The sequence below is a fragment of the Sceloporus undulatus genome, chromosome 4 (genome assembly GCF_019175285.1).
Source record: "Sceloporus undulatus isolate JIND9_A2432 ecotype Alabama chromosome 4, SceUnd_v1.1, whole genome shotgun sequence".
Taxonomy (NCBI): domain Eukaryota; kingdom Metazoa; phylum Chordata; class Lepidosauria; order Squamata; family Phrynosomatidae; genus Sceloporus; species Sceloporus undulatus.
In genome coordinates, this window is record NC_056525.1 from 231,115,358 (window position 1) to 231,187,446 (window position 72,089).

The window sequence follows — 72,089 nt, forward strand, 5'->3', positions numbered from 1 at the left end:
GAATCAAACCCTGGTCTCCGGAATGGTAGTCCAGTGCTGAAACCACTACACCCTGCTGGCTCTTTTAAAGAGTATATCCTGCTCATACAGTGGACCCTTGATATACGCTGGGGCCTGGTTGCAAGATCCTGCATGGATAACAAAATCCATGGATGCTCAAGTCCCATTAAATATAATGACATAGCAAAATGGTGTCCCTTATAAAAATTGGAAAATCAAGGTTTGATATTTGAAATTTATACTTTTTTGGAACATTTCCAAACCGTGGATGCTTTAATCTGGGTATAAAATATCCATGTATAAGAAGGGCCGACAGTATAACTTATGTCAAACATCAGGAGAGCAACCACAATTTTGAGGGAAAATCTCCTCCTCAAAAAACATGATTCAAGTAACCATCAATAACACATTTCTTGTGTGGTAGATTTCCATCCAGCATCTCTGAACTATCATATGATAGAGAAAGCTAACAAATTCTGAACAACCTGCTATATTCATTAGAAAGCCCCCAGTTACAGCTTTACATCAACCACCCAATCTACAGAGTTTGCTGGTAAAAGGTGTCCTGAAAATACCAGTTAGCAATCCAGGAGTGCACCCTTGTGATTCAAAGCACTTAAGCTTTTAGGAGCAAAGTGGCTGGCACAAGCTACTATATTAAACAACACAGCATGTGTTGGTCCTTCAAGGTTATTTATTTACCTGAATGCAGATATATTGGATGTCATTTGAAATATATGGACAAAACTACCACACACTTATGTACACCCTTCAGGAACCATAAACCTGAAATCCTGACCAGGAAGCTGGAGCAACCAGTAGCCAGGCATTTCAGCTCTGAGGAGCACAGCCATTCTCATTTGTCTTTGCTTGACAGTGAGGTGCCTTCTCTTTCAGATGTTTTGGACAATGAGGATTTTTTTTTAAATCTATAGACTTAAGACTCTCATACCACGTGGCCTCAGTTTAGAGGAGAATAGCATAATCCACCAAAGTATGTTGGAAGCAGATTGTTTTTAACTGCCACCTTGTATGCAACTCAGTTTCCTCTTTAGCAACTGAAGTAGGTAGAAGCTGAAATGTTTTGCTTATTTTATATTTTTAGATCTGTTTATTAATTGCTTCAATAATTTTATTATTTTAGTGATTAACTGCATCCTTCTGTGATTCAAGAAAAACTTGGGAGATGCTGTTTAATCAATCAATCATCTTCTATCTCAGGCATTTATCTATTCAAATAAGCATTACCTAGTTATTATATTGCATTTTATTAGAGAAGAGGTTCTCTCATCCTTTTTTTTTTTTAAACCAGCATTTCTAAGAGTATCTCTGAGTCAGGATCAGCATTAGCTGCTAAACAGCCAGACTGCAACACCTCGAGTCCCATTGATTTCAGTGGTGGTGCTCTCCTGTGTACACCGTTTTGTCCCCCCGGATTTGACGTCCATGTGAGCTCAAGTCCACGTATGGCAAGTCCATGTATGAGGCTGGCAGACTGTATTGCAATATGTGTCTTTTGAAGGATTTCTTTTCAGCTGGTCATTTGTTTACTTTCTCTTTCAGGTCCTTATTACTTTGTTTTTCAGTCAGATTGGCTTCATGCCTAAAACTAGTTTGTAAGTCTACACTTTTAATATTATGCTGTCAAACACATAAACATTCCTGCTTTATACATCAAACAGGCATATTTATTCCTTTACTACTGAGGCTTCAGGTGATTCAGTATTGTAAAATATCTCCTAAATTAGTGCTCAGTCTGCAACAGGGCTGCAGCAGTGTCATTATTTGGAAACAAGCGCACAAATGAAGGTGCAACTAATTGCACAACTTGATGGTTCATCAAGTTGTGCAATTAGTTGCACCTTCATTTGTGCGCTTGTTTCCACATTTGGGTGCACAGTTTTGTCAATCAACACAAGTTCTATCATGCCTGGGCCTAGAAGCAGATGAAGGTCTTTCTCTCCATCCCAACTGTCACTGACCTGGCCTCGGAGGGAGAGAAGAACTACCAGTGTCTGCTAGATTTATTCCCTCTGCTGCCCCCCCCCCACACTGCTCTTCCCTTTTCCTTGTGTGTCTTGTCTTATTTGGATTGTAAGGGACTGTCCAATTAACAATCTGTAAACTACCCTGAGACCCTTTGTGGCAGAAGAACAGGGTATAAATACTCTAAATAAAATAAAACAATAAGGATTACATAGCAAAACCAATGCATAACTCTGCATGCAAAGATTTATACGACACAATAGTTGATTGGTGCAAAATTAGCTAGTGAGTTTAAGTGCTCACTGGTGATTTGAATCTCAATTTGCCAAGCTGTACCAATACTCTGTAACTGCTACACCACACTGCCTGACCTCACATAATGAGAAGTACAGTTGCAATTTCATGTGTAACTGAAAGCAAAAGAGCAATAAACAGAGCTAGAAGTCCATAGTCTTGGAATACTCTAGGCTAGAAACCTCACAAAGGTGAACCAATGATAATTTAAAATCAAGGGAAAAGTTGAATGAGGAAGGGTGGAAGATAAATCCTGTCAAGATACAGAGAAGATCTTAAAAATTTAAAAATAGGTCCAACTCAAGACTACTCAGAGTTAGGGAAATTATTATTGGATGACACTTCAAAATTAATTGGGAAAATTTACAAAATTATATTGACATATGAGATGGAATTTGAAGTTGTGAAAGAACATATGATCAAGTGGGCAAAAGAAATAGGGCAACCAATAGGAATGCATCAATGGGAGCGAACCTGGAAGAATAATTATGAACTTACCGTTTCACAGAACCTAAGAGAAAATTTTTATAAAATGTTTTACCATTGGTATATGACTCTGGCTAAAATGGCAAAAATTTATAAATACAATAATAATCGGTGTTGGAAATGTAAAAAAGAAATTGGAACCTTTTATCACTGTTGGTGGTCGTGTAAGGAAGCTAAAAAATATTGGAAAATGATTAGCAATCAAATTGAAATTATTATGGGGAAGAAAATTCAGATGAGGCCTGAGACCATGTTGTTGGGTATTTTTGAAGATAGTATAAAAGGAAATGAAAGGAAAATCTTGTTTTATTTGGTTACCCTTGCTCGATTATGTTTTGCTCAAAAGTGGAAAAATAATAACTGCCCGGGAATAGAAGAATGGATATCTAAATTGTATGAAGCTATTATGATGGATAGATTGACTCAAACATTAAGAAATGAAGTAAAGAGACAAAAGGAGGATGAATGGGCGAATGTAATTAAATTTATAGAGGCAAGATGGGGAGAGGTAGCGGTAATGGTATTTAAGTAGATAAGAATGGGAATTCGGACAATCAGAAGGCTTGGATATAATGGTTATAATATTTGGAATGGAGGGAAATAGGATCCACTTATGGAATAAGAGAAAAATGGAAAGTCAAATAGTATGGAGAATATAAACTAAGAAGAAGGTAGGAGGAAGTCAGTAGATGTGTGTGTTTAGAGAAGATGTTAGTAAGTATGAAGGCGTAGGAAGGCAGAGAGGAAGAGTAATGATAGTGTGAGATATATTAGGAGGATATTTGTAAGTGAGAAGGTTAGAGTAGGTAGATTAAGGATAGGTAGTGGAGAAAGGTATAAGATAGAGAGAAAGATAAGAAGATTTAGAAGGGGAAGATATGTAAGGAAGGACTTAGGAAGAGTGGTAAAAGATGGAAGGACGTTAGGATGGTTAAGAAGAGATCAAGTAAGATAATGAGAGGGTGTCATCAAGTACCAAAGTATTAGGTAATGGAATGATATTTTTTTATATATATATATATACACCTATACTTGATATATTTTGATATATCTGCCTTAGTGGTATGTTAGAAGATGTGTGTTGATTGTCTATGTATTTGTGTTCTTGTATGTTAATGTATGTGTATGTGTACTTATATAACTTCTGTATCTTTATGATTGTATTTATATTTTAATAATAAAAATTTCTTTAAAAATAAATAAATAAATAAAAAGGTGAACCAATGATCCCATCACAATTTTATGTTTAGTGCTCTTGGTATAAAACATTAACTATTTTAATCAAAACAAGAGGGGAAATCATTGTTGTCTGAGAAACTCTTTAAAGTTACACAATGATTTGGTTATTGCAGCAAGATGTTTGTTTAGTCTCTTCCTGATGCTCTTATTTGCTTTCCTTTGACGCTGTGAAACAAACATTAACTGTCTTACTGACTAATCTGGTTCTCATCTGTCCTTTGTCAAATTTCATTTGAGGATTTTTATTAGCCTGAGTTCAGGCCATGATGAATAAATAATTACAGTGGCTGGCATATGCAATAAGGAAAACAAAGCAAGAAATAAGAACACAGAGACACAAGAAGAAACTAATAATGAAAATTTTTTAGGAGATTTATACTCATTGGTTTAGATTATTGCTCTGTTGCTGATTTGCTGTGTTGTTTAGAGAAGATCACTTAACTTCTTTGAAGACAACAAAATAAGTTGTTTCAAACCATTCAGTTCATTGCTCCCTATAGCAGAGCTGGCCCAAGACATATTTCAGCCTGAGGCAAAGGGCAAGATTGAGTGCATCTACACTGTAGAAATAATGCAGTCTGGCACCACTTAACTGTACAACCATTTTATATAATCTTGGGATTTGGAGTTTTACAAGGTTTCTAGCCTTCTCTACCAATGAGTGCTTGTGCCTCACAAAAATCATCACCATGCCCACAAGTTTTGCATTTCCATGGCTATTCATACAGTGTGATTATAAAGATCCTTCCTGAGCAATAGTTTACTCCATGCATCTAAGGAAGCTGAACTTGAAGAAAACAAAAATAATAACCACAGAAGATCTACATGAACTTGTTGGGAGAGACCAAAACATTAGCCTCACCATGGCACCCCAGGTAAGACATGGAGCTAGGATGAGCCCTGAATCTGGTTAGGGAGGTCAGCTATGACAGAGCTAGAAACACACACACAGAGCGTTGGCCAAAACGTTCCAGTCCCAGCCCCTGAGGCTCCTTGTCCAACCAAGAGCTCAGAGTGGTCAAGATGGACAACTTTATTCTGAAAACACTGAGAACATTTTAACTTAAGCAAGCATTTGTAAATTAAATGCCAGGCATGAAGCTAATGCTCTTCTTTCTCCTTGCACATCACCCTTCTTAGAAAAGGGTCTGCTTGACTGTTATACATGTAGCATTGGCTTGTTTTGTTCTAATCTCGGGGCCGTGAAAGCTATTACCACTCTTAGTTAACTAACTCTTAGTATAAACTTACAGCAGTATTTGAAATACCTGCAACTTAGCAATGACTAACGAATGTAAGACCAAACATTTTTATGTCCTATAGGAAACTGACTACAATAAAATGAAGCCTGCTTAAAATGTAGGATAAAAGACCTTAAAGACATATTTCATGCTAAGAAACTCATCCTAGGTGGCAAGGAAATTGAAATATTCAGACATTTCCCATATCTTGGATCAAACACAGATCAGAACAGAAATTGCAGTGAAGAAATTAGAAGAAGACTAAAAATGGGGAGGTCAGCTATGACAGAACTAGACAAAATCCTGAAGTGCAAAGTTATAAAACTGAACACTAAAGTCAGAATTGTCCAAACTATTGTACGCCCCATCACCATGTATAGATATGAGAGCTGGACAATGAACAACCATACTTAAGACTGAACTTGTCACTTCCTCACCATACTCACAAAGCTCCTTCCAGGGCATCAGTTTGCTTCATTAATCTTAGGAAGTAAATCAAGACTTCACACGTTTATGCTACAACTTCTTCCACACAGTTAGTCTCAAAGGTGCTACAAGATCCCTTTGCATACTGATATTCCAGACTAACACAGATATGTTTTTGAATTAAACCACCTGGATTACTTTGGATTTAAAACAAATAACAAAAATAAATAAACGTACATTTCTCCTCACTCCCTCACTGCCAATAAACTCTTCCCTTTGTCCCTTCCTGTGGTCCCTTGATTCCTGTGATGTAGCAGGATTTTCATTTTTTCTACTCCAACTGCTTGTATTCTCAGCTAACTTTGGGCCTCCTACTCTTGTCTATTGATAGTCAAGTCAGTTCTTTCTCTCGTTGTGAATGCTAGGTCAGACTAGATTATACATTTAGCATATTTATTTAAAGAAATGTTCTCTGAGATACATCTGTTTGTATATAGTACATGACTTCCCTCACCTATGTGTCCTGCACTTAGAGTGCTTTATTTTGTGTTTTGCCAGTGGAGGGTAAACACAGGCTTAATTTGCAAGTCTGATTGCCAAGTCACATATATCTAAAGAAATCTTCTTGCAGGAAGGAAAAATTATTAATTCGGGGGAATATGCTTCTCCCTTAATTTCCAGCCTGATCCTTATGTGATAAATGAAAGCTCAACCTCCCCAAACCAGCTTTTTCTAATTTTTCTGTTCTGTCTCCCAATAATTTCCAATTTCCTCCCTTAAGCTTTGTTTCACCAAGCCACACTCATTCTTCAGCAAATGTAATATGCTTGGCCACTAATAACAATGTCCTTTATTCATCCTGTGCCAAAGCAGTAAGAGTTTCACCTGCTTGCTTAGGTCCCACCAATTGGGATGGCGAGGCAGCACACCCAAATCCTTACTGTGGACTTTCCTCTCCTTCATTAAATCCTATAGGATATTATACTGCAAACATTAGAACCCCTAATTTCTACTTACCATAAAGATGAGAACAATTTAGAACCATAATTAGGCAGTGAGTGACTATTAAATTGTTATCACATTTGCCTACATTAGAGGTCTCCTCAGTACAATGTTCATTCAGTTCAAGGATGAGTAAGCACAAATATATTACATTGTCATGATGAGCCTGAACAGCAAATTATCAAGATAATAAGAAAAATAATCACTATAAAAAAGACTCCTTTGGTGTACAGCTTCCAGAAATTCACACAGATGCAGACGGATGTCCCTTTAATGCACAATGTCTGAACATGAGTAGTGTGTGACCATGTGCAATGGCTCCACATGTGTAACTGTTTCTTCAACCTTGAGCTGAACATGGCCATTCCACACCAGGCACAAATGTTCACCTGATTCTAGAGGGGAAGTTATGGCTCCATTTTTACCAACACAATGCCAGCCAATTGGAAATGAAGACATAAAAGGATCACGAGATAGAGATATCAAGCAAGCGAGAGAGAAAGAGGGAATAAGAATTCAAATATGGCCTGATCAAAAGGTAATAGAGTTCACAAAGTCTGTATACAGCATTTTCCCCCCCCAACACTAGCAAGTGTCTCAAAAGTGTCCCAGATCTATTCTGGTCAGAAATAGAGAATTTGTGTGTGTGTGTAACATTTTAAATAGATAGGTTCAACTTTTACATTTTTAAAAGGAATGTATTTCTAAATACTAGAAAAACTCCAAAAACTGTTTCAGTTGGCCAATGATTATTATTACATTAACCGGGTAAAGGAGGATATTGGTGCAGTATACTTTCGCATGTAGTTAACTCTTCCTTGGGATTCAAGTCAAAATATAATAGGTCTACTTAAGAAATCAACATGGATGTTAGTGGCTCCTATTATTAATTTCAGCATCAGGTGGTTTGATAAGTACAAATGCATATGTGACTCTTTGTTTCTCTTAGTGCATGATTAGATAATGGTTGTTCATGATCTTTAGCAATAAATGGGTTTAAACTGAAAAAATAATAGGTTTATCTATGTTTTTCCAGATTTTGTTCCTACAACATTGGCCAATGTTCAATGCTTAAAAGAAGAGATGGTGGAGTGAGCCACCAATGTTCATGAGATAGAGATATCAAGCAAGCTACCAATGGTCACTTGGGACTTCAAAAATGAAGGTACCATGGCACGGATATGAAATAGCTGTAACTAATAATTTTATAGCTTTGTTTTAACCAAATGGCTAAAAGATGCAGGTGAAATATAACTATGGCCACCACCAAATAAGAATGAGCATAAGCAGAGTAATAAACTCCACATTTAAAATGGAATCATATTTTAAGTTAAGGATTGATCAGACTAGCTGTCTTACTAGATGACTGTTGTCATTCTTGTGCATAACAAATACACATTAGTGCTGTGGATTTATATATGAATGCATGCAGCTGTTTCCTTCTCTACCTAACTCAAAAGACAAGAGAATAAATAAAATCATGGACTGGACTTTGCACCTTTATTATGGTAATTTTGTTAGTGTACCACTGCCCTACTGACTTAAAGGCCAACTAACAATTAATCTTAAAAGTAATAAAAGTCCACTTTTCAATAAAAATGTAAAGTGAGTTTTAAACATTTTTTTAATGTAGCCATAATATATTAGCATTTTTCCAGTAAGTTCCTTATTTTTGCTGATAATGTATTTTCACTAGCTCTCAAATGGATTCCTTGATGATAATACAAGATAACTTCAAATTCAGCTCTTCTTTGTCATATAATAACATCTGCAAAAGAATGGAAACATAGTTAGACTGAGACTGTTGGAGTTTTTGGGCTTCTTTTCCAGTAGATCTTCTATGGTCAGTTTCTTAATGATTAAGAGATAGCAATTGTCTTAGATCATTATGTTTTCTCAAGTAGTCTCAGGGTGCATCTACACTGTAAAAATAATGCAGTTTAATACTACTTTAACTGTCACAGCTCCATCCTACAGAATCCTAGATTGATAGTTTTGTGAGGTATCAGAACTCTTTGGCAGAGAAGTCCAAAGGTCTTATAATGCTACAAATCCCAGAATTCCATAGGATGAAGCTGCCACATTTAAAGTGATGTCAAAGTGTATTATTGCTATAGCGCAGATGCACCATCACTCCAAAAAAGGCTTGATCCTAAATTAAAATCTTATATATGTCAATATAGTGAAATCTTTCACACATCTACTCTGAACTGTCTCACTGAATTCCATAGGGGTTGCTACTAGATAAGTATGTGTAGGATTGCATTAATTGCATGAATTTTAGTTAATCTAGTAAGATGGCCATAGTTGCAGATATAATGAATACCAATAGTTGCTCAATTTCACTTGTATGGTGTTCATTCCTTCACTGTTGGAACTAGATTTATTCATGCCCTGGAGAAGACCCATTGAAATCAGTGAAGCTGAAGCTAGTCACAACTAATTTATAAATCTGTAAGCTTATCGCACAGCACTTGGAGGAATGGAAACAGAATGGAATGGGGGGGAGGAATGTGTGTTACAACATGGGAAAACACCACTGATGCTGCTGGGAGTCCTGAAGCCAGCCATTCTATGACAGCTGATTTTGAAGAACGGTTCCAAATCATCCTTCAAAATCGGCTGCCAGGAACGGCTGAGGAATGGCTTGGGGACTCCTGGTGGCATCGGTGGCATTCCCTTGTGTAGTAACACACGCCCCCCCCCTTGTTCCATTCCACTCTTGTTCCTCCAAGTGCCGTGTGATAAGATTATTGGATTGAAGCCAGTGCTACTAATATTAAATTACTGAAACAATGCATATCTGAAAGTAGAAAATTATCAGTTGAAAAATATAGTAGTGGATTTTCAAAATGAAACATTTGTGATTAGTACGTAGCAGAATCTTCTTTTTTTTAAAGATGGCAGTAGTGGTCTGACTAGCAAAATAGCAGTTGGTTGACAGTCTAATCTTGGGGGAGTATTGAATAATTGCAACTATCTCACAACCTCCATACCTTCCTTTTAGAAGCACCCTTCGATTCACCTTGCTGCACAGGGAGTACCAACAGAAAGGGATGAAGTTGTTTTGGAATGAGAGTGGGGAATGAGATAAAGCAAAATCGAAAAGGTTGCATGATCCTGTTTTAAAGTTAGATGGGAAGTAGATCTTGGATAAGAATCTGAGAGAGGTATAATTCTTTACGTAGCATCTCTTGTTCCCCCACTCCCATCTCTCTCACTTTGTGAGAGACACAAAGAGGGAGTGAGAGAGGCAGGGAAGGAAATATATTTGCATGTGAAACCCAAGCTTAATAACAAATGATTGAGAATTACAGTAGTTCCTTTTCCTAACAGTGAAGATACACCTACATTTCATATGACAGTTCAAGTGAGGGATAGCATCTTTACTCTAGTAGTTCAAGTTAGTGTCATAGCTACAACTATGTGATCTCCTCAGTGGTAGAGGAGGAATAGCATACATTTCATGTGCTGGTTTGTTGCAGGGTGTCAGGTCACTGCATTCAGATGTTTTTGAAAAGTAACTAAAAGTAATTACTTTAGTTAACTTTGCAAACAGGACAGAAAAGGCTAAGCTTTAAACAACTGTAATTGTAATGACAAAGTAGAATGTCAAAAATAATGACCGCAGATGAGTTACATAACTTTAAAGTGAGCAATGAAGATGTTGAAATAGTTAAAGATTTTTCTACCTTGGCTCAGTCATAAATGAAGATGGAGACTGTCAAGAAATCAGTATTATTGTTGTTGTTGTTGTTATTATTATTATTATACTTTATTTATATAGCAGCTGTAGATTTGCACAGCGTTGTATATACAATCAATAAAATAGATAAAAATAAACCTTCCTATGGCATACATTCTACAGAATAATAACAAAATACATATAAAATGATACAGAATAATACATGATAGAAGACTACTTCTCTAGGTTTGTCCCACATCTCAAGCAGCAAAAGACGCCATGGTTGCATAGAGGCTGCATACTGTCCAGCATTGGATGAATGTGATAAGATCCACCTTAAGAAAGTTACATCCTGGGTCTATCCCGGCAGTGAAGCTAATGTGATAATCTCCTAAAACTTGCAAGTGTGGCCACTAGAAAAAAAAAATCCTCAAGTGTAAAGACATATCATTAAGTATTAAAGTCAGTATCATCCAGGCAGTGGGCCATCCAATGGAGTTTGGTTTCAGGACTCCCCATGGATACCAAAATCTGGGGGTGCTCAAGTCTCATTAAATATAATGTCATTGTAAAATGTTTTCCCTGATACAAAATGGCAAAAATCTGGTTATTTTTTTAAATTTCTTTTTAAAAAAATATTTTCAAGCTGGGAACGGATAAATCTGTGGCTGCAGAAACTATGGATACAGAGGGCTGAGTGCATTTCAGATTGCTAGATATGTTGGTGAAAGCTGGAGAGTGAAGAAAGCTGACAGGAAGAAAATCAGCTCATTTAAAAGTGGTCCTGGAGAAGAGTTTTGCAGATACCATGGACTGCTAAAAAGACAAACGAATGTATCTTAAAACAAATCAAGCCTAACATCTTGTGAGAAGCCACTATATCTAAATCGTTGTACTTTGGATGTATCATCAAGTGATGTAAAGTGGAAGGCAAGACTGCACTACCCATGGATTGATTAATTCAAAAAAGCCAAGGCCTTGCGTTTACAAGATCTAAGCAGGGAGATGATGACTGGGATTCCTGGAGGTCCTCTCATTCATAGGATTACTATTAGAGGAAGTCAACTTGATGATGATGAAGAAGAAGAAAAAGAAGAAGAAGAACTATAATGGCAACTGATTACTTTATTGAGCTTTGAGGTTATAAATGCAATTAATTACTTTTTAAAAAGACTATCCCAAGCTCTGTATATCACATTTGTGCCCCACCTTTTTGCATGTACAAGGGAATTTGCTTCAGTTTTTATTGATTCTGTATTGCAAGATGCCTTGGGAATTTATTTGAAGGGCAGGACATAAATTTCTATAATCAATCGGTTAATCAGTCAGTCAGTCAATCTACTCTCCTTCTCAATGAACAGACTAGGAAACTGAAGGAAGGCATGTCATTAATCAAGACATATCTATAAATAGCCAAGCCCGAATTATCTAGATCAGAGAGACTGCAGCACTGAAACAACTACTGTGGTTAAAAAAATAGTGCTGACCAAGTCTATTTTTAACTTCTTGATAAGTCATTCAGAATCTGATCCCTGAAAAGAGTGTTTCCATTTATTACCACCCACCCCCTGCCAGAAGCTAATCTAAATTAGAATCTCTTGAGATCAATAGCTCATATTTTTATAGGAGAACATTCTAACTGTACCATATAGATTAGATAAATGATCTTTCACTGCACTTGAAGGTTTATAAGTTACAATGTAAAAACTGCATCAGAGCTGGCTGTAGGAGAAATAGCTATAAAATACATGTTGTTTCTATACGTGCTGTCTTTAAAACATGGCAGGTCTTTTAATTGTACATCCAATCTAAGACCATAGCTGCTTGTTTTGTTCTTGCAGGATAAGCACGGTTGTTTACAATATCTCAGTGACATACGCCAGAGTCCTTGGCATGTCTGTGAAATGAATGGACCAAAGGAAACCAGAGGAAACTCAAAATGGAAACAATGCTTTTAAAATGCATCTATATACGTCCAACAGACCAGTCTGACATAAGGAATCTTGCATCCAGTTTGGATGTAGGAGAACGTAAGGTGCATCTACACTGTCAAAATAATGCAGTTTGACACCATTTTAAGTACTGTAGCTCCATCCTATGGAATCCTGGGATTCATAGTTTTACAAGGTCTGTAGCCTTTTGTGCCAAGGAGTGCTGGTGCCTCAGGCTTATGCACCTCTGGCCTTGGTTCGTCCCAACTAAGTAGACCTACTGAATGAAACAATGAATGGTAAAGCAGCATACAGAGTCAGCTCTCCATATCCACAGATTCTTTATCCATGGATTCAACTTTTCAACAGTTTGAAAATATTCCAAAAATATATATAAATTCCAAAAAGCAAAACTTGATTTTGCTCTTTTATATAAAGTGTATATAGTGGGACTTGAGCACTCATGGATTTTACTATCCATGGGTTGTGTCCAAACCCCAGCAAATACCAAAGGCCACAGTAGGTCAAACCCATTGATTCAGTGGATCTACTTTAATAGAGACTAACAATACAATGCAAGCCCATGTTTTATTTGAACCAGTATTTATTTTTAAATTTGATATTCTGGAATTAATTGTCTTAAGAAAGGGTTGTTGTTTTTTGTACAACTTCAAAAGGTCACTTTTGGGGACTTAAAGTCCCAAAATTCCCCAAGCCACAGGGCCAATGGCATTTAAGTTTTCCAGCCTTAGACATTTTCTATATAATGTATTCCAAACTTCCTTCCTTTGAACTTGTTTTCCACACATCCCGGCATCTTTTATACAATTTACATACTCAGCATCTGGAAATTAAACAGTATGCTCAAGAACAACTCCCTTGTGATTAGGACCCAGTAATGTAAATTTATGCTGCAATTTTTTGGGGGGAGGAAATAATGTTTAAATAGCAATAAATTAAATAGAGGCTTTGAATGCTGATTTCATTATATGAGATTTCCAGATTGCTCCCAAGTCAGCCATAGCTATTCATAATAATTTATTCTAAAATGGTTACGATGACTATAGTCAAGTCTCTAAGCATTCAGATCATATCATGGAGATCAGTCAGTTACAAAAATTCTCAGCCTGGATGAAAGCCTACAATTTCAGAAGCTGGAAGGAAAGACAGCAGAGATATGTTCTTGAACTAACGCAACCCTAACCACTTTCTGTTGTTTCTTCTATGGGTGCATCTACACTGTAGATATGATGTTGTTTGACACTACTTTAACTGCCATGGCTGCATCTACAGAATCTTGGGATTTGTAGTTTTCTGAGGCACCAGCACTTTGTCTGAGAAGGCTAAAGACCTTGCAAAACTAAAATCCCAGGATCCCATAGGATGGAGTTATAGCACCTAAAGTGGTGTCAAACTGCATTATTTCAAGAGTGTAGATGTCAGAGCTGGCCTAAATATTAGGCATAGTGAGGCAGTTGCCTTATGAGCAGTGATTGCTGACTCCAATGTCAGTGGGGGAGTAACAAATCTAAACTTTCTAAACTTGAGGTTCATAATGCGCATGGCCAATCAAGTGATTTTGGCATGTGAGGTTTGTTTTTTTTTAAAATCTCTTAAGTGCTTCTCTTCATCCTTGCCATTAAAATACAATTTGTTTTTTTAAAAACAACAACAACAACAACAACTATAATACACTATTATTATAAACACTAAATTACCAATTGACTGTCCTTTCATGATTGTTAAAATCAGCTCATGGCAAATAGTTAATTTTGGAATCTTTTTTTTTTAAGTGTACAATACCAGCAAATGATTTCCTTGAAACTGTAGGTCAAATTAGAATTTTGAATTAAAACAGTGAAGTGGGAACTATTAGCAGAAGGATGTCATGTAGAGGATGGAGCAAGCTTGTTTTCTGCTGTGCCAGAGAATAGGACGCAGAGCAATGGATGCAAACTACAGGAAAAGAGATTATACTTTAACATTAGGAAGAACTTTCTGACAGTAAGAGCTGCTTAACAGTGTAACTCACTCCCTCGGAGTGTGGCGGAGTCTCTTTCTTTGGAGGTTTTCAAACAGAGGCTGGGTGGCCATCTGAGAGGGTTGCTTTGATTGTGACTTCCTGCATGGCAGGAGGCTGGACTGGGTGATCCATGAAGTCTCATCCAGCTCTATGATTATATGATTACAACTGGCAGCAGGTTTCCAGTGTATATACACATGGGCCTTGGCACATGAAAGAATTATAGCATTACTATTCCACTTTAACTGCCTTGGTTCCATTTTATGGAAACCAGGGACTGGCCATTTAGGGAGGGGATGGAGAATTCTCAACTAGAACACTTTATTGGCTCACCAGACCACAAACCCCAGGACTAGGAAGGAACTATGACAATTAAAATGGAATAACTGTGCCATAACTGTGTAATATGGATAGGCTCAAGGTGAAATGTATATATAGCATAACAGTAACATGGTTATTTCCCACAACCATGGAGGTGGGACAGCATTATTTATCAGACAGTTCTAAACAGGAAATGGAACTAGATAAATTTACTAGTTTTTGTCTGTCCTTTTTCCAATCTAAAGTTCAGTTTGTCTCAAACTTTATGATCCCCCCCTTAAATTTGGTTTATCATGAGCTTTGAGGGTTTTTTTTTAAAAAATGCTTCATGAAAATATGTGTACATTTTCCTGTTCATTTCTCTTCGTACACACATTTGCACATACAGCTTTTTTGTCAGCATTCCCTAATGCAATGCCTTTTAGGAGAGCCATTTTTGCAATTATATGCATTTTGGGATGGCAAATACAATATCTTTATGGGAGAACTCCATTGCAATGTTTTGGAAGGGCAAATGGTAAAGTATGGCAGTTCTAGTTCCCACACACTGGTTAGAAAGTTTTTTAGAAATGTGTTAAATTTATATTAAAATGTGAATCAAAGACCTTTCGCCCTCATCCCTAACCTTGTCTAAGGGTGCATCTGCACTGTTGAAATAATGCACTTTGACACCACTCTAACTCCATCCTACAGAATCTTGAGATTTGTAGTTTTGAAAATACCCTGGAAGTATCCTGAAATATTCTGATTCTGGAGCTGCCCCAACATCTCCCCTATTACCTGTGGCCCTCCATTGTGATGCCAGACTGTCCCACTGTGCCACTTGGCATTTCAGTAGCAAGTCACTTGCTCTGAGGTCTCAACAAGGTGCCCAGCATTGATCTCATGGCCCTGTTTTGCCCTCAGAGCGGAGAACTTGATGTTGTGGTGGTGCAGTGGCACCAGGTGGCACAGCAGGACACATTGTAAACAGCCACCCAGCATCACAACAGAGGGCTCCAGATCTTCTGGGAAGATCCGGAGCAAATGGTGATTTTTAAAAAATTGTTTTAAGCGGGTATATGGTAGATTGGGTGCTGATGTGGCCAGACATCACCTGGACAGTTCTCAATAGAAGAAGGTATTGGGCCCTGCATCATCAGGACTACTTGCCATGAGAACAGGGAAGCCAAAGAAGGCCATTAGTATGGATGACATGCTACCAAGAAATATGAGGGATCTTGAGGTAGTGTTAGGTAAGACTCCTATCAAAATGAATAATAAGAAAGTGGCTTCATCTTTGAAGAAATACTAGATCTGAAGGTAAAGCAATCAGTTCCTTTAAAGAACTTCCCAAGTTCAACTTTACATATTAAAAAGAAAAATAAACATCAAATTTATTTGTAACATCAGAAAAATAGAAGGATTACTGTAGAAGTTGAGAAGGCATAATTTTGAACAGCAAGAAAAAGTCTTTGGAAACTTAGATGATTTTTTCCTCTGTTTAATGTAGAATTGATGCTTTAAAAATCCCCCATAGAAGAAATATTAGTATGGTGCAGGGATATGTAATTCTTTTAAAGTCTTGCCAGGCAGGCAATGGGAGTGATGAGATGCAATCACTTCTATTTTACTAGAGGCTTGTTGTTTCAAATGAAATTCTGCATCCAGTTGTGCTGGATAAAGAATCATAAAAGAAGAGGAATTACTGAAAGCTGCCATGGAGCATTTGGCCAATAGAGCACACCTTAAGGGGAAAGCTTTAAAAACATATAACATGGAAGAAACAAGAAAAACACAGCAAGGATTCTAAAATAGTGGATGTTTCACTGAATAGTTTCAGTGGATGATAAGCCAATTGCTCCATCAGAGCTAGTAGGTATAACTGAGAGTCAGTATGGTTAGATCACTGGACTTGAGCGATCCAGGTTCTAGTTCCCACTAGACCATGGTGCTCAGTGACTTTGGTCTTATCCTACACAAGGTTGTTGTGAGAATAATGTGCACTGTCTTGAACTCCTTGGTGAAAGCTGGGATATAAAAGCAATCCCATCCAAATGAACTAACTGGGCACTTGCTAAGGCCAACACCATAACAGGAGACTCACTGCTGACTCCATATTCAGTTGGTGAAACTATTCCCAAAACAGAGAGGAATACATTGCACCTACTAGCCCTTTAGGTATTAAAGATGAGGAGCTTTTCAGGGGAATAAAAAAAGGTGGCAATCCTGAAACCACAGGTATTCAGACCCAGGGCTGTAAAATTTAAGGCCATAGCATGGCCAAGAGTCCTACCTTATACAGTCCTACCTTCTGTTTGAAGGCAACCAAAACTTTGAACAGCTCAGAACCAATTTAACGAGAAAGGACTATCAGAAGAAAAATAAGAAGTCCTTAAGTTGGCCATCCACTCTCAACACCTGCAAAGCAGACAGAAAGGACACAGGCCACATTTTCTCACTACTGTGAGGCTGTATATATGGTGAGTTCATTGAATTTCTGTTTAACTTATAGTATACTGTGCCCCTGTCTCCTTTGTTATTGTGTGCCTTTAAGTCATTTCTGACCCTAAGGTGTACATATCATGTGGTTTTCTTGGCAAGATTTGTTCAGAGGTGGTTTGCCATTGTTTGAGAGTATGTGACTGGCCCAAGGTAATCCAGTGGGTTTCAAGGCCGAGCTGGGTATCGAACCTTGATCTCCAGAGTTGTAGTTCAATGTTCAAAGCACTACACCACACAGACTCCATGCCCCTGCCCTCTGCAGCCAGCTAATGGTGGTCTAACAGAGCCATCCCTGATATTTATAGTCTCCAATTCAGGCATGAATCAGGCCATACCATAAAGGACGACCCGATGTTATGCTTTTCCATGACATATCCTACACTTCAACTTTCTGTCCTGGAGGAATTTCAAAATTATCTCCATTTTGACAATGACTAAGAGCCTTATTGCAATATTAGGCAAACCTGGCTGGCAAGTGAAAAGACACATATTTCTGTTTCTTCTTCCACATGACATTCGTTCTCTTCAAGTTGTAAAAGTGTGGGAGAGTATGGTAAAAGCGTAATTTTTGCCAAATAGATTTTTCCAGCTTAGCAAATGCTTTTACAACCTGAAATGAACAATGTCATGTGGAAGGACAAAACAAAACAAAACAAAACACATGTCATTTCACCTGCCTGCTGGGTTTGTTTAATAATGGCATAAGGCTCCAAGAAGCATGGATTTATATTTACATTAGTGTTTTTAGATTTTATTTTGTAAAATTTTCCTTCATTATCCTACATTTTGCAGTGCTTTGTCCTCCTTTGCAGTTAAAACATCTGATCACCTTGATCCCATAATGGCCAGGGTTCATTTGGACTGCTGGTGCAGCGTTAAGCTTCATGGGGTGTGTGTGTGAGTGCTGCTCCTTCTTCCACTCTGCATGATGGCAACCAAATAGCTCCCAAATACAGGTAGACCTCCGTTGTTGGCCACAGGCTGTGCCTGAGTGCCATCTTTAGTCAATCAATGGCTGGGTATTCCCAAGAGCCATTCAGCTGTCATTGGGCAACTTGGCAAAGGCATTGTGAAAAGGGGTGATAGATATCTCTTTGCACACAATCCTGAAAGTGTTTATGCTGGCATAATAAGTCACCTGCAGAATGCTTGGCCATGTCTTCTCATAGGAATGGCTATATTAACAGTGGCAGTGGTGTAGTGTATTTACTAACTTGACACATTTGTGTTCCTCCAGTGACTATTTAGGAGATGGTGCAAATCTGCAACTCTAATTTAAGGCTGCCTTAGCTCTGGCCATTAAGTTACCCCATAGCTCATGAAAACAACCACTCAGCATTGATTATCTCTTTGTCCTACAACAGTATCTCATTACACAAATTGTGTTTGTGTATTTTGAGGGAGGAGGCAATTAAGGAAACATCTTGTTGTTTTCTCATTTCCAGTCATTACTGGGTCTGCTGAGTTTCTTTTTAAATGTTTTGGTCAATATTTTATTAACTATTGAAACTGACTTAGTGAAAAAGAGAAGCGGGGGAAGGAAAGGGATCCTGTGTTCCATTTGTCTGTACGTACTTGGAGACATTATCTAAATTTATATGCACCAGAGGATATGCATTTCAGGCAGAGAGCTTAAAGCTCATTTATATTCCTACAAAATACTGAGCGAAGACCAAACTCAGGGATAGCCTATGGCAAGTAGGAATCTCTAGATATTCACAAGCTCATTACAACTTCATTCACCTTATGTAGCAGGTGCAAACATTGGCACTAGAAGAGGCACAATGGTACAAATCAGTGGTGTCATTAGGGCTAACATCACACGGTGCAGTTACTCATGATATCTCACCCCCACAACTTCCTCCCATACCACACCATATAGAATCTTTCATTATGTTTTTTGTACTAATATTACTCACAAAGGGTAATTCCTGTATATCACTGAAGATAATGGCAATAATTGTGATTAAAACAACTAGCAAAATTAAACTTATACTTTTAAGTTACAGTATCATATGCACAGCCTAAATGTATTTATGGCCTAGAACAGATGGGCCTTTCATGACGCCCTCGTCATGTGCTAGGGTTGCCTTGGGGTGGCGTGCCCACAAGCCCCTCAACCCTAGCACGTGATGAGGGTGTAACAATGGCGGCACCCTGTATACATGGGTGCCGCCATTGTTACGTAAGCTCCATGCGGCATCCACACAGCGTCGTGCAGCGCTTACGTAATGAGTGCACGAGTGGCGCACTTGTTACACCACTACTGTGGCATAAAAAGAACCCACTTTTCATGGGTTCTTTTTCTGCCAGCGGGAAGCCTCACAATTTGGTGGCTGAGGCTTCCCTCCGGCAGAAAAACAGGCACCAGTAGGCCACCCTTTTTGGGTGGGTGCTCTGTACTGCGCCTACATGTACATAGTTTCATGTAGTTAAAGTGAAAATTTGGTAAGATGTGATATTTTTAAATAAAATTTAAGAACCACACACACACACACACACACAATGAGGCCTCTCATTTCTTCTTCCACTGAGCCTTGCCTTATTCACACCATCTCTTCTGTTGAACTCCAGCATTTTAAAGGGATGCAGGTGAACACCACAACCAGTTTCTGCCAAAAAGCAGATATTTGGAAAGCACTGGTATCACTCCTCTTGGAGGGAGTCATCTGGTGTGGTCTGAATCACTTAGACCCCCCTAGTAATGCTCCAGTACAGATAAAGTTTAGATCAGCCCTACTCTTGGGTAGACTGAGATAACTACTTCAGGTGACAGAGACTGGAGAGTAATAATGACAAACCCAAAGCTTTCCCCCCTGCCCTTCTTCTCTCTTATGGGATGGAGCAGCATCTCTCCTACACTCCTACACTAGCCTGTTCCCTCTAGTGCGGAAGAAGAACAAGTCCCATTGCTTGTGCTGAAGTAAGATTCAATTACTGGTGACTGCTGGCTTCCACATCAGGTGTGTGGATATGAGTGTGTGAATCCACCATGAGTTGTAATGTGCACCTTAAAGGAACCATCCAATATTATGAACTTATTTGGGAGATAGAATCCAAGATCTTGGACAGTTCCTTTAAAACTCATACTAAAATTCAATGTAGATTTACCATCACATTGACAGAGAAGCCATCAGCCACTGCTGCTTTCAGCTGCCAATTCTGTACATGAATTTGGATTGGGTACCATCTTGTCCTTTGCCCCAGACAGCAAAATGTCTTGAGGCAGTGCCCTCCACCTTTCTGAATTTCCTGATTCTGTTGGTTCAAACAAGCTGTTGAGTGCTTCCGATTTTACCCAGGAGCCAGAAGTTCTAATTGTGGCCCTGCTGGCTTAGATTCCCCCTCAGCTGAGAAAGCAAAGGGAAAATATCTCACCAGAGGTATCCCATATGTGTCATTGTTTGGCTTGGTCCAATGTTATGTCTGGAATGTAAGAGATGAACAGGTTCCATGAAAGATATATTTGTCTTGTTTCTCTCCTTGTTCCTCAACCTTTTATTACCAACCTTTCAGCAAGACCAGTCCATCAAAGCCTATGCATCCAGCACTGGAGAGATAACCTTTCTGTGGTCACCTAAGATCTGACTCTTTCAACTCTAGTACCTAAGATCAATGTTGAAAAGCACTTCTGCATTTTCCCCAGTAAAGACTGCTGATAATAGAGATTCTGAGAAAATATATTTTGTTTTAATTTAACTCATTTAAAATGTACCCCCACACTTCTAAGACTTTAAGGCAAGGGTGGGCAATAGGGGCAGGGGCCAATTTCCCGCCATTCTCTCCCCCCCCCAATAACAAGCTGAATACATCTGTTTTTCTCTTACGTCCATTCTCACAATGGCAATAGGGATGTATTTTTTTTTAATGTCAAACAGTACTAGGAAGGCTTGCACTCTATTAAAGGCTGAATTCACCTCTTTTTAGGGTGAGGGAGAGGGGGAAAGGACCAGGAAGCCAAGTATGGCCTGTTACAGACTGCCAAAATAAAGCTGCTTCGGGTCTCTTTGGAGGTTAGCTATTTAAATGATGCAGGGTCCTAAGAGTCCGGATAGGTCGCACCAAAGCCACACTCCATTCCTAAGCACTGGAGTGCAGCCTTTGGTGCAGCTTTCGGATTCTTAGGACACATGACATCATTTAAACAGCATACCTCCAAAGAGACCCGAAAGCAGCTTTATTTTGGCAGTCTGTAACAGGCCTATGTTAGTCTGGAGAGTCAAGAGCTGCAAAAGCAGACTTGGGGGGCTGGGCTCATATAATACTAGGCACACATTGCCCAACCAGATGACAAGCAAACCATGCTGCAATTTCCTCTTCTACACAACCTTTAAAGGTAAAGGACCATCTTCAGTTTTCACTCTGGCAAGCCAAGCAGGGATGTGTAGGCATTTGATTTCCCTGTGAACGGATGTGATTCCACAACCCAGATAATGTGTGGGTTGAATCTTCCATTGGCTTTTCATTTTTCTAAATGTTCTGATGCAACTCCTGCCTTCAAAAACATATGGAAAGATTTACTATGCATGTCTTGAGAGAAAATCCTTTTAGGAAAAAAGGTGCATTTGATTAAAGATACATTTAATTTCTAGAAGTACAGTTGGACCCTTGTTATACGCTGGGGTTTGGTTCCAAGATCCCCCATGTATAACAAAATCCGTGATGCTCAAGTCCCATTAATATAATGACATAGCAACATGGGTTCCTTTTAAAAAATGGAAAATCAAGGTTTGATATTTGAAAAATTATACTTTTTTGAACGTTTTCAAACTGTGTATGCTTGAATCGTGTATAAAAAAATCCATGTATAAGAAGGGCCAACTGTACTGATTGTGAAAACTGAAGCAGGAGAATCTTCTTTCAGAGGAGGAAGCTCAAAATGTAGAAAACTGTTTCACCACAGTTTTGTGAAGTAATGATTTAAATGTGAATTTTCATGTTAGTTGTTCTCATACAATAAACCTCCCAACAGATGAATGAACAAACAGAAAGGAGCATTATGCATTCTAGTTGTTTTCCCTACTGTTTTCCACCATCTGAAATGCAGCAGTTTCCAACAACAACAACAACAAATACAACTGTACATTCTGCCATATGTATGAAGCTTCCTGTTTTCAGTTCAGTTTGGTTTGGGCTTAGCAGGCTCTCTTCATTCAGCATGCTTAATGTTAATCAGTGCAGCAAAGAGGCAGTTGATTAATACAAATTCATATAACCTCAGTCACTTGGATCCTGGCAGAAGACACAGTCTGGTTTCTGGTCTGCTTTGGATTCAATTTGAAGGGTGACTGTGTAGAAATTATATGTGTTGACTAGAAGTTCAGTAAGTTCATTCAAAATCTGTTGTTTGTTTGTGGTATCTGCTGTCAGAGATAAAGACAAAAACAAATAACCTATGCAGTGCACATTTTCATTTCTATGACCAATAGATTTGGTCTCTAAGCCCTTTGCAAAACGTCTGTCTCTCATTTCCACCATAGTCACAGATATATTTGGTGCAAAAACAACAGCGGGCCTTCTTGGTGACTGCTTCTAGGCATTGGTACTCCTCACAAGGGAGCCTGGGATGGCTCCCACCTTAATTTCCTTTTGCTGACAAGTGAAACCTTTTCTGTTCTGCCAGACTTTTAGGAACTGACTGCAAGGGCTTTTGTGTTGTTCTGCTGGCTTTTATCTTTTAATGTGGTTGTTTTAAATTATTTGAATTCTATGGATACTTTAACCACATTTATACAATAGCTTTTTATATCTGCTTACCTATGTATTTCTATGTGTTTCTAGCTGTATTTGTTTTAATTTTTGTAAGCCAACTTGAGCCCCAATATTGCAAATAAAGGCAGATATAAAATCATCTTCCCCTCTCTTCCTCCCCATCATCATCATCATCACCACCATCTTTAGCTTGTTGGAAAATAAAGAATTGTTTTGTGAAATCCTGGTATTCTAACAATTCCAAGTCTCAGTTTAAAAAGCAAACATGACCAAGTTGGTCATAAGAAAAAAAAATCCAAAATCTGTATTAGATTAATAAACTTATTAGACCAATTAAATAATGTGTGCAAGCTTTTGTGATTTGTCAGAAAGGATACCATGAACAGTAGGTACTGAGACTGAATAAGAAAACTGATTTGATATTGAAGTCATGGTATCTTCATGCTTCCCCAAAATGGAAGGAAGGAGCAAGGGCCTGCAAACATTCAAATGAGGGTCTAGCATGTAATGTTAGTATTAACAGATAGTATTAGCTCTCCTGAAATAACTCTTATAAGTACTGGAAGCAAAAAAGGTTGAATGTTTAATTTAATTAAATTTAAATATTATTCACTGCATGTAAAGAAGTAGACCAAGTCTATGAAAATGTATGCTAAAACGTATTTCACAGTCTCAAAGGTGCTACAAGATCCCTCTGTATAATAATTTTACAGTCCTTATTAATTTTAAGCACTCTATCCCAACCTTTGATCCCCAGATGATATTGTACTTCATATTTCCTAGCCATCACGACCAATGGATAGAAGTGATGGAAGGATGGACAATATTCAGCCTGAGTACCAGATTATATCCTTGGGACCTCCAATGTAGCCAATTACTATCTTGTGCCCCTTCACTCTTTAGGGACCAAGGAGGCTTTCTTCTCTTTCAGACCCAGGAGGGAGCTCCTCCACCCACCCAAATTGGGTATTCCATATTTCCAGATCTTGGCCTCTGTGGCCCCTGAGCTTCAAGGCATGGAATCCATTTTTGCACGCCTTCAAAATCACAGGATTTTCTTGACAATGTTTCTTCAGAGAAGATTTGCTATTGCCTTCCTCTAAACCTGAGAGTGGGTTTCAAAGGCTGAGTAGAGATTCATACTCCGACCTCCCAGGGCCTAACTTTCAACCCACTACCTACTTTCAGTAAATAAGCCTGGAGTTGCAACCTGAAAATCTATGCTGAAAGATTTTCTTTTATTTTCTTGTGTACCCTTTAAACAATGGGCACAATTAGTGGTATATATTATCAGAATGTACTGCCTTCACAAGAAATCACCAATCAAAATGTACTGACCTGTGACGATATGAGCAGATAGGACTGGCTGGTTCATTGTTAGAGACCAAATATGCAGACTGTGGACGGACTCCACTTTGTCCATGGCTAAAATTCTCTCTTTTACCACACTGTAGCTCAGTTCCTTTGGTGTCCCTGTGGAAGAAAGAGTAACCATCATTTTCCAACAGAGAAGGCCTATAGCTGTGTGACAGAGAACGAGCTTTGGCTGCAAAACACAGGTGGAGAAAATGCATCCCATGGCCTCCCTGAAGCCCCAGAGAACCCCAGATTCCCCAACCTACAATCATAGAATCAGACAAACTTAGAGCTGGACGGGACTGCAAGGACCATCTAACACACTCCTGAAAGACATCCATCCAACCTCTGCTGAAATACCTCAAAAGAAAAAGTGTCTATCCACTCTGAAGCAGTCTATTCTACTGTCAAACAGTTCCTACAGCAAATATGTACTTCTTAATATCTGAATTCATTGGTTCTTGTTCTAATCTTTGGAGCAGCTGAAAACAAACTTACTCCAGCCCTTCCTATATTTATAGATGGCTGTCTTGACACTTGTCAGTCTTCTCCGGACTCATAAGGTTTGCTTTCCAGACGTTTTCACCATCTTGGTTGCCTTCCACTGAACACATTCTAGCTTATCAATATCCTTCTTGAACTGTAGTGCCCAGAAGTGGCTACAGTATTCCATATGAGTTATACAATATATAGAGAATAGAGTGTGTTTATTGCTTCTCTTGACTGGAACACTAAATACAGTATTTTTTTAAAAAATTCCCACGGATTTGGGGGTGTCCTTTTTTGCCTGAAAAATAGCCAGTATGATTTAAAGCTTCCTGCAAATGAGGCAGTTTAGTTCTTCTAACCCCCTCAGAATCCACCAGACCCACAGTTCTTGCAAAACTTTTAAAAAACACAACTGAAATTGGCCAAAATGTGGGCTGGAAATGTGCTCAAGTACATTGCACATGGCAATGTGGATGGGATAACATCTCATACAGTACTTCAAAATTTATTGTGCAAAAAGCTTGGATAATGAGTAATAAAGAAATAAGATACTGTACATAATAAATGAAACTGATTCTACAGGAAAAGTTTTGCTCTATACGCACATCTTACCTTCCATCAGCACAAGTAAAATGTCTCGTAACACAGAGATGGTGGTTCCAAGAACAAATAAGGAAAATATAAATGTGCAGATTGGGTCTGCCATTTTGTATTCTGGCTAGAAAGAAGAGAACACAGTATTTGGTGAACAAACCTCTTTCTTCTACTAGTTGTGTTTGATAAAATAGTTCATGCTAACTTGACATCTCATCGTATCAAGAAAGAATTACAAAATTCATGAGAGTTAATCAGTACAAGACCCACAGTCTAAGGCCTGTGCTTTTCTCTTCCCCCATAATGGTGCCAGATTCATGAAATATTAGCTATCAAGGCAGACATGTGAGGTAATATGATGTAGTGGTCAGAGTATTGGACTACAGTTGGGGAATCCTTACCCATCCATGCAGCATACCCTCCAGTATTTCACAGATGAAAACTGGAACATGTGTGGCCAAGCAACATCAGTGTGTGGTCAAAATGGCAAAAGTTATTATTGAAGAAGAACATACAAGCTACAAGAGGTTGCAGCAGTTTGCTGTTGCCTCAGCCTACTGGAAACAGAAAAATTATCCACTGTCCTCTCTCTTCCACCATCAAGTTAATTATGCAAACTACATTTGAATTTTGAACTCAGTTTGCAGCAATTGAAGTAAGCTGAAGACAAAAGGGAAAAGTGGGAGAAAGAGAGAGGAAGTGGATTATTTGGGACTGTCCATATCAAATCAGAACAGTTGGAGGCTATGATATAGCTTTCTTGGGACAATGTGCCATCTCAGCATAACATAGTACACACCATTGTTGTGAGGAGAAAAATATGGGAAGATCAGGTATAGTACCTTAAGGTCATTGATAAAAAGGTGTGATATAACACAGGAAAAAAAGATATGTCAAAGATGAACTCTAGGCTCAGCAGATTTCATCAGGAATCAGAAGTTAGGATGAAAGAACAACTTGGAGAACAAATAATTGAGCAAGGCATTTCAGTGATAAAGCCAGTCCAGGGCCTGATCATACTTCACTGATAAAAAGTTGTTATAAGCTATGGTTTTGTGGGTTGTCACATCAAGCACCAGTATGCACACCTGATAGTTCTTTGTTCCAGCCCCAGCAGATCCTGTCTTTAGGGTGAAAGTGTTCTTGGCTTTACATACCTAGTAGGTGCAACTGAAAATTTCACTTCAAGTGTAAACCAAATTAACTATTCTAGATACATACTGAGATGCTTGGATGGAAACAGGGAATGTTGCCAGAAGCTGGGTAAAGCTTAACAATAGTTTTTGTGGGGGTTTTGGCTATCTTCAGAGATGAACCATGGACAAAGTGCTGGTTTTGACCTAAAAAGCTCTATATGGCTTGGGTCCAGGCTATTTGAAAGACCACATTTCCCTGTATGAGCCCCTGAGAATATTGAGGTCATAGAGAAAGGCCCTTCTCTCTGTCCCACTACCCTCCCAGGTGCATTTGGTGGGTTCAAGAGAAAGGGCCTTTTGAGTGGCTGCTCCCAAGCTCTGGAACTCCCTCTCTAGGGAGGCCAGGATGGTTCCATCCCTGCTGTCCTGGTAACTAGTACAGTCGGTCCTTCTTATACACGGATTTTTTATACACGGATTTAAGCATATACGGTTTGAAAATGTTCCAAAAAAGTATAAATTTACCTTGATGTTCCATTTTTTATTAGGACACCATTTTGCTATGTCATTATACTTAATGGGACTTGAGCATACACAGATTTTGTTATACACAGGGGATCTTGGAACCAAACCCCAGCGTATAACAAAGATCCACTGTAAAGACGTTTCTATGCCACCAGGTTTTCACGTGACAGGGATGCACTCATCAATCTACTATAAAGTCACAGAATTTATTGTTTCTGTTTTCCAAATATATAGCTTCTTTCTCAGTTGAAGACTGTGTAATTTGCCAGGGTGTGGGTGTATTCACACTAGGCAATGGTAGCACTTTGTTACCACTTTAAATTCTGTGGTTCTGTCCTCTGGAATCCTGGAATTTGTAGTGCGTGTGTGTGTGTGTTTAGAATTCTTTGCTAGGTCAGCCTAATAATATACTTCAGAAAAATGCTCTAGAGAATTCTAAATGTCTCACCAAAGTACAAATCCCAGGATTCTGTAAGATAGAGCTGTGATAGTTAAGGTTATATCAGACTTTACTATTGCTATAATTGTACAGCATGGATCCAGTCTATTGAAATAGGAGGAGGAGGAGGAGGAGATTTGTATGAATTAGGATTCTCAGTGTGAAAACTTGAGTGTGTTGCCATAATAAAAATTGAAGAAGGCTTCCATATATTTAATGGTTGTGTAGAAGGGCTTTCGGCAGGTCTTTCTTGTTAGCTGGTCGCATGACAAACAACACCTGTGGAAAGTCTCTCTTCTATACAACCACTAAAGGTACAGAATCCCTGTCTAATTTTCACTCTGACAACCTGATTATAGAATCATATTCAGAAAACAGCTGCCTCTCCACATCCATCTTATGCCAAACTTTGCCAGGCAAACAAGTAATTCAAGTGCTGTTTACCATAATATCCCTCGCCAAGCAGTGAAGGGAATAATCTATCCACCAGTCACAGTATTTATCTTTCTCCCCAAACTGGGATTCCAGGCATCTGGCAATCTCTGGCATGTCTCCACCTTGCAATAAATTTTAGGCCTCAGGGGAACCCTGCATAAAAATTGTTATAGCTACAGCTCAAAAAATGTTTATTTTCCCCCCCAACCCAATCCCTTTTGGTTTCCCCTAGCAACCTCTCATGAAACCCTGTCCCAAATATGCTCCCAAACATTTCTCATTTCAGGCAAGCCTTAAGCCAGCACAAGATTGGAGAAAAAGAGAACAAGACAAACTGAGGAAAGGAAGAGTGATGAGAGGTACGCCACCCATCTTGCAAAATTAATGCTGAAATGAATCATCTGTTGTGCTCATTCAGCAGCCACTTTTATTTCTAGAAATGAGATTGCTGTCAGTGTCGAAATGGCACCATGCATCCTGAAGGCAGAAACACAAAGCACACGGCAAGTAATGGTTACTCTGTAATGAAAATAGCTCCATCTTTAATTGCTGTGAAGGTGAATAAATGCAATAAAACTGACCTTAAAGAAGATTATTAGTGCACTAATTAGCACACTAATGCTCTGAAACAGATCTCCGATAGCATGGACGAAAGCAGCTCTCACACTGGCATTGGAGGAGGCCAACATGCTTTCAGGATTTGATCTATGATTGCTGGACTGATCAACATTGCAAAGATTTCCAAGTCCTCTGTGGTGCAGAGTTAGACTTAATCTGCAAGAATCATATTAGTCAGATGAGTTATATTGTATGTAGCATCTTTGAGACTAACTGAAAGAAACAAGTTGGCAACATGAGATTTCATAGACTAAAGTCTACTTTCTCAGGTAGTCTAGGAAAGCTCATGCTGCCAACTTCTTTCTTTCAGTTTAGTCTCAAAGGTGCTACAAGATCTCCCTACATACCAATCCCACAGACTAACAAGGCTGTATGTTTGAATTCTACAAGCTATCTTGGTTTCTCTAGAAAATCATTTAACAGAAATGTTAAAATCGTGTTGTAATGATAAGCACTTTAAATCTGTGTTTCCTTGAAATGATTGATTGACTGATTGATTTTCATTTGTTCTTGAACTATTTTGTGTATACTTTTCACCTTTGATTTTGTACACCCCTTTGGTTATGTTTTATAGGTCAGCAAATTCATAAGACACACACTGCACTTTGAGCTGGATCTTGAATCGTACTTGAAAGCACATCAGTTGAAATCATTGGGACATAAGTTACTCAAGTAACTTAAGTTCCATTGATTTCAATTATCTACCCCAGGTGAGGGGCATCACAAGGCCTTGCAGCTCCCTTCATTTCTCACCTTTGGCTCTGCTGGCTACAGCCATTGGGAGTTGCAATTCATTAACATCTCAAGGGCCACACAATTCCTAACCTGGTCTACTCTAGTGCCCCTCAGCCAGTATGTCCAGTGGCCCTACTGTTTAGGAGGTGGCCAGAAAGTCCCTCCCCCAAAAAGTGACTTTCTAAGTTTTTGACAAATTATTAATAAAGAACGTTGTTCATATTTTATTGATAATGGTGCATTAAAATTATAACTTACATTATGTTGGCTATTACAGCACACCCAGATGTGATCAGCATGACGGTGGCTTCAATTTCATAGTGTGGGTGCAGGAGCCTCAAGATGGCTAAATATGTCAACACACCAGTCACCACCCAAATGATGATCATAGAGAGGAAAGCTCCAAGAATTTCTATTGATTCAAATAACTGTTAAGAGTAACTTCCCTGAAATATATAGCTGAATGAATGAAAAACAGTTACATCTCAGTTATGTGGACCTAAATGGACATAGGGAACAGCAATGGACTTTATACTGCTCCAGGGAACCCTGGGTTTCTGGGAAATAAGTAAGGATCTTCCACATTCTAGTTCCTTTCGAGAAGCCTTATAGTTGAAGAGGCAGAATGTATTTACATATTTACATAATTTGCCTAGTTCTCAGTGAACAATGTCTTATTGTTGTCTTCAACAGATGACCCCATCATAAAGTTTTTAAGAAAGATTTGTTCAGAGGGGGGTTGCCTTCACCTTCCTCTGAGGCTGAGAGTGTCTGACTTGCCCAAGGTCACCCAGTGGGTTTTTGTTCCCAAATGGGGATTCTAACCCTGGTCTCCAGGGTTGTACAGTAGTCTAACACTCTACACCATGCTAGCTTTCCACAATGTATTATTGGGTGGTTAAGTAACTTTTAAATGAGGGAGAATTATGTGGACTGCAACTGCCAGCAATCCATGCCATTGCCTATGGTGACTAGGGCTAATGGGAGCTGCAATCCAACAATAACTGTAGGGTGCAAGATTCACACCCCTGCTTTAGAAATACTGCCTCATATGTACTGTAACCATTTTTTTTCTTGATAGAGTTCACCATAAAAATAAGATGTTGACCAAGAATCTATATTGATCTCCGTCTCACATTCATTGATAAAACAAGGGACTTTCTCTATTTTCCATTCCCATAAACCATAACATTTGGTACCTGTTCTGTGCCATCCATATGTTAATCTTTTACTGGGAAATTTTGACGACAGCCAGAGAGAAAAGATGCTGATCAGGAAACTCATCAAATCAACCAAAATGTGGGCTGCATCTGTGATCACAGCTAGGCTCCCTGCGATGTGGCCACCTGGATCAAAGCAACCATGATCATTACTAGAAGTCATTAAAAAAATCACACAAAGGATATAATGTTGTGGTAGATTTTTCCAGTACTTGGAGCTAGATACTTTCTTCAGAGATAGCAACTGCATGTCAAGCTAGACTGTATCTACACTGCAGAAATAATCCAATTTGACACCAGTTTAACTGCCATGACTCAATGCTATGAAATTCTGGGAATTGTAATCATTTATGGCACCAGAGCTCTCTGACAGAGAAGGCTAAATGTCTCACAAAACTACAGTTCCCAGAATCCCATAGTATTGAGCATAGCAGTTTAAGTGGTGTCAGACTGGATTATTTCTGCAGTGCAGATGCAACCCCAGAGGTTAAGGAGAATGCAAATTGTCATGATTCACCTGTTTTCCTGCTTACAAGAAGATTTCCTCAGAGATATTTGGCTCAGCAATCAGACTTGCCCATTAAGTCCATGTTTACCCTCCAATCATCGGTCACAAAACAAGCAAGACACATGAGTGAAGAAGATCACATGTGACAACAAAGACACCTTTCAACACTTGGAAAAGTACAATATTTCTGCAAAAAATGTGATAAATGGATTATTAAGTCTGATCTTGAGCTGACCCTGACAGAACCCATTTCTATAACTGAGCTTGAGAAACTACTTTTTTGGGACTGTTAACTTGGAAGTATGATCCCAAAAAAGTCATTTTTTAAAGCTCAGGTCTCTAGGATCATTGTGATGGCTCTTGGCTTTCTAACATATGACATTTTCACTTGGGCTTTTAATTATTATATATGAGAAAATGGTATCTTTTCAAGTTTTGCCTTAAGTTCTTGTTTTAAGGCTTCATCTCTGTCAGGAATTGGCTGTGCTCATGCTTTTTCCCATTCTTGCTTTGTTTGCTGCCCCTCTTTGGAATGCAGCTCCCAGTATTCTCCAGTCATGCTAGCTGAGTCCAAACAATTTACTTTTCCATGTTCTAACTACATTTCATGCTCAGAACCCCCTTCTTCTATTACTCTGGTGGCAGCAGCAGCAGCAGCAGACACAGTAACACAGGATATGCCCTCCCCCTTCCACAGGGATAATGAAAGAAATTCTGTGGCATGCAAGAGGAGCAGTGGCAGAGGGTGCTTCTCAATTCAGCAGTGCAGTGAATCCACTCTGGGTTTTAGGCTCCAATTTAAAAGAATAACAGAAGGTGCTAAACCTACTGGGGAATAGGATTCAGCAGCATGGGTAGAACTTTTAGAATTCGGACTATACCCTGAAAAGTAATACATGGAGAACATGGAAAACCAATATAGGATACCAATATGGAAATATACCAATATGAGTAGGAAAATGCAAGGCATAATGGAAGCAGAATAGATAAGACAAGACACACCACTACACAGAAGATGCATGGCACTGTTCAATAGCCTCTCCAAGGTAATAGAAAGTTTCTGAACTTTTGGCAATTTATTGACATTACAGAAAGACAGCAGTGGTTTGAGTTTTGGATTATGGCTGTAGAGACCAGGGTTTAAAACCCACTGGATGACCTTGGGCAAGTCACATGCTCTCATCCTCAGGGTAAGGAAATGGCAAACCTCATCTGAACAAATTTTGCCAAGAAAACCCCATGATAGAGTCACCTTAGGGTTGCCATAAATCGTAAATTACTTGAAGGCACACAACAATGTTGACATACATACCTCTGCCAAGAGGTACTCTCCTCTCTTTTAGGATTATCATGCATCAAGTAGCTATTATGGGGTAGAAGTACATGACCTGCCTATTACGCATGTTCCAAAATCAGTGACACTGTACCTACATAAAGACAGGATGCTTTATGATTATCATTGTTGTTGTTGTTGTTGTTGTTGTTATGTGCCTTCAAGTCATTTCCACCTTACGACAACCTTAAGGTGAATCTGTCATAGGGCTTTCTTCGCAAGATTTGTTCAGAAGAGGTTTACCATTGCTTTCTACATATATGCTTGGATGTCTGTTCTTTTCCTTTGTATCAGTCTTCTTGTCACTAGACCACTGACACCTACAGATTGCAGCAAATAAAACTATAGATTCTTCTCCCTTCAGTGTGGATGTCTGGCTTATTCACATCTGGCTAAAGAACTCCCATCTTTGTGGATACCAGATTCACAGTCCTACTGATAATGGAAGGCAACCACCATGGGAGCAGAGTTCACATAGGGATCAGTCAGTCTATCAATTTCAAATGTATCAGTTTCATCTTCTCCTAGATATTTGCAAATTTTGATACATTTTTATGGAAAACGACCTGGTGTTTTCACCACCACTGGGGTGGTTACATGTCCTCCTCATTCAAATTTTGCAAATGTTGTCAAATTCTGACCAAACATTCTCATCTGTATTCACATCATCAGTGCCCCTGGTGGCTTCTGTGTCACTGAGGCAATGGATCCACTCTGGGCTTTTGACAGAACTCTAAAGGAGCTCTACAAAGTACCAAACTCTGTCCCCCAAAATAGGTTCAGCCCTTTGGAATCTCCTTGGACATTGCCTTTAAAGTGGAGTTGAAAACCCAGAATGGATTTGCTACTGCAGTGACATGGAAGCCACCAGCTCCCATTGGACATTCTAATGCATTGTCTCCCTTGCATTTGCCCTCAAGAATGAATGGGAAGGAAAGCATTTTCTCTCATTATTTGGAAGACAAATCTTTCTTGTACAACCGCAGCTCTCTTCATTACTTTGTAATGATGTTCCCACCAAATGGCTTCTGCGATTGGGCCTTATTGATGGTGGCTGTTTATTGCTTTGTACATGGAGCAATAAGAGCTGTCAGTCATTCAGTGGTCAATCATCCAGCAAACATTGTCTAAGCTCATTTAAAAAAATTAAAATGTGGTTCATTAATTGCAATATTTCCCACAGACTGCTGTCTCTGTATCAGCAGTTAATGACTCCTTTATCAGAGCTTAAAACTCAGCAGCAAAACAACCCTCCTATTTGCTGTTCAGGTTTTCACTGGGAAACTGAAATGCTTTATGAAGAATAGTAGGGGGGGAAAGGCTTCTGTTAACAAATCATCTGTCAGCTCAGATATATCTACAGCTGATGAATTTGCCAGACCTAAAGCTGCTATTTATACAATTTTGTTAATCTTGTACAGCTTTCACAAATGATGGCTCAGAGTTAAGAAGCAGGAGCTGAGATTCAGATGACAGAGTCAATTCTGACCAGAGCTTGGCAAAGTAACTTTTTGAGATTGCAACTGCCAGAATTTCCCAGCCATATTTTTTATCCATGTATTCAAATACCCATGGCTTGAAAATATTTTTAAAAAATATAAATTCAAAAAGCAAAGCTTAATTTAGTCTTTTTATATAAGGGAAAGCATTTTAATATCCATTGTATCTAATGGAACTTGAACATCCACAGATTTTGGTATCCATGAGGGGTCCTGGAATCAAACCCCAGTGGATGGCAAGAGTCCACTGTATAAGAATTCTAGATGTCATCTATTTCCAATATTTCATAGGAGATTATCACACTGGCAAAAAAGACAGGGAGCATAGCGGTATTGCATGATAACACAATCAATATTGCATGATAACACGATGATTGTCACACAATGTCATGCGACCTTGTGATTATCCCGTAATTATCCTGGAATAAAGAGAAATTCTAGCACCACTGAATTATTCTAGCATTCACAGAAAATCCCTCTGAATAAAAAGCAGCACTAGAATTCCTCTTTATTCATGGGATAATTGCAGGATAATCACAGTGTTGGGTAATAATCATAGCATTATTGCGCAATATTGCTGTGCTCTTGTCTTTTTTGCCGGTGTGATAATCTCCATTGTCTGCTATGCTAGAAATGTGGGGACTGAAAGAAAATTTCATTTTGAGGAAAGGCAGAATGGGGTGGTGGCAATACCCTCATTATGCCTTCTGTGGTTCCACCCTGGCACCACTCCCTATCATGCCTTCATTCATACCATTGGAGGGGTGAGGTTTGCCACTGGAAATCTGCTGGGTGCATGTAGGATCTCTCTGAAATTTGGAAACCCGATTGTACAAAGTTCTAATCTGCACAGGAATCCTAGGTGTGTACAGCAAGCTCCCTCCCTGCTGCAGAACCGGATATACAAGATTTGCATGAGGTGTGATCAATGAGCAATAGACTCATTGATCACACAGTAGGGAGAAACAAATGATATAGGCTTTATTATGAAAACGTCTATCTCAGAATAGAACAGAATGAGGGACGGCTGCTGGAGTTGATGTCAGTAGGGAATGAATCCATTCGGGAGCTAACCGAGGTGCTGTTTTGGGGATAAGGTTCAGTACATCAGATAACTCCTTTTAAACTCAGAGTAAATCTTGGAATGGATTCATTGCCCGACTGACATGGAAACCATCGCCTGCCACTGCTCAAGATGATAAGCTTGTGGACACTGGAGGGTCATCTAGAAGAGGACTGACTAGGAAAGGCCATCCCTAAGTGTATCAGTCTACCTGCATGAATACCCTTCCATAACATCTGAATTAAGGACTACAACTACATCTTGACCAAATGCAGGGCTATGACTAACTGTCAAAAAATTCTTTCCTGTATCATTTTTAACAACTTTGCCTGATGAAGAAGCCACTTGAGTTTTGAAAGCTTGCAACATGTATAATATGCATTTTGGTTGGCCCAATAAAGGTATTGTTGTCTTGCGGGTTTTGGATGATACCATATCAATCTACATCGCAAAGAGATGAAGTCAAGACCGATAAATCAGATGGAAAATTGCCACTGAGTTATGGCAATTAAAGTGCTTTATTTCTGCCATGTAGATGAGACCTCAGATAGAAACGAGATGTTAAGATTTCTTAAGTTATGTGATGACATACTAACAGATTACATACAGAGATATGATATACATGCACAAGCATATTTACAGACACAGACCCTCACCTATGATTTCAGCAATCATGAAGATAAGGCAGATTACTGTCGCTACATAGAGTTTCAGCTTGGCTTGATGCTGCTCTCTCTTTCTGCGCTCGTAGGCCTTTGCGTAGTTGTGACAATGATGCCCTGAATGGTCCCCTGCATTTACTGGTTCTTGATGGAGGCTCTCTTGGTCTGAATTATTCTGTATTAAGTCACTGCTATACGTAAGGGAAAGAAGAAAAAGCTTCAATTGACTGCACCACCCTCACAAATATTGTTGGTGAGGAAATGTGAGATAGCCTTCTTGGCGGCTGCTTCCAGACTGGGGCTGAATCTGCAGTGCAAATTCAGCCTCAGTTGGCTCCCTCTTTAGGCTACATTAGTCCAGTTTGACACCACTTTAACTGCCATGGCTTATTACTATGGAATTCTGGGGTTTGAAATTTTATGAGCTATTTAGCCTTCTCTTTCAGAAAGCTCTGGTGCTGTAACCAAGTACAAATCCCAAGATTCCACAGGAAGGAGTCATGGCAGTTAAAGCAGTGTCAAACTGCATTAATTCTGCAGCATGGCAGCAGCCTTACTTTCCTACTGCTGACAAGGAAAGACTTTTAAAAAAAGAATTTAGATAGCCTTGTGGCTTTTAGCTGAATTTTGCAGAAGGACTTTGTTTTAATGCCATACTTTTCATATTTTCTTTATTGATTACCTTTTGAAGCTTTTAAACTGTTTTTAATTGTGTGTCATTTTAATATGATCATTTATTGATTTGATTTTATACTGTTTGTTACTGTTGTGATTGATATGAGCTATATTTGTTTTAATCTCTGGATCTCTTAAGGAATAAAAGGTGGGATAAAGGTTAAATAAAATGAATACATACATACATACGTACATACATTAAAAACAATCAAACCCTATGTGTATGTAAGCTGTACTGTATTGTCTCTACACTAGCCTTCTTTTCCAGTACTGTGCGGAAGGACAACTGGATGTGATCAGAGATACCAGATTACACATACCAGAAATACCATATGACTTGCTTAGTTTAAGAGGAGATAGTTGTCATAAAACATCTGAAATGCTGTGACAGAAAATGGAACAGGTATATCCTTTGCTGCCCCAGTGGATCAGACAATAACATAGGAGTGAAAAGTCTATGGAAATAGATTTGGGTAAATTTTGGGAGTAATTTCCTAACCACAAGAACTGTGCTTTCCCTCACTAAATGTATTTTAGCATAGACGGAGCCACTATAGTTGTGACATGCCAGCACTGAGAGGGATTTGGACTAAACAATATCCATAATCTTTTCCAACTCTTTCATTCTGTTTAAGTGATAAATACACAGAAATGAGGACTATTGCTATATGGCTTCATATCTTGCTAGTGTGTTTCTTTGCACAAGCATATTTTGCCTTAGCAACAATGTAACATAATCTAAAAAGCACAAATCTGAGTTTTTCAGAAATAGCTCAATTCAGCTTTAATTTATTTGGAGATGCCCAGATTGACTTGGGTCTGAATCCAAATCTTGATTTTGAAATCAAGATTTTTGTTCCTGCCACTATCACTGGATACCTATTTAACATTTGCAGGATTAATATCTTCTTCTGACAAATTTCATATGGATAGATACATGTGTTTTAATGTGTCTTACATTTTCTGAAATCTGCAAGGATAGTGGTAGTGCTTTATGTAGAAGGAGAGTATTCCATTCAGGGAGAGTTGGAGAGAATATGTTCTCTCTGTTTTTTGAGGGTGGATAGTTTTAGTATGCAAGTGGTATACTTCACAGAGCTATGCCAGGACAAGAAACATGCAACATTTCAGAAGGACTGGTGCAGTGCTATGGAGTTAGAATGAATGGAAAGTAGTTTCAGGATTATTATTTTTTTCTTGTTTGTTTTTGCCTTCTGCTGATTTGGCACCAAAATTTCAGTAAATGCAGTAGGGCAGTGGTATATGATGGCTGGAGGATACAGCAGCTAAGGCAGAAGAACTTGAATATGCAATATTTACCAAGTAAGCAAGTCCCAAAAATTCCACAAAAATTATATCAACATTCCTGTTCCTGGAAGAGAGAAGTGTTATTGTTGTTATTTATTCAACCATCAAGTTGAATTTGAATCATGGCAATCTCCAGAATCCCTGGTCATCATGCACTCTATTCAAGTCTTGCAAATTCAGGGTTGTGTCTTCTTTGTTTGAATCAATCCACCTCTAGGTGGATTGCCTCTTTTTCTAGTGCCTCCTACTTTTCCCAGCATTATTGTCTTTTCCAGTGAGTCACATCATCTCGTGACATCTCAAAAGCACCACAGTCTCAATTTACTAAACTTTGGTCTGCTACAGACGGGCGTAAAGTACGTCCTGGGGACGTACAAAATGTCAGCACCCTATATACACATGGGCGCTGCCATGGGGACGTCTCCACTGCACTGCCTCCAAACGGGGCGGTGCTGAAGTGACGTCCCGGTGCTGCGCGAGGGCGCCTGGGGTGCCCTTTCCTTGTAGCTGGAAGGAGCTCCATTTTGGAACTCCTTCCAGCTTTGTGTCACTGGCACAGCCTTCAGACGGCTGCGCCAGTGACGCAAAGCAGAAAGGGGACAAGCAGCCCCTCTCTCAGCATCCCTGTCGCCGTCAGGTGTCCTTGGGGCATGAAGCCCCAAGGACACCCCTTTCCAGGCCTTTTGCCGCTTCCCCGCAGCCTGGAAAGCGGCAGATCGGGGCCTCAGAGGCTGCCGCTGTGGCAGCTGAGGCCCCGATCCAGTAGGGAAAGGGGCAGGAAGAGGCAGCCCCAAAAGGGCGGTCTGTAATGTGCCTTTGCCTCTAATGAGAGTTCAGGATTAAAATATGTTAAGACCTATTCTTCTCAGGTAGAGAACTTCCAGCTAGTGAACCTTGGAGTAGCTCAGAGATATGTTCCTTCAACATCTCTTCTTCAAAAGATTGGGATTGGGGAACTCTGGTAAAACATTCTCTGTGATGAGAAGATGGAACTGTCAATCACAAAATTACACACTTTCTCAGCCTGGGGTTTTTCTCATTTATAACTGAGGATAAATTTTATGAGTTTCTAGATATGCGCTGTCTTTCACTCTGAATCTCTCTGAATCTAAATTGCTAAGCAATATTCAAGGGTGCAAAGATTTAGATTCAATCCACTTTGATCCACATGTTTCCCAAATCTCTCTACATCAACTCTGTCCTGTTCTCTGGATGTGACCAAAAATGTGGAAGATTGGGATGTTTGTTTAGGTCTATTTGGTTAATTTTATGGCCTATTTATCACCCCAAGTTTTATGAACTGCTCTTTAGTGGAACCTTGAATCAATTACCTGCCAATAATGCTCTCTAAAATCCCTATACAATTAATTTGGGTTTACATGCTGCAATTAATTTCCTAAGGATATAACTGCAGGTATCTTTTGTTTCCAGGTCAATGAGTCACTGATATAACAGTGTGATTCAAATGGAAGTACATTAAATATATCGGTCTGAACAGAGACATGTATCAAGTTCTTTTTTATGTGACCGTGATAAGCACAGAAGATGATTATACCTATAAATCTGATGATAAATGTGTGTGGTGTATACACAGACAAATCAATGGAATAGATTTATAAAAGATATCTTGTGCTGTCTCTCTTTCTCAGTTCATATAGTTGCCTAAGGTGAAGCTCAATCTGATCATAATATATTTCATTTTGCACACTGTGGATTCATTTCTGCCCTTGCTAAACAGACCCAGAGGTGTACTGTTGTTGTTTTGTAAACAGTTCACATTCCTGCAGAAGCTAGCTCTTTCTTTCATATGAGAGCCTCCATATGCGGGCAGTGGCATAAGTTGCAATCCTTATTACTATAAGGAAATATATTATTATTATTATTATTATTATTATTATTATTACTAGTGTTGTTAGGATTATTATTATATTATACCCCACCCTATAGAAAAGATCTTTGGGTGCCTTACTAGATAGCTTTAAAACTCGTTAAACATTTTTTTAAAATAAAATAATTAAATATATAAACAACGCTAAGTTAAAAACTGATTTAAAAAATCTAAGAGTTTGGAAAACTATATGCAACTATTTTTGGGATGAATGAATGAGGCCCAAATAAGAGCCAAGTTTTAACTTGGCACCTTCAGAAATGTTAAATATATAGTAATTTCAGAATTAAAACAAATTTAAAATAATGTTTGGCTTTTGCCAGTGGTGTAGTGGTAAATTTTGAAAAATAAGCTATTATAATGAAAACCCACCTCTCAGGACAATTTTAAAAATGTAGGTAGCTGTGTTGATCATAGAATCATAGAATCATAGAATCATAGAGTTGGAAAAGACCGCAAGGGCCATCCAGTCCAACCCCCTGCCATGCAGGAAATCCAGATCAAAGCATCGCCGACAGATGGCCATCCAGCCTCTGTTTGAAGACCTCCAAGGAGGGAGACTCCACTACACTCCGAGGAAGTGTGTTCCACTGTCGAACAGCCCTTACTGTCAGGAAATTCCTCCTAATGTTGAGGTGGAATCTCTTTTCCTGCAGCTTGCATCCATTGCTCCGGGTCCTAGTCTCTGGAGCAGCAGAAAACAAGCTCGCTCCCTCCTCAATATGACATCCCTTCAAGTATTTAAATAGGGCTATCATATCACCTCTTAATCTTCTCTTCTCCAGGCTAAACACCCCCAGCTCCTTGAGTCGTTCCTCATAGGGCAAGGTTTCCAGACCTTTCACCATTTTAGTTGCCCTCCTTTGGACACGCTCCAGTTTCTCAATGTCCTTTTTGAATTGTGGCGCCCAGAACTGGACACAATATTCCAGGTGGGGCCTGACCAGAGCAGAATATAGTGGCACTATTACTTCGCTGGATCTAGATACGATACTTCTATTGATGCAGCCTAAAATCGCATTGGCCTTGTTAGCTGCCGCATCGCACTGTTGACTCATGTTCAGCTTGTGGTCTACTTGGACTCCTAGATCCCTTTCACATGTTGTCTCCTTAAGCCAGGTGTCTCCCATCCTATATCTGTGCATTTCATTTTTTCGCCCTAAGTGCAGTACCTTACATTTCTCCCTGTTGAAGTTCATTCTGTTAGCTCTGGCCCAGCTTTCTAGTCTATTCAGGTCATTTTGAATTTTGATCCTGTCCTCTGGAGTATTAGCTATTCCTCCTAATTTAGTGTCATCTGCAAATTTGATAAGTATTCCCCCAATTTTTTCCTCCAAGTCATTGATAAAGATGTTGAACAGTACTGGGCCAAGGACAGACCCCTGTGGGACCCCACTGGTCACTTCCCTCCAGGAGGAAAAAGAGCCATTGTTGAGCACCCTTTGGGTTCGTCCGGTCAACCAATTACAAATCCACTTAACAGTTGCCTTGTCCAGCCCACATTTTACAAGCTTGTTTGTGAGAATGTCATGGGGAACCCTGTCAAAGGCTTACTGAAATCAAGATATACTATATCCACAGCATTCCCTTCATCTACCAAGCTGGTAATTTTATCAAAGAAAGAGATTAGATTTGTCTGGCATGACTTGTTTCTCTGAAACCCATGTTGACTTTTTGTGATTATGGCATTGGCTTCTAGATGTTCACAGATTCTCTGTTTAATGATCTGCTCCAGGATCTTTCCTGGGATTGATGTCAGACTAACTGGACGATAATTGTTGGGATCCTCTTTCTTCCCCTTTTTGAAGATGGGGACAACGTTTGCCCTCCTCCAGTCTGCTGGGATCTCTCCTGTTCTCCAGGAGTTTTCAAAGATTATTGCCAATGGCTCCGATATTACATTTGCCAGTTCTTTTAATACCCTTGGATGGAGTTCATCTGGTCCCGGAGACTTAAATTCATTTAGGTTAAACAGGTATTCCTGTACTATCTCTTTACTTATTCTGTGCTGAATTTCCCCTATTCTGTCCTCTGCTCCATTATCCTCAGGTTGAGCACCCTTTGCCTTTTCTGAGAAGACTGAGGCAAAGAAAGTGTTGAGTAATTCTGCCTTTTCTCTTTCTTCTGTTAGCATTTTGCCATCTTCTCCACGCAGTGGCCCTACCATTTCCTTCTTCTTCCTTTTGCTGCGGACATATCCAAAAAAGCCCTTTTTGTTGTTCTTAACCTCTCTAGCAAGCCTGAGTTCATTCTGTGCTTTGGCGTTTCTGACCATATCTCTACACTTGCTAGCTATTTGTTTGAATTCCGCTTTGGTAATTTCCCCATTTTTCCATTTCTTATACATGTTCCGTTTAAAATTTAGCTGAGCTGAAAGTTCCTTTGTCATCCATCCTGGGTTCTTGCGACACCTCCCATTTTTCTTTCTCACTGGAACTGTTTTAATTTGTGCCTTCAGTATCTCCCTTTTGAGAAACTCCCATCCATCTTGAACTCCCTTCTCTTTTAGTATTCCTGACCATGGGATCGCCCCCAGTATTTCTCTAAGTTTACTGAAATCCGCTCTCCTGAAATCTAGAATGCGTGTCTGACTATGCCTGGCTTCTCCTTTCCATTGTATAACAAACTCCAGGAGAACATGGTCACTTCCACCTAAGGATCCCACCACTTGCACTTCATTAACCAAGTCATCCTTGTTGGTTAGGATCAGATCTAAAATAGCTGATCCCCTTGTTGCCTATTCCACTTTTTGGACCATGAAATTGTCTCCAAGGCAAGTGAGGAATTTACTTGACCTTGAGGATCTGGCTGAGTTTGACTTCCAACAAATATCAGGGTAGTTGAAGTCACCCATCACTACTACATCTCTCCTTTCTGAGTGTGTGGTCATCTGTTCTAGAAAGGCATCATCCAATTCCTCCATCTGACTTGGGGGTCTGTAGTAGACTCCCACCATAACATCCTTGTTGTTTCCCTGCCCTTTAATTTTTATCCAGATGCTCTCCACCTGGCTTCTAGGATTGATGTCCTGGATCTCTTCACTGGTGTAAATATCTCTGACATATAGGGCTATTCCTCCTCCTTTCCTGTTTGGCCTGTTTCTCTTGAAAAGGTTATACCCCTCTATTTCCACATTCCAATCATGAGACTCATCCCACCAGGTTTCAGTGATGCTTATTATATCATATTTGCTTTGTTGTACTAGGAGTTGAAGTTCATCATGCTTATTTCCCATGCTCTGTGCATTAGTGTAGAAGCATCTAAGACCATGTGTTCCCTTTACTTGCTGCTTGTGCAAGTTCTTTTGCCTCCCACTGTTGGGTCCTTGCACTGTTTGTCTTGTTCCCTCTCTGTCAGTTTGACTATCTTCTCCAGCCTTTTGGCCTTCCAGAATACTGTCTCCCTCCCCCACATAACTCAGTTTAAAGCCCTCCTGATCAAATTCTTGAGGCTATTGGCAAAAATGTTTTTGCCAACTGGCGTGAGATGCAACCCATCCCTTGCCAGAAGTCCCTCCTCATGGAACCGCAACCCATGGTCCAAGAATCCAAATCGTTCTTGGCGGCACCATCTACAGAGCCAGTTATTTGCATCCACTATTTTCTTCTCCCTTCGACTGGGAGAAGAGAGGAGATGACAACCTGTGCATCTACCTCTTTCAACTTCCTACCCAAAGCCTCATAATCCCTTATGATATTCTGAAGGCTATCCCTTGCAGTATCATTGGTTCCCACATGAACCAAAAGAAAGGGGTAATGGTCAGTAGGCTTGACCAGTCTTGTCAGCCTCTCTGTCACATCACGGATCTTTGCCCCAGGGAGACAGCACACCTCCCGAGACATCTTGTCAGGCCCACAAACCACTGGTTCAGTGCCTCTCAGCAAAGAGTCCCCGATGACCACTACACGCCTCCTCCGAGGCTTAGCAGCGGCCGTTCCCTTTGGTGGAGCTCTCTGGGTCCCCTGCTCTGTCCCTGAGGTCTGTCCCTGCTGTTGTTCCTCATCATCCTTGATAGTAGAGAGAGATTGAAATCGATTCTGTAGCTGTAAGCTTACAGAATGTTCCCTGGTTTCCCTACTTCTGTGTGTGACCTTCTTCCAACGATCTACTTCTGTTGTGTGTGAAGTGACCTCCTCTTCCCCAGCAACTTCCTTTGTGTGTTTCCTGTCCAGGATCATCTGGTCCGTTCTGGTCAGGACAACTTCTTCCTCCCTATGATGCTGAAGTGTAGCTACCTGGGCCTCCAGTTGCTGTACTTTCTCTTCTAAGAGGGCTACCAACTTGCACTTGGGGCAGGTAAAGTTCCCCATATCCCTAGGCAAGAAGACAAACATCCCACAGGTGTTGCAGGTGACTGCAGCAGGGCCTTCAGTGTCCATATTGAGAAGTCTTAAGGAAACTCTGAGCAAAACTGTGGGTTTCCTCTGCTAAACACAAGTGTAAAGACCCCTTGATGGCTTGGCCTTTGTCCCCAAACTCTGTCCTTGAGTTCAATTCACTGGCCTTATAGTTATGTAGACTAGCTCCTTGCAGAGCAAGTCTCTGACTCACTTCCTCTGAGCAGAAGTACCCACAAACCCCTTAAGGAAAAGGGAAAAGAAAATGTGGAAAATTAAAAGGCCCCCTCTAACAATGTTCCCAGGCCAGCTTCTCCAAATCGTCCTTGACTATATAACAATTTGCTTCTGTCCACTCCCCCCAAGAGCCACAACAATATCCCAAGTTTAAAAGGTCAGATCTCACCAAAGCACATGGAGAGAGAAAACCAGCTTTCCTCTTGGAAAAGGTGAGCTAGAATGCCTCCCCCAGCACTTAAAGAGAATTAGGCTTCTGTCCACTCCCCCCAAGAGCCACAACAATATCCCAAGTTTAAAAGGTCACTTAGATGCTTTTCCCCTCTGGGAAAGGAGAGGGAGCCTCTATTCCCCCCCAGTCCCTTTGCCTCCCGGGCTCTCCTGTATCTTCCCAGACTTCCTCTGGGAAAGGGAAAAGGGAGTCCCTTTGCCTCCCCCATTGCTTCCTGGGCTGTCTGGGGGGCAATCAAGCAGGCATATATAAAAAAAGAAAAAATAATAGTTAAAAATGGTGTTCAATGGGTCTCCTCACATGTCAATCTATGCATGTGGAGCAGGGTGGAGGTTGCAGGGGGGCATAATGTGTTTACCGTATTTGGAAGTCAATGTAGCAATTTGCTATGTTTGGACACCTGACTGAGCACCTAAGCGATCAAAAGCTTTTTAAAAAAAATTAATTTGTCTACACATGCAATCGCCTTACCCTGCTTCCCACTCCACCACGGGAAAGGCTATGCGAACGGGGGAAATGGTGCCAGTAATGCAGGAAAGAGAACAAGTGGGTGACAACCCCAGGCCAGCCCCTTGAGCACTGCTCCTCCCATCCCCAAGTTCCCAAATCAGACTCCCTTTCGTTCCCATTTGTTTGCTCCGAATAAGACATGGGAGGTCCAGGAAAAACCTCTAAAAATGTGCAGTCAAATTAATCCGGTTTATCCATCACGGATTCAGGTTTTCCAAGGAAAAATCGATTACACGGGGATCAGATCCGAATTTCAATGGGAATGAAATCGGCGCAATGAGGATTGAATGCACGCTCAAATGGGAACGATGCCCCATAATCTGCGTCTGGATCCGCTTTATAAGCCAGTGGCGATGGGGCCTATATTGTCATATGGTCTTAGTAGGAAGGCATTTGCCTTAGAAGTTGGTCATATGGGATAGAAATTAGGCTCTTGTTTTGATAATTGGCTATAAAAATATTGTCGAGGCTGATGTTGATGATTTTATTTATTATTTGAAAAAGTCAGATTTTGCCAGTCAGTCTCATAATCACAGACAAGTGTTCCACATGTCAACCAAAGTCTCAGTGTAAAGTTTTGTCAAAATTAATTCATCAAGGTACATTCTAGAGCAGTGGTTCCCAGCTTTTGGTCCTCTGGCTGTTTTGGACATCTGTTCCCAGAATTCTTGACTGTTGGTCAAGCTGGCTAGAGCTTCCAAGGGTTGAGATCCAAAACATCTGGAGGACCAAAGGCTGGGAACCACTGTTCTAGAGCAAACTCAAACTTTCTTTCAGGAAGTATTTTACTAGTTGATGGATCAGATCCAGAAAGTTACTACAGTCTTTGTTTCATTCCCATTAGATCAAGTTGTATGATGCTGTGAGCAAGCATGTGGATTTGTATAGCATGGCAGATGGTCACTCTCTCTCTCTCTCTCTCTCTCTCTCTCTCTCTCTTTGTCTTTGTCTGTCTGTCTGTCTGTCTGTCTGTCTGTCTCTCTCTCTCTTTCTCTCTCTCTGTGTATTCTCCATTTGTTAGTTGAATTGCAAAATTGTATATCCGCTAAACTAGGATTAGAAATTACATAAACACACTTTAAAGTTATAATCTATGTTTTACCTATCTCACATAAGTGAGACTGTTGGGAACCAGTTGATTGTGCAGTTTGCAGACCCCAGGATTGAACCAAAAACCAGCCAAGAACGAAAAATATTTCACAAACAGTAATCACAAAATCTTTGCAACTTTTTTGTTCAATTATTCTACCAAAGGTAAAGCAACAGCATGAAATGGTTGCAGCATTGTTACCTGCTAAGTGTTAAGGAGTACCGCTTGGTGTCCCTGTCATTCACAAGCCAAGTCCTTTCAAAATTCTTCTGGGTTGCCATGTTTATTCCAAATGATGACAGTTTCACTCTTTGGATGCTCATGAGGAACTAAAATTGCTCCTGCAGTTAAAGAGAAGTTGCTTCCCAGGTTCCCAAAGTAAAATTAGTCACTTGTTTACCCAAAAGACCCAGCAATGCCAGGGCAACTGCAAAGGGCATTTCAAACTCACACAAGGGATGAATCTGTTTTTCTGCAAGGTTTCTGAGGCTTCATGGTGTCAGTCAGCCCCCATGTGACACAATGGGAGACTTTTCTCATGCAACATGAGGCAAAATTCTCTTGTGTGAGATTTGCTGATTCATGTTCCCAGGCACACACTCTCTCTCACGCACAACAGGTGATTACAGAACAGCCCCCATTTCTTTGGAACAAATAAACTACTGTTCACCTCTCAGCAGCTGTAGCACAGCCTGGACTCTGTGACCTTAAAGGACACAAAGCCCACTTAAACACTCTACAAAGACATACTTGTTATTTGATTTTAGGCCACAATACACTGAATCACACAAATCCTTTGGAGAGCTGAAACCATTTTCAGGTTTGGTTCTAGTGGATCATCTTGACAACTAAAGATCACAAGTGCTAAGCAAACATTGTACTGTACTGATCTATTCCTGGACACATATTGTCTCAGGCTTGATTATCACTGAGAACATAGGAACTGTGTTTTCTGGATGAGATCAATGGTCTAATCCAGTGGTTCCCAAACTCCAGGTGTTTTGGACTTCATTTCCCATCTAGTTTGGCCGACAGGCAGGAATTGTGGGAAGCTGAAGTCTGGAACACCTGGAGGATCAAAGTTTGGGAACCATGGATCTAATCCAGCATTTCACAGTGAAACTGGAATCCATGTGACCAAGCAGCATCAGAATGTGGTTAAAATGGCAAAAGTTATTAAAGATAAAGAAAAGATAATCTTGGAGAAGCCGCAACAGTTTAATTTTGCCTGAGGCTGTTGGGTAGGGCAAGATTCTGCCCCCTCCTTTCCTCTCCCTCTTGTTAGTATCCTGATGCATGTTCACACTATTGGCTGTTTCTGTTCGGAGGAAATTGCCTCTCCTCGAATGATTCAGGGATACTATAGGGGAGCTGACGATTCCCTGACATTGAGAAAGCGTGCCAGGCTTTCATACATGCACACAATGTTTGAGAGGCTATATAGCTGCATCTTACCAGCACTTAAGCACTGGTCTGAAAATCTTCATTTTCATATCTCAAATAGTAAAATGCCCTGCAACCTTTTAAACTTGAGAGCAGTAAAAAAATTGGTTGTGCACCATCATCTTTTGGCATCAACTTTTGTTGTTTGTTGTTGCATGCCTTAAGTCATTTCTGACTTATGGAAACCCTATCATGAGGTTTTCTTTGCAAAATTTGTTCAGAGGAGGTTTGCCATTGCCTTCCCCTGAGGCTAAGAGACTATGACTTGGCCAAGGTCACCCAGTGGGTTTCATGACCAAGCTAGGAAGTGAACCCTGGTTTCCACAGTTGTAGTCCAACACACAAAGCACTAGGAGTATGGCAACTTACATGGTACCAAATCAGAGGTAAATGCATCAGTATCCAAAAATGGATACAATTGGTTCTCCCACAATATGAAACAGTCTAACATTCAGGAAAACTCTAGTCATTCATGAAAGGAAATCCCTGCTTTTAAATGCTGTTGCTAAAACAGAACTGAGGAGGCATTCACACTCACTTTTTTGTCTCAAAGAGATCCGGATTGCCACTCTGATGCAATACTGGATTGATGTTCCCATTACATTTTGGGTTACTGAATATCTCTGAGGCATTTTAACCCTGTTGCTATTCATACTTGCTATCATTGGCCTGATACAGACAGGCCAAAATAAAGCTGCTTCGAGTCACTTTGGAGGTATGCTGTTTAAATGATACATGCACTCTAAGAGTCCAGAAGCTGCACCAAAGCCATGCTCCAGTCCTAAGGACTGGGGTGCAGCTTCTAGACTCTTAGGACTCATGCATCATTGAAACACCATACCATGACTTGAAGCAGCTTTATTATGGCCTGTCTGTATAGGGCCACTGTTATTTTTAAAAATGTCGATCAAATGATGCCCACCTGTGTCATCCCTCTCACGCCCTTTTCGTGTGTGTGTGTGTGCGCGTATGAACAAAAAACACTTCACAGAGATGCGAGACCCAGGCAAACTGGTGAGAGGAGGTGGGAGAAAAATCCTCCCTCTCCACACACCGCCAGGTGCCTCTAAGGGAAAGTTGAACTTATGGCTTAGTGGTTTGAATGTTGGACTATGATTCCCCACTTGGCCATGGAACCCTACTGGGTGATCCATTGGACAAGTCACATTCTCTCAGCCTCAGAGGATGGCCATAGCAAACCCCTTCTGAAGAAACATTACCAAGAAAACACCATGGCGTAAGCCCATAAGTAAAAAATGAATTGAAGGCGCACAACAACAACAACTGGTCACTCTGCCACTGGGTGACTTTGGATGAGTCACACTCTCAGCCTCAGAGGATGGCCATGGCAAATCCCTCTGAAGAAACCTTGCCAAGAAAACTGGTTGTAGGGTTGCCATAAGTTGGAAATGAAGGCAAACAACACAGAGAGAGAGAGCCGCTCTGAGAGCCTTTAGGGCTGAAGGGCGGGATATAAATACTATAAATAAATAAATAATAAACAAACTGGGGGACATTTTGGAATTCCTCCTGGCTGAAATGAAGGACATGTCCTGGAAAAGGGAGGATGCCTTCTTACCCTGTTTCTGACTTATGGTGACCCTACCCTGGTGGCACAGTGGTTAAATGCCTGTAATGAATCTATTTACTCACAAGATTGTGAGTTCAATACCAGCCAGGGGCTCAGGGGTGACTCAGCCTTGCATCCTTCTGTAGGTCACTAAAATGAGTACCCTACTTGTTAGGGGCAATTGGATTACACATTATAAACCACTTAGGGAGTTCTTAAGTGCACTGATAAGCAGTATAGAAATGTACTTGTGACTGCTGTTGCTATTGTTATCATAGGCCCAGTGATGGTGAACCTTTTACAGACTGAGTGCCCAAACTGCAACTCTTTGTTCAGAAAGGGGTTGCTTTGTTTGCCTCTGAAGGTCACCCAGTAGATTGAAGTGGAGGACAGGTCCTGGGAAAGGAGGACCTCTCTTCCCCCACCCCATGCCACTCAATCTTTCTTCCCCATGCCTTTCTACTGCCCAGTCTCTCCTCTCCCCACCACCTTGCCAGCCAATCTTTGTCCATCCCCCTGTGATGCTTAATCCCATGCCTGGTCACCCTGGGTTGAGGGAAGTGGCAACAAAATCTGTCCCAGGTAGGAGGGCAACCGTCAGGTGGGATGTGTATGTTCTGCCCCTGCATATGAAACCTTTCTCTCGGAGCACTCCAAATCGATTCAATAGTGCATTCACATTTGCAAAAATTCGGATCTTTCAGTGAAAATGTGGACAAAAACCCAGTATCGAATATCCCGGGTTAAGTAGGGTTTTGGGTAGCCCCCTTGCAAAATGCATCGAGTGAATTTGGGGTGAATGTGAATGCCAAGGAAATAACCTGGTTTCACACCAGGTTATTTTTGTAGTGTGAATGCCCCCTCCCCCAATTTCCATTTTTTACAGAGAATAGTCTCCCAGCTTGAATAAAACAAACCTCGGTTTTTCTCTTTTTGATTTTGCATTGTGACTACAGTACATTTGATTTTATTTGTTTTCAGTTTTATGATCCTATCTAGAAATCAGCAGAGGAATTCGGGTCTGTAACTGTGTTGCTAACAAATATCTCCTGGATGTGATTCTTTTTCTTTGGGGAATGGAAGCTTGTTAAAAAGAACACATACCTTCTGACAACAAAGAAAGACAAAGGTGATTTTTAGTTGGTAAGTTATGGCTGGAGAGAGACCTTGGCGGGATACAGACGGGCAGGGGAGGACGTCTTGGAGGTGTATTCTGCTGAATGCGGAGCCTCCAGACGGCCCGCCCCGGGGGCGTGCTTCAGGTGTTGGAGCTTCCACACGGGGGGCAGTGAAGACGCCTCACCTGGGTCCGTTTCGGACCCGTAGCTTCCATACCGCCGCCTCGGAGGACGCTGCAAAAAGAGAGGCAGCTTCCTCACGGGCGGCCCAAAGCGCGGCTTTTTTTTCTTTTGCCGCATGAGAAGTGCGCAGCTTCGCAGCTGCAGCGCTAAACAGCGGCGGCAGAAAGCCTGTCTGCGCATTTAAAGCGCCCAAGCCCCTTTAAACTTTCTCTCCTCTACGAGGCCATGGAGGCTGGCATCTAGGTGCCAGGGAACCCCAGCATCAACATCACAAGCCAGCAGATCGGGCCCCTGATACTGGCTGACTGTGCCTACCCCATTCGGAAGTGGCTCATGACCCCCTTGAAGAGAAAGAGAAGAAGAAAGCAGGGGAGGCTGTGAAGAATGCCCTGGCAGATTTTTTTCTGACAAGGAGAATCTGAAGGATGGCTCCTGTGCCATCATCTGTGATGTCACAGTGCATTGTACTGTAATAGCATAAGCACATGAATAAATGTATCCCATTATCCACAGTATGAGTCTGCCTATCATTCCTGATCTGTGCTGTGGGCATGTTTTGCCACGTGCCTGAGGAGGACACACACAAACACACACACACAAAAGGTCTCCTGGCGCCTGTTTTCCTGGGGCAAAAAGATACATCAGCTCCAACTGCCAATTGCCCCTTTGACAATGTATCAATCCCCCTCAAATTCAAGCTTTCCTAATGGCCCATTTGAATGTATCAATGGGGCACCCAGAGGACATCTATTGGGGGAGAGATTCAAACTGCTCCTCTGAAAACTTTCATTGGACTAGGACCACCTTGGCCTAACGGCCCAGAGCCGCAGGTGCCCATATATACCCGTGCGCAACTGTGCAAGACCCCAGGACGGCGATCGACATGGCAGAGCCACGCAGGAGGGTCCCGGTCCGAATCGCCTACTGGACAGATGAAGAGGTCGGGATCCTCCTGGACTCCCTGATGCCACAGGCAGCTGCGAGAAGGGTGATGGCTAGCACCAACAAGCCCAACCGGGGGCATTTTCTCGAGGCATCTCGTGCCCTCCGAAACCAAGGGTTTCAAAGAACGCTGCACCAATGTAGAGTTAAATTTAAAACTCTGAAGGCAGCGTTCTTTGAAACCCTGGAGGATTTCGGAGAGGCGCCCCCGGTTGACAGGCAGCCACCATTCTTCTCGCGGCTGAAGGACCTGTGGATCAGGGGAGATCGGCCCAGACCAGAAGATCGCCGTCCTCCAGGTAAGGCAGAGCTCTTGCCATGCCCTGTCCCCCCCCTCCTTGACCCTTCCCTTGCCCTCCTCTCCTTCCTGCATGGTGCCAATGCCATCCCTCCTCTTCCCTTCTGCAGGCGTGCGGCCGAGGCGGAGGCGGAGGGAGGGAGGGCACCCTGCCAGGTCGCCCTCTCCACCATCCTCGGGGGACGAGGATGTCCCCGAGGGTGGGCCACAGCCAGGACCAGCTGCTGTGGCCCCTCCGCAGCCAGAGCAGGCTCCTCTGGCGGCAGGTAGGTCCCCAGGGTGAGGGGTGGGGGTTGCCTGACTGCAGCCCCCTCGACACTTGTGCCCTCGTCTGCCATGCCAGCATGGTAACTTGGGCCTTTCCTTCCTCTTTTGCAGGGCTTGAAGTCCTCGCTGCTGTTGCTGCCGCCGAGGAAGAGGAGCCTGGGCCGAGCCGCCGCCTGCCAGGACAGCCAGGGCACTTGGCTCTCGATGCCAGTGCCCTGGATCGTGTCCTCCAAGCCCGGCAGCAAGGTAAGTGTAGAGGTGAACCCAGGGAAGGGAGTGGGGGCACCCAGAAACCCTGCCTGTGGGAGTGGGTGATGGTCTGCACAGGCTGATCCTAACCATCCTCTTTCTTTTCTCCCCACAGAGAACCGGACGGAGAGGAGGTTCGCTGCGCTGGAGGAGAAGGTGGACAAGCTGGCGGAGAGAGTCTCCTCCATGGAGGAGACTCTGCAAGAGATCCTCCGCCGGCTTCCCGCCCCACCGCCTCCTCCCCCTCCCTGAAGCAGCTTCCCTCCCCTGCCCCCTCTGCCATCCCCCCTTCACCCTCCCCCTTGTAAATATTGTAATTATGTATATAGAAATCGTTTTGTTATTCTTAATAAAAAAGTTTATTTTTTAAAAAAAATTGTGTGGTTAATTATGCGCAACTGCGGCGGTGTGGCTGTGAGTGTGAATGAGGCGCAACTGTGCAGTCTAAAGCTAGGCAGGTGTGGTGTGAGGTAGCAATCTCCAAACTCTGTCCTTCCAGGCATTTGGACTTCATGTCCCAGAATCCCAGACCACAGGGCAAGGTGGCTGGGGATTGTGGGAGATGAAGTCCAAACGCCTGGAAGGACAGAGTTTGGAGATTGCTGGTTTGGGGACCAGTGAGCCAGGCATGGTGGGAGGAGAGAACAGGAAGGGTAGAATAGAGTAGATAGGGCTGGGAGGGAACACATGTCCTGGGAGGCGAAATGATGTCTTTATGGGACATCATGGGACCTAGTGCCTTGTCAGTGCTCCCTGCCCCTTGATCCCAGGCCCAGGCCCCCTGTAGTTGCCCCTTGCCTTTGGGGGCAAGTTTAGAGGGCATCAAAAGGTCTTGGGCACATTCAAGCTCCGGGGTCTCTTTTTTTTTTCTTTGCCGGCGCAGGGCTAAGCAGCGCCGGCAGAAAGCCTATGGGCACATTTAAAGTGCCCAAGCCCCTTTAAAACAAAGGTGGTTTCCTGCCAGCTGGTGATCAGCTGGTGTTGGCATCCTTGTCCGCTTGCACTTTGCTAGTGTCAGCAGCATCATAGATGCCTCCTCTCCTTTGGTCCCCGCGCTCCTGCTGAATCTGCAATGCGCAGCCACAGCTGTCGCCGCTGCCACCGCTGTCCCCCGCCATCCCCCATCACCTCCCTTGTACATATGTCAATATTTACAGTTTTAGCGTTTTTTATTGTTAGGTGAAAATGGCAGAGGAATGTGTGTAGGGGTGCACTTTAAAGTCTAAACTTTCCAAGCAGCGCATGCGTACATCTTGCTCTAGGGTTAGGGTTAGGGTTAGGGTTACGAGGCTTAAAATGCGCCGCAGCTGTGCCTCAGCTTCCACAGCTGCATGGCAGTGGACGTTGCAATTAAAGCCTGACTGCAAACTGCGCATGTTCCAAGACCCCAACTGACTATGCGACGGAGCTTTTAAATGGGCAGCTTAAAGTAATGGCGTAGCAGTTCTGGTGTACCGGTGCAGCAGCTCTCATGGCTTCTTCCCCTTCTCGATATGTGTCAGCATTCAGGTAGGACTGCTCCAGTTTCTGCAGTTACTCCAGTTTCTGGGACCATGCCTTTTTTCGGGGTGCTGGTGGATGGCTGAGCCATCCTGCCTGGTGGCAAAGGGGAGCCGCCACACAGCTGTGCCAGGAGCAGCCAAACTGTGCCCGTTCCCAGGTGAAAATGGGGCAGGAATGTGTGTAGGGGGTCACTTTAAATCCCAAACTTTCCCTTTTCACTTTCTACAACCAAAACATCCGCCGGCAAAAGTTACAACTTCCCGCGGTTCTAGCAAGGCATGCGCACAAGTGGCTCTAGGGTTAGGGTTACGAGGCTTAAAATGCGCCGCAGCTGTGCCTCAGCTTCCACAGCTCCATGGCAGCGGACGTTGCAATTAAAGCTTGGCTGCAAACCACGCATGTCCCAGGACCCCGACCCATTATGGGACGCAGCTGACACGGAGCTTTTAAACCGGCAACTTATATTTGCGGCGTAGCAATTCTGACGTATCGGTGCAGCAGCTTACAGACGGAGCTGCGCAGGTACACCGCAAATCAAAAAGAAGCGGAAAAAAGCAGCACCTTTTTAATGCCGCTTCTTCCCGCTTGAGGCGTGCAGGGGGCGTGTTCATGACGGCATTCAGGGAAAGCCCGTCTGAAGGCTCTACCTTCATGACGTCATGAGTACATCCCTTTTTGCCCGTCTGTAACCCGCCATAGTTTTATTTCCAGCTTCTAAAAAAGAGTTGGAAAACTACTGATGATGTTGTGTTTTTTTCCTCTTCCAGAATTCAGGAGATATTCTACACTTCTGCTACTTTTGTGTAGCATTTCTGTCTTTTTGGAGGTGGAAGAAGAAAAGAAAACAATGAGACTTGTAACATCTTTAAAACTAGTAAGCTTTGTTTGGCTTAAGACTTCATATACTCTGGTCCATTTCACCCAAAAGTTCAAGCCAAATAAAACTAATTGGTGCTTAAGGTATCTAGACTTTTTTTTTTTGGGGGGGGGGGGAGGTTCTTTCTGGAATTGACTAGCACAGCATTACTTTTCCCATTCTGTTATTTTTTCCTGTGCAGTGGGGTTCAACTTGTTAAAAGCAATGGAAAAACAAACAAGCAGCCAGGCCTTCACCAGTGTAAATTCACAGCAGTTGTGCAAATATTTATTTCATGGGATATTACCATCCTCATCATTCTAATTCAGAATCCAGGAGGAGAGAGTAGCTCGGTAAAAATGAAAGAGAAAAAGGACAACACTTGAAAATTTCACAGCAGCCAGGCACATCACTCAAGTAGATGTGCAAACCATATTCATTTTAGATCTCTCTGTACAGGTGATGCTGTTTGCTTTCCTAAGAAGAATCTCCATTCTCTTTAAAACATCTTCTTTATCCTAGTGGTAAGAGGCCAATTAGTTACTGCCAATAATTAGGGCTTAGATGGTTGTAGGCTTAATAAGGCATATAGTGCTCTCTACTCCTGAGGTACTACCCTGCCCTCTAACTGTCCTGATTTGGTAGGGACAGTCCCATTTAATTCTCTGTTGTCTCACATTTTCAGCTGCTTTTAAAATGTCCCAGTTCCTCTCTTCTCCTCCCCCTTTCCCCCTTTATCTTCAGCTTACTTTAGGAGTTTATCGCATGCTTAAAAAACCCGACTTACCCTTCCGTTTTCAAGTCTATTATAGGATAAAGTTGGGTATTATTGCAGGGAAAATGCCGCCGATGCCACCACCTGAATGCACCGCACCTAAAACCCGGCTAGATTCTGTGCTCAGCTGGCCGATTTGCAAAGTTGGGTGACGGCATTGGCAGCATTTTCCCTGTCTCCAGGAGGGTTGATTCTCCTACTAATTGGGATCCTCTGAACCTTGTTTTAGCCTCAATTTGTATTTTTTTTGAAAAGTAGAAGTGACCTTCTGAGCACATCTGATTTCATCACAAAGTGTTAGAGTTAGCATCGTTTCCATGCATATACTCACCAGCGTTGCCAATTTCTGGGGAATTCCTCGGAATCTGGGGAATTTAATTAATTTATTTCCTGGGATTTTGACTGTATAATAATAATAAATATTGAGGAATTCTGGGGATTTTGGATTTTGGTAAAACATTCTGGGGAATATCTTCGAGGCTTGTTGGCAACACTGATACTAATGCCTGTGCAAAGAGGTCTTGTATCACCTTTGAGACTAACTGAAAGAAAGAAATTGACAGCATGAACTTTTGTAAACTTAAGTCTACTTCCTCAGTTGCATTTGGAAGTAGACTTAAGTTTACGAAAATTCATGCTGCCATCTTCTTTCTTTCAGTTAGTCTCAAAGGTGCTACAAGATCTCTTTTCATACTCATTTTACTGATTAACATGGCTATGTCTTTAAATTCTATCAATAATGGTTAGTTTGCATTAGAGTGACTTCCTATTTGTTTGCTTTTCCATATCCATGCTCTTCCTGCATCGCATGGCCTACAGTCTTTTCTGTCTTTCTTATACATAAGCTCCTGTGTTTGATAATGCACAAGTCAGTTAATCTTCTTTTATGTTTTGCAAGGAAGACTAAGGGTCCATTGACACTATAGAAATAATGCTGTTCGATGCTATTTTAACTGTCTCGGTTCCAATCTACAGAACCCTGGGATTTGTAGTTTTGTGACACACCAACATGCTTGACAGAGAAGGTTAAAGACCTTGTAAAACAACAAATCCCAGGATTCCATAGGGTGGAACTACAGCATCTAAAGTCATGTCAAACTACATTATTTCTATAGTATAAATGCACCATAAGCTAATTTCTTTGTCTACTAGACTGTGTATGCGGGTGGGCATGGGACTGGTTGTTCCTCAGCCTCTGCTTTCCAATTGATTACTCTGCTTGAAATATCTATTACTATCTGTCACATTTCCTAACACAAACAGCAGGTGTGGTCTCTGGGAGGGTGGCTGAAGGTAGCTGAAAATCAGACAGGTGCAGCCCCTTGGTCTTTCACAGTTGTCTAATCCTATTCTTACAGAGTGTATTGTCATATCCACCAAAGACTGAAGTTGGGGGTAGGCGGGATAAAATAATTATCTGCAATTGTTTCAGTCATCAGTTCAAAAAACACATGCACACCTTACACTCACAATAGCTTCCCCTGTTAAGACTGTTAACCGTTTTGCTATAGGACATGAAAATAAAACAAAACCTGACATCATATGTGGAATTTAGAAACCAACGGGCATTTTCCTTACATGATGAATCCAAAGGCTTAAGCAGATTTCTTGTATAAGCACTAAATATTCACTTGGGAGCAAAGGAAAACAACTCTTTAAGCTAATGTGCCACAAATTATCCCCAGGATATTTAGCAAGCTAAGCCTTTCACATGGAGTTTCTGTTAAAACATAGGGACACCAGGAAATAAATCCAAAGGAAAAGATTAAACAGTGAGTCACTATCATGGTAAAAGAATTCTTTTCTAAATCTGTTTTAGAAATGTGTATTCTGTCAGTTTAAGAAATGTAAAAAATAAATTGAAGGCTAAAGCGGGACATTGGTAAACCAAAGTGAATATAGTTTTTTGTGGATTTTTTCAGGCTATGTGGCCATGTTCTAGAAGAGTTTATTCCTGATGTTTCGCCAGCATCTGTGGCTGGCATCTTCAGAGAATGCTTGCCTGGAAAGGACTTGGGTGTGTGTGTGTGTGTGTGTGTGTGTATGTGTGTGTGTGTGTGTGTGTGTGTGTATATATATATATATGTGTGTGTATATATATATATATATATATATATATATATATATATATATATTATGTGACCTGGGAAAGCAGGAGTGATTTGCATGTGTATTGTTTTGTTGCTAATGGCAGGCCTCAGGGTGGGAGGGTCTGCAAAAGAGGATGAGTGTCTGCTTGATGGTTCTCATTGTCTGCTGGGAGAGTTCTCATTGGCATTTGTTGAGTCTTCATCTTGCTATCTTTCAGGACTGGTAGCCAAATCTTGTTTACTTTAAGGGTTTCCTCCAGTGATGGTGAACCTTTTAGAGGCTGAGTGCCCAAACTGCAATCCAAAACCCACTTATTTATTGCAAAGTGCCATGTCCTTCTGGCTTTCTAGTAACAAACTCTGGCAAACTCTGTGCTGGGTTGACGGCACATGTGCCCACAGAGAGAGCTCTGAGTGCCACCTCTGGCACGCATGCCATAAGTTTGCCATCACTGGCTCTTTTCTGTTGAAATTGTCCAGTTGTTCTCACCTTCCTTTCTTCCTGCCTTTCCCCCACCTCCTACTTCCAAATCTTTATTATTTTGAACCTTGCATGCACACATACCTCCTACCCTCCTTTCCTTTTCTCCAGCTTGCTTCACTTTGTCCCTGTGGTGTGCTTTCTTCCTTTCCAGTTGTAGCTTCACCTCCAACTCCCTCCTCCTCTCCTCCTTTGCTTCACTTCATGCTGCTGCTTACCTACCCTCTAAAGCAGTGGTTCCCAAACTTTCTTTGGCCTACCACCCCTTTCCTCTTGGACAACAACTCTAGTAACGCCAATGCTTATTTTTTGATATCTGGAGCCTTATTGCATTACAAACAAACCCAGCAGGCAAATGGGGAGAAGCGCTTTTATCTTTCTTTAGTATCTGTATGATGTGGAAGCACTTTTGTTCTCTACCAGTTGCAAAAACATAGGAGGAGGTGTTAAAAACATTCCTTTAGCCAAACAGATTTTTTTCAGCTTGTCAAAATGTACACTTTTATTACACTTTTACAACCCTCTTCCACACTTTTATGACTTAAGGAGAATGAAACTGCTTTGACATCATGCGTAGACAGAAAAAGAAAAGTACTTCTCTCCGTTTGCTTTCCAGGTTTGTTTTTAATGTGATAAGGCTGTAGGTCTACTGTTTGTGCAGCAGCCAGCTGGCCAGAAGTGTATACCTCAACCATGCTCAGCTTTCTACTGCTTCTTCCTCCTTTTCAGCATCTCATGGATGAATACATCAGTGGCAGTGGTCCAGGCCAGCTCCTGCAGTCTTTGCCTCAAGGCTGGCACAGGCGGGAGGCTGCTCAGTCATTGCTCAACTGACTGTTTGGTTGCTACTTCCAAGGTGATCAGGTACAAAGGGAGAAGCTTCTCCGTGGCGAAAAAGGACTGTCAATCCTTTGCCAGAGCAGAGATTGTTAATACAATGTTCGTGTACATCCTATTGATTCACTGGGTTTAGTCTAGTTGCAACGGGCAATTGGGTTTAGCCCATATGTCACACACAGAGTTCACAACAGCTGGTAAAATCAATTTTCCCTTTTCTGAGGACTGAAGCTAAGAGGGAGTATGGCAACCTAAAGAGTGTCTGAGGACATCATCACTGATGCTAAAAAAAATAAATAAATCTGGACTTCAACCCTGGGAATCCTGACTCCATTATAGTACTGACCTTACAGTCACTACAATATACTAACTTCGCTACCAATCTGGAATTTTTTTTATTATCAATCTGAACATTGTGCAGCCTAAACAAAATCCACACTACAAATGTGTCTCTGCAAAGTTATCTTTGGGAAGGCTATTCTTCTCTATCATTTCCCTTCCTTCTTTCTTCTGAAGCTCATGCACCAATTGGTCATTGATGAGAGATGACCCACTATGGCTGGGCATACTTGCACAACTTTTTTCTCTGGTACTGTGATAAGCCATTCCAACGAGGAGCCACACAGAGGTCTTTTCTATTACTCGATTTATGTGAAGTAATCTAAATTAAAATCTACTTGAATTAATACCTCATTTTTATCATAGGACACCCTGACTGTATCATACAAATCAGTCATTCATTGTGTACTGTAGGTAAGCAAAGGTAAAACCACTGTACAGAAAGGATGTTTATTCCCCTCTCTGTTGGAATCACATGCACAACTTTCATATAAAAAGCAATAATTAATGTGTCTGAGCTTGTCACTTTATAGTGCATTAACTATTCCCATGTGCATTTATTTGGAAGCAAGTTCAAAGAGGTTATTTTGGAATAAGTGGGCATAAGACTGCAGCATTTACCCTTTTATGCATTCTGTATCCATCACACTGTAACCAGTTATGACACAGTTATAGAGAGCGGCACAGTGCAGCAGTATTCACAATCTGAACACATCTATCTATCCATCTGTTTAGTGTGGGAATTAATATTATGTCCTTCGCCAGGTTCCAAGGGGCTTGCTGAAAATTAAAACAACAGTTTAAAATAGATTAAAAGGGGCAAAAACATTACAATGCTACAGTTCAAAAGAGTATCATAAAAGCACTGAGGAAAAATAGCAGCAAGTAAAAAGCAGCATAAAAACAGAAATCAATTCACATAGATAAAATTTCAACAGCCAGGGAAAATATTATGCCCTTTGCATTTGAAGTCTGGCCTGATAAAGGTTAATTTCTATTCTGTCCATATCCTTGTTATTAGAATATATGTTGCTGTGGAGGGAAGGACAGCAGAAGAACACACCAGACAATCAATTGGAAGAAAAAGGGGCCACAGCTTTATTAAATATAACAGCAACAGGTAAGAAGTGTAAAGGGTTGGCCTGAAAGCATAAGGTCTGGATCTGTCATCCACCAACCCATGTTGGTCGATGAACCGAATTGCCTGGGCACAACTAGGCCTCGGGATGACAGAGGGGGAACCGGCATGAGGTGCCCTGTGAACCAGTTATGCGCATTTGCACATCTTTGCCCCTTGTCACCAGGGGATGCTGAATCGATGCCGCCCCCACATTGGCGACATCACTATACCCTCAGCATCCCTGGGTCCCAGGGGACTCCTGATCCCATGCTCTGCAGCACAGGAAACCACGCCCAACAGATCCAAGACCTATGTTGTCGCGCGCCGGCTGGCGTGGCCCTATGAAGGCCAGACAGCCAATCACAGGCCAGGAGGTGAGAGGCAGCCCACCTCCTGGCCAATACCAGTGCTGCAGCCCCTGCAGCCCTCCAATCATGGGCCACTTCCGCTCCCAGGCGCTCCTGGGAGTTGGTGTCCCATGCGAGACCGGAAGTGGCTCGAAGCCAAGCACAGCGCCCCGCGTATCCGCCCCAGAGGACTCTGGGGGATGGAGTCCCTGGGCGGCCAGGTGCGCCTCCTCCAGCTCATGCTGCCACCGAGCTCCACGGCGTGAGCCATCACGCTACCCTCCTTCCAGGCAGCAACTGGATCAGCCCGGTAAGCCGGGCAGTCCCATTTTTCTGTCTTCCTGGAGCAGCTGTTAAAACTGAACAACAAATGCACTGTTTATATCATAGGTGGCCAAAGTGAAACCCATGGGCTGCATGTTGCTCAAGGCCATTTTGTGGCATCTCCCATGAGGTCCAAAATTGCTCAAAATTACTTCCCAGTGTCCTCTATGTGGTATGGGGACATTTTCTCCAGGTTTTGGGAGATCCAGGGCATATTAGGCCCAGACACATGTAGGTTGTTTCCTGTTTCAAAAAGGGCTTCTCCTAGGCCTAAAATGGTATGAGGGGAAATGCCCCCTAGATGATTTTGGAGGCATTTTATGGCAAAGGGTTTTTCTTTTGTGGACAGGTTTATAGCAGGTACTGCAGTTGCTCAGAGCTTCTTGAGAGCCAGTGCACTGTAGTGGTTTGAGTGTTGGACTGTGGAGATTATCGCACTCCTTGCTCCCCCGAGCTGGGCACGGTCTTAAACTGCTTAAAAACGGATGTTATCACAAACCTCCATGCCCAACTCAGAGGCATTGCATACCCAATCTGGACTTCGCAAAGAACAGGAAAGTCCCATTCTTTGTGAGATCTGGTAGAAGTCCTGATTGGGTACATGATGCCTCTGAGCTGGGCATGGAGTTAAGCGATGACATCAATTTTTAAACAGTTTCAGCCCATTCCCAGCTCGGGAGAAAAAGGTGTGTGATAATCTCCTATGACTCTGGAGATTAGGGTTTGATTCCCCACTCATCCATGAAACCCACCGCGTGACCTTAGTCAGTCACATGTTTCCAACCCCAGAACAAGGCAAAGACAAACCCCTTCTGAACAAATCTTGCCAAGAAAAACCCATTTGGGTCACCATAAGTCAGAAATGACTTGAGGGTACACAACAACAAAAATAAAAATATCAACGACAATAAAAAAATTGATTTGTCTGGTATGACTTCTTTCTCTGAAACCCATATTGACTTTTTGTGATTATGGAATTGCTTTCTAGATGTTCACAGGCTCTCTGTTTAATGATCTGCTCTAGAATCTTTCCTGGTATTGATGTCAGACTAACTGGACGATAATTGTTGGGATCCTCTTTTCCCCCCTTTTTGAAGATGGGGACAACGTTTGCCCTCCTCCAGTCTTCTAGGACTTCTCCTGTTCTCCAGGAGTTCTCAAATATTATGGCCAATGGCTCTGATATTACATTGGCCAGTTCTTTTAATACCCTTGGATGTAGCTCATCTGGTCCTGGAGATTTATATTTGTTTAGATTAACCAGGTATTCCTGTACTATCTCTTTACTTATTCTGTGCTGAAATTCTCCTTTTCTGTCCTCAGCTCCATTATCCTCAGGTTGAGCACCTTTTTCCTTTTCTGAGAAGACTGAGGCAAAGAAAGTGTTGAGTAATTCTGCCTTTTCTCGGTCCCCTGTTAGCATTTTGCCATCTTCTCCATGTAGTGGCCCTACCATTTCCTTCTTCTTCCTTTTGCTGTGGACATATCCAAAAAAGCCCTTTTTGTTGTTCTTAACCTCTCTAACAAGCCTGAGTTCATTAGCTTTTCTGACTTTACCCCTACGCAGGCTAGCTATTTGGTTGAATTCCCCTTTGGTGATTTCCCAATTTTTCCATTTCTTATACATGTTCCATTATAAGTTAGCTCAGTTGAAAGTTCCTTAGTCATCCATCCTGGTTTCTTGAGATATATCCCATTTTTCTTCCTCACTGGAACTGTTTGAAATTGTGCCTTCAGTATCTCCCTTTTAAGAAACTCCCAATCATCCTGAACTCCCTTCTCTTTTAGTATTCCTGACCATGGGATCACCCCCAGTATTTCTCTAAGTTTACTAACATCAGCTTTCCTAATGTCTAGAATGTGCATCTGACTATGCCTGGCTTCTCCTTTCCATTGTATAACAAACTCCAGGAGAACATGGCCACTTCCACCTAAGGATCCCACCACTTGCACCCCATTAACTAAGTTATCCTTGCTGGTTAGGATCAGATCCAAAATAGCTGATCCCCTTGTTGCCTCTTCCACCTTTTGGACAATGAAGCTGTCTCCAAGACCTTGAGGATTTGGCTGAGTTTGACTTCCAGCAAATATCAGAAGTCACCCATCACTACTACATCTCTCTTTTCTGAATGTGTGGTCATCTGTTCCAGAAAGGCATCATCCAATTCCTCCATCTGACTTGGGAGTCTGTAGTAGACAATATCATCCTTGTTGTTTCCCTCCCCTTTAATTTTTATCCAGATGCTCTCCACCTGGCTTCCATGATTGATGTCCTGGATCTCTTCACTGGTGTAAATATCTCTGACATATAGTACTATTCCTCCTCCGTTCCTGTTTGGCCTATTTCTTTTGAAAAGGTTATACCTCTGTATTCCTACATTCCAATCATGAGACTCATCCCACCAGGTTTCAGTGATGCCTATCATATCATATTTGCTTTGTTGTACTTGGTTCGTGATTTGTGCTACTTTTCTTTACGTAGGTTATTTTTTTAAAGGACTAGTCTCTTTTGATTAACCTCTAAACAAAGCACTCCAAATAAAAGAAGTGTCTCTCTACAAAGTTAAAGGTGGTTTGTAAGATGGATCTCTTTGCAGTTGGTATGTGTGGGTGGGTGTCTCTGAGCTGGGTTGCTAAGCTTCCCTTTGACTGCAGTACATATCCAGTGGTTGCATCTGTGTATCCATCAGACCAGAAACTTAATTCCAGCTCATAACATTTGTGTGCTTAATCACTATGCTACCCTGGGGATGAGATGTTGAATGGGAAATTGCCTCTAACTGTTGGACAGAAATTTTCTCCCTAATTTATTGCCACAATATAAAGCCAAAATGCTGGGTATTGTCTGTGTATGGTGTGTGTTTGAGGAGGTTCAATTAGGAGATTTCCAATTTTGTTAATGCAAAAATTATTGTCCCCCAGTTCCTTAGGGTTTCTCCTGCCTTGTGTAAACTTCTGAAAGAAAACAATGATAAAGGGAAGCACTCTGTGTTGCATCTTCCCTCCGTAGATCTCTAATTATTCTCTGTAATCATAGCTGCCTTTATTTTGTTTTCCCACTATCTGACTAAGCGCATCTGAATCAGAGGCTATGAGAATCATGCCTGCCACCCACACCAACAGTACATACCTGAATTTTTCCCTTGATAAAAAAAAAAAATTGACTCATCCAGTCTTTGCTGATAATATTGAAACAGCATCTGCTTCACACTGCTTACAAAGTTACAATTGTTTTCAAGTGAGACCTCGCAAAAATAATTTCTCATTTTAAAATTCCCATTGTTAGTGTTCTCTTCTTATTAGGAAACTAAAACCTTCTTTGTGTGGTTACCTTAAGTACAGGTGCTTATTAATGATATAGTCTCTCCACCAAGCGTCAGACACTGTAGGTTTATATCATACCCCATAACATTTCACAGATGAAAACAGGGATATGTGTGACCAAGCAACATCACAAGGTGGTCAAGACAGAAAAAAAACTATTCATAAGAATAAATAAGCTAACAGAGAATACATGACGTTTCTCCCCTTCTGTTGTGAAAATGCTTCTTTCTGATGCCTGAGGGTTTCAAGGCAATAAAAAACCCCTCCAGTTTACTCTGCTATTTTGGGGAAAATCAAGTTTTTATAATATGTGGGTTGCCCTCCAAATTTGAATTGCACTGGAATCTGTGGGGAGATGGGGAGCAGGTTGGCGGGTCATCATCTGGGTCACCTAATCCTTCACAACATTGAAGAGCAACTCCTTTTTTTGTATAGGCATCTGGAAAAGGCAACATTCCCCTTGTTTGGTTTGGTTTGGATTTGGTGCACATATGCACATATTCACAGGTTGGCATTTCACCTCCTCTCTAACAGCTTCACTTTATAGAAGGAAATTAGAAAGAAGGGAAAACAAAGGCTATTTGAATATGTGAATATGTAAATATGAACATGTGTTGTGGGAATAAAAAAAACCCAAATCCACAGTTGCTGCAGTCGTGTGACCAGACATAAATTTGTGCACACAGTAGAAATGCCCTCTTGCACTGATGTGTGGCTATGTAATGGGGGGGGGGATCCTGTGTGGCTTTCCAAACTGATTTCAGTTTGGACTGAACTAGGTGTATATGACAGTAAAGGAATCAAACCAGGACTACTGTGCAGTGGAACTGGAGTACAACCTTCATGTAGATTCAAATTAATTCCCTTGTGACACATGACTTTCAAGACCATATATGCTTAGCCTGCTGTGCCAGTGCTGTTGATGGACAATATCAATCAGAGATATGGTTACCAAGGAACTGGACAGGACTTTTACTCCTGGCCTTCCAGCCAATGGGAAATTCATGTTTCTTCTTGCCTTGCCCCTAGCCCCTGACAGATACAATTGGTGGCAGCAGACCCACTTAGGGGATGCATTTGTACTTCATGCTTAGACCCTTGAAATGAGCTATGCACCTGATGCCAAGGCATCGATTCTCCCTCTTTATGCTTATGTTTAAAGCAGAGTTGGATTGTACAGCCATTCAAACAGATTGCCTTCAGGGTACAAGGCCACTATATAAGCAGATTTGTTAGCCACAAGTTTCCTGTTTAAACTTAACAATCTATTGTTAGCTAGTTAATCTTGGAATGGACCTGGAGAAGTGTTTGAGCCAGGAATGAAATCGAAGCAATGCTCTGACCTTATTTATTTAATTGTCTAGTTGGAAAAGAGCATTTTAAAATGATAGAAATGTTTTCTAAAATTGCCTCCCTTAGCAGATTTCTCATCTCCATCATTATTCTGGGGTGGAAGGGCAATCAAAACATTTTGCTTCTTCAATGGCTTTTGATTGTTCCCATTTAATGCATAATCTATTGGTGCTGACGCATATGGATTTATATTCTATTGTACTTTTTGAAGACTTCTTTCATTATGTATTTATAGTGTGTTACTCTTATTGTAGGCCCTTGTGGTCAAAATGCAGAATATGAAGATAAATGTTGAATAAATAAATAAAATGCTATTGCCAGAAAGAACCTTCTGCCGATTCTCTTCTCTCCTTTCCCGTCTCCCTTTTCATCCTATTTATATCACTAATCCAAGGAACCTTTTTAGTTCTGCTTGCCTGGGGAAAAGATTTGCTGGTTCTTTTAATAACTGAGCATGTTTTCCCAAGAGACATAGAAATGGCCCAGTTTATGCTGTGCTGGAATAAGGAGATGGACAAAGAAGACTGAAAATGTCCAGATAATGAGAGAAAGAGAGAGTGCTGAATACACAAGGAATGCTACAAAAATAACATGCAATTGGGCAATTGCTTCTTCCCATAAGCTTTCAAATACTATAAACCTATCTAAACGTATTTCAAGTAGGCTCATCTTCAAGTCTGAAGGGGCTCAGGACAAAGTACCATTGCATAGGCTCCCTCCATTGCAAAGGTAGTGAGTGACCTGAGTAATGTTGGTCTGCTGGGTTTAGGAGCTATTTTAATTTCCTACAATGCCTTGGAATAGCACTGTCTGCTGCCGCTCGTGTTTGCTGCATGAAGAAGCCGCAGCGGACAAACCATGCGGCTCCTCCGCACAGCAAAAAGAACCCGCAAAAAGTGGGTTCTTCTTGCCGTGCTGTTGTGATGTCACAAGGTGCCAATGGAGCCCTTGCGGCATCACAAGGGCACAGAGACGTGCGGACACTAGGCATCTGTCACGTCAAAATGGCGGCACCCATCTGTATAGGGCGCCACCATTTTGACGCCCTCGTTATGTGTGAGGGGCAAGGTGCGTCAGGAAGTGCTGCCCCTTACACATAACGACGGCAACCCATAGGGCCTGTCTGGAACGTGCCAAAGTATGCAAAAGGATCTTCTAGCACCTTTGAGACTAAGGGGCAAAACAAACTGCCCCGAAACGGTGGAATGGAGGCTCCCCTTTTAACTCTGGAGGGATGCCTCAGCAGCCAAACTGCATGGTGTCCTGCTGGAGTAAAAAGAACCTGTGAAAAGCACGTTCTTTTTATGGCACCCGGCTGACGTCACAGGTGTGCCATTGGCAAACTCATGATGTAAGCGATGCACAGTGACCTCTGTATGCTGTGCGTTCCTTACATCATCATGGCATCACCTATGTGGACAGGATGCCGCCATGATGCCGCTGCCCATACAGATTAGGGTTCCGGGGCGTGCAGTTGCTGCCCTAGTATCACTGATACCCTAGTATCAGTGGTGGCATGCTGCTTCGGGCCTGTCTGTCCCAGGCCTAACTGTGCAAAAAAGGTTGCAGAATCAGTTTTCATATAAAAAATTATGCTACAACTTCTTTCATACAGTTAGTCTCAAAGGTGCTACAAGATCCCTTTGCTTACTGATATTCCAGACTAACATGGCTCTGTCTCTGAATTCTACATCAAGGTATTTTGGGATATTTAAATGGTGAGAGGCTGTCATACTACAGCCACATCATGAGAAGGCATGACTCATTAGAAAAGACAATAATGTTAAGAAAGATGGAGGGAAGCAGAAAGAAAGGAAGACCCCACACTAGATGCATAGACTCTGTTAGGAAAATCACAGATCTAAATCTGCAGGAGTTGAGCAAAGCAGTCGAGTACAGGAGGTCTTAGAGTTGTCTTATGCACAAGATCACTGTGAACTGAAGCTGACCAGAGGGCATCTAACAGCAACAGAAACAGCAACAACAATCTTTTAAAAAAAGTTTTCCTTAAAACAGTTTTTTAGCGGTTGAAAGTGTGACAGAATATCAAGTTTTACTTATAATAATAATAATAATAATAATAATAATAATAATAAATCTTTATTTTTATACTGCTTTTCCTTGGAGATCGAAGCGGTTCACAGGCGAATACAGATGTAAACACATCATATTACAGCATAATATACAATAAAAACTTAGAGGTATGACCCACTGATTTCAATAGGACATGTCAAGGAAAGGTCTCATACAGCATGAAGTAGGAGAGAATAAAAACATGCTTTCTAACACAGCTTCTGGTTGCCCTGCAACAAAGTCTGCATTTTTGTGAGTGATATTACCCATTTTCCCCAATTCAGTCTCGATCTCGTCCCATGCCTGGATGGGGCAAAAATGGCTGTGCGATAAATTCCTGAATTTCAATGGTGCTACAAGATCCCTTTACACACTGACACATCTTCTAAGTTAAAGGTGGGTTTTTATTAGACATTAGGGCATCCTCCGACAGTCTGAACTATGCCAGTTATAACTCCCATTATCCCTGCAAGCACACCAATTGGTCATGTTTGATCAACAAGATGGAATTGCACATCTGAAATACACCAGATTGGAGAAGGCTGCATTAGGTATATCAAGGTTAAAATGAATATTATTTTAATCTTGGTTCCACGTGCACTTTCAGGTATTAACTTGCTTGAGGATGAAAAGGAGTTAAGAAAAGGAGTGCCTTTCAATAACTGTGCCGTAATTTAAAGTGAGTTTAATCATCTTTAACCTCCTCTTCCTGACAATTACTGATGAGACTGGTTGTTTGTCATTCTAAAGGCAAAAGAGCGGGCTGGGGGGGGGGGGGGGATAACCTTGTTTTGGATGCATCGATTTGCATTCAGCATGCTTCACATTCAGACTGTGTGTTTAGAACACATACCATAGTGTGGTTCACACAAAAAACAAAACCAGAGCACCCTGTGAGCTGTTAGCATAATGAGCTACTCTCTACCAGCAAGCTGAAGATGTCTGCTGGGATGAATGAAATACAGATATTTTTAGCTTTGAAGTACACTTTCACTCCAACATCAGCCTACTGTTTCATGCTTCTTTTTCAAACACACACACCAATGAGGCAAACATTTTCCCCTTGAATTTTGCTGATTTTTTTCTTTTTTCATTCCTACTTCTATAAACCCTTATTTCAAAGGGGGATGGGTAACCTGTGGTCCTAAACCTGCACATTTGCAGCTTCATTTCACCACAGCTTGAGCAAGCAATTTTCTTTGGACTACAGCCACCCAAAGTTCTCTGGACAGCATGGTCACTGGCATTGCTTGTTGAAGGATTCTATGAGATGTAGTCCAAAAAAAGCCACTGTTCCAGTTTCTGGATTCCACAAAACTGTTGAGTTAGTTTCCAAAGCCTTCTGTAAGGAAGCAGAACAGAGCTCTTCCAGGAATCACATGTCTTTCTCTCTGAATGCTAATATGGGGGGAGAAGGGAAGGGAAAGGAGAAGTCCCACCTATTTTTGCTCTGGCTCCACCTATCATCAGCATGAAGCACCCATCAGCTTATCCCAAAAAGTATGTGGCTCTCAGTGAAAGACCTGTTCCTATAAATGGAGGTTTTTGTCGATCTTGTTGTTAATTGCCTTCGTGTCGACCTCGACTCATGATGACCCCATGAATGAGACATCTCCAAGACTGCTCTGCTCAGGTTCTGCAGACTCAGGCCCATGACCTCCCTGATTGAGTCTATCCATCTGGCATGTGGTCTTCTTCTATTTCTGCTGTCTTCTACCTTTCCCAGCATTATTGTCTTTTCTAATGAGTCATGCATTCCCATGCTGTGGCCAAAGTACAACAGCCTCAGTTTTGTCATCTTGGCTTCCAGGGAAATTTTGGGCTTGATCTGTTCTAGGACCCATTTGCTTGTCTTTTTGGTGGTCCACGGTATCTTCAGCTTTTCTCCAGTACCACATCTTAAATGAGTTGATTTCCTTTCTATCTGCTTTCTTCACTGTCCAGCTCTCACATGGGAAATACCATGGCTTCCATTTTCTGACTTATAATGCTATGCCTTTCTATAGAATTCTGGAATTGAGAATTTTAGGAACAGGTATTTAGAACTGTTGAGAGGACAGCATGGTGTAGTGGTTTAAGCATTGGACTGTGACTCTGGAGATCAGAGTTCAATTTCCTGCTCAGCCATGGAAACCTACTGGGTGACCAAGTCACATGCTCTCAGCCCCAGGAAATCCTGTGGTAGGTTTGTTTAGGGTCACCATAAATTGGCAATAACTTGAAGGCACATGGCAATAACAACCTTTTAGAATTCTTATCAGCTTTAAGACAGAGCTGAAAACCATATTGTTTAGGGAAGCGTTCTCAGGGAATTTGTGATTGTTATCTGGCTGTCTGACAATAGTTGATGTGATGTGATTTGTTTGATATTTGATGTTTTTAATCTGTTTTTTCCTTTCTAGATGGTAATTTTATCTATTCCTCTTTTAATTGTTATTATCTTAGAATGTACGCCTTGGGCAGGCTTTTATCTACTCCTAATTTTACCAACTTTGTACAGCGCTGTGTATAATTACAGCGCTATAGAAATAAAGTTTAATAATAATAATAATAATAATAATAATAATAATAATCAGAGACCTCTAGGGTCTCCTCAAAACAACCAGCCCTGAGATTCAATACGGTGCAGTCATGGCAGTTAAAATGGAAACATAATGTTAGAACTTGTGGTGTGAAAGAGCCCCTGGTCTAAAGCATGGAACAGAGTTTGTACATTCTAGGCCCCACCTAGAATATTGTGTCCAGTTCTGGGCGCCACAATTCAGAAAGGACATTGAGAAACTGGAGCGTGTCCAAAGGAGGGCAACAAAAATGGTGAAGGGTCTGGAAACCATGCCCTATGAGGAACGACTTAGGGAGCTGGGGATGTTTAGCCTGGAGAAAAGAAGGTTAAGAGGTGATATGATAGCCCTGTTTAAATATTTGAAAGGATGTCATGTTGAAGAGGGAGCAAGCTTGTTTTCTGCTGCTCCAGAGACTAGGACCTGGAACAATGGATGCAAGCTACAGGAAAAGAGATTCCACCTGAACATTAGGAGGAACTTCCTGACAGTAAGGGCTGTTCGACAGTGGAATGCACTCCCTCGGAGGGTGATGGAGTCTCCTTCCTTGGAGGTCTTTAAACAGAGCCTGGATGGCCATCTGTCAGGGATGCTTTGATTTGGATTTCCTGCATGGCAGGGAGTTGGACTGGATGGCCCTAGCGGTCTCTTCCAACTCTATGATTCTATGATCCTATGATTCTATGATATTTTTAGAGTCACACTCTGGTTCTGCACCAGAATAAATAAACACATGGGCCTAATTTTTATGTATCTTGATTTTTAGTCATTTCCCCCCTGACCTGCAGTTTCTTTTTCAATGAAAACCTGCTCTGAAGAATCTCCCAGTCCTCCTAGTTAGGGGGCACAAGGGGAGCTATAGAAGAGTGTAAGGATAATATTGTTCTTTCTTGACTTCATGGAAGCTGCTCCAGTGGGTGCAATGGCAACATGAGACACTATGTATTCCATGTAATCAGGGAAGGGCAAAAATAACATCTCTGAAAAGTGGCAGACAGAATAAACCCAGAACATACAGGGGTGAGGAGTACTTAACAAGATTTTCAAAGAAGAGAGCTACATCAGCCATTTCCTTTTCCTGCATTCTCAGCAAGTTAAGACTAGCAAGATGACACCTGAGAAATGTGTAACTCTGAAATGTCAAACATGATTCCTTCACAAGAGGCTGTCAGACAGACAGAATCTTTCTTTCCTTCTTCATAATGGTCTGTAGTTGCAGGAATTTTTTCTAAGAATGACTGGCTTACTAGGTCTGTTACTTCTGTTTGGATGGCTCATTGCCAGTTATCTCCACAACTCTTTAGCCAATTAAAGGACTTCTCTCAGGCATCAGGCTGGGTTGAATAACCAGTAACCTTCCAGATGCTGTTAGACCACTACTCCCATAGGTTCTAGCTCACATAATCAACATACCCAGCTCCCTAAGTCTCTCCTCATAGGGCAAGGTTTCCAGACCTTTTACCATTTTGGTTGCCCTCCTTTGGACAAGCTCCAGCTTGTCAACATCCTTCTTGAATTGTGATGTCCAGGAGGAGTAACCTGTTATGACTTCCACGATTAGGCAATAGCCTAGCTGAGAAGGCAGAGACAAAGATGTGAAATGGAGCCACCTGAAGCTGAGGAAACCATCAGGATTCTGAACAGGACTGAAGATGGGATTTGGCTTCAGAACCAAAGCTAGTAATCTCACAGCTGAAACTGCACTGGACTGGAGCAATGGCCAGTATTTTATGCTCTGTCAAAGGATGTCAATCTGAAAACTCTGTCTCCATGCCTTATGTGCTATAAGAAAATGTTGCAGTGTATCTGCCTTCTTAAAAGAAGCACAACTAACCTTTTACTTCAAACAGGGAATCATATACACAGTCTGTTGTTCTTTCTTATTTCTTGTTAGAATCATAGACTCATAGAATTGTAGAGTTGGAAGAGACCACAAGGGTCATCCAGTCCAACCCCCTACCATGCAGAAAATCTCAATCAAAGCATCCCTGACAAATGGCCATCAAGCCTCTGTTATAAGACCTCCCAGGAAGGAGACTCCACTAAACTCTGAGGAAGTGTGTTCCACTGTCAAACAGCCCTTACTGTCAGGAAGTTCCTCCTAATGTTGTTTTGTGCCTTCAAGTCATTTCCAATATATGGTGAACCTAAGGGGACTGTATCACAGGACTTTCTTGGCAAAGCCAGAGAGACCAGTGAGCCCCAAGGTCAAAGGAAACATATTATGTCAAGCAATGGACAATCTGTGAGGGGTGTACTTCACAAAGTACATAATAAATTGGCTAAGAAGGCATCTAACAACAATAATTAAGAGAAT

General features: G+C 41.3%; 1 protein-coding gene across 3 annotated transcripts; it reads right to left on the reverse strand.

Moving 5' to 3' along the window:
* Nucleotides 1-8,324: 8,324 nt before the first annotated feature.
* On the reverse strand, nt 8,325-46,160 carry SLC30A8 (solute carrier family 30 member 8). Of its 3 annotated transcripts, none has more exons than XM_042461469.1 (9): nt 45,921-46,160; nt 35,437-35,633; nt 30,357-30,503; nt 29,416-29,569; nt 28,386-28,578; nt 25,288-25,393; nt 24,169-24,303; nt 22,335-22,481; nt 8,325-8,442 (listed from the first exon to the last, which is right to left on the reverse strand). In XM_042461469.1, the coding sequence occupies exons 1-8, from the start codon at nt 46,040-46,042 to the stop codon at nt 22,336-22,338; spliced, it is 1,200 nt and encodes a 399-aa protein (XP_042317403.1). In that variant the 5' UTR covers nt 46,043-46,160; the 3' UTR covers nt 8,325-8,442; nt 22,335. The 3 variants fall into 3 exon arrangements, with proteins under 3 accessions (XP_042317403.1, XP_042317401.1, XP_042317404.1); XM_042461467.1 differs by lacking the exon at nt 8,325-8,442 and adding an exon at nt 16,862-17,034; XM_042461470.1 differs by lacking the exon at nt 8,325-8,442 and having other exon boundaries at nt 21,913-22,478.
* Between the last annotated feature and the right edge of the window lie 25,929 nt (nt 46,161-72,089).

Coding starts and splice junctions, on each gene's coding strand:
- SLC30A8 (XM_042461469.1), bottom strand. CDS start 46,042: ATGAGCATCCAAAGAGTGAAACTGTCATCATTTGGAATAAACATGGCA. Junction 28,579..29,415: donor GCTGTAATAGCCAACATAAT/GTAAGTTATAAT, acceptor TGATTCTTGCAG/ATTAAGTCTAACTCTGCACC. Junction 22,482..24,168: donor ATCTGCTCATATCGTCACAG/GTCAGTACATTT, acceptor TATCTCTGACAG/CAGATACCACAAACAAACAA.